Source organism: Vigna unguiculata, chromosome 9 (genome assembly GCF_037176805.1).
Source record: "Vigna unguiculata cultivar grain cowpea cultivar isolate G323 ecotype 2 chromosome 9, ASM3717680v1, whole genome shotgun sequence".
In the NCBI taxonomy this organism is placed as follows: Eukaryota; Viridiplantae; Streptophyta; class Magnoliopsida; order Fabales; family Fabaceae; genus Vigna; species Vigna unguiculata.
The window spans coordinates 40,607,685-40,675,589 of NC_140800.1; the positions used below are offsets into that span (position 1 = coordinate 40,607,685).

General features: G+C 30.1%; 7 protein-coding genes and 1 pseudogene across 17 annotated transcripts in view; 1 reads left to right on the forward strand and 7 right to left on the reverse strand.

Annotated features, from left to right (window-relative positions):
- LOC114164691 (plasma membrane ATPase 4-like) overlaps nucleotides 1-385 on the reverse strand; it is a 6,683-nt gene extending 6,298 nt beyond the window's left edge. The window contains exon 1 of one of the 2 annotated variants that reach the window (XR_003599584.2): nucleotides 126-385. Coding sequence is in view for 1 of the 2 variants with exons in the window: in XM_028049436.2 (XP_027905237.1) it covers nucleotides 126-173 (48 nt within the window). In the remaining variant the exon portion in view is untranslated. The remainder of the gene's footprint in view (nucleotides 1-125) is intronic. The other variant, XM_028049436.2, reaches the window with a different exon arrangement.
- Nucleotides 386-11,545: 11,160 nt separating this feature from the next.
- On the reverse strand, nucleotides 11,546-19,724 carry LOC114164577 (COP9 signalosome complex subunit 5a-like). Its single transcript, XM_028049296.2, has 6 exons — nucleotides 19,194-19,724; nucleotides 18,831-19,112; nucleotides 18,579-18,726; nucleotides 18,318-18,400; nucleotides 11,967-12,044; nucleotides 11,546-11,886 (listed from the first exon to the last, which is right to left on the reverse strand). Exons 1-6 carry the CDS (start codon nucleotides 19,635-19,637, stop codon nucleotides 11,797-11,799), a joined length of 1,125 nt encoding a protein of 374 aa, XP_027905097.1. The 5' UTR covers nucleotides 19,638-19,724; the 3' UTR covers nucleotides 11,546-11,796.
- A 2,421-nt stretch (nucleotides 19,725-22,145) lies between these two features.
- On the reverse strand, nucleotides 22,146-29,827 carry LOC114163710 (flocculation protein). Of its 6 annotated transcripts, none has more exons than XM_085667018.1 (13): nucleotides 29,368-29,827; nucleotides 28,890-28,954; nucleotides 28,274-28,386; nucleotides 27,313-27,425; nucleotides 27,103-27,233; nucleotides 26,784-26,957; nucleotides 24,702-24,969; nucleotides 24,526-24,605; nucleotides 24,390-24,417; nucleotides 24,016-24,085; nucleotides 23,412-23,497; nucleotides 22,904-22,997; nucleotides 22,146-22,633 (listed from the first exon to the last, which is right to left on the reverse strand). In XM_085667018.1, the coding sequence occupies exons 1-13, from the start codon at nucleotides 29,651-29,653 to the stop codon at nucleotides 22,285-22,287; spliced, it is 1,857 nt and encodes a 618-aa protein (XP_085523144.1). In that variant the 5' UTR covers nucleotides 29,654-29,827; the 3' UTR covers nucleotides 22,146-22,284. The 6 variants fall into 6 exon arrangements, with proteins under 6 accessions (XP_085523144.1, XP_085523143.1, XP_085523142.1 ...); XM_085667017.1 differs by having other exon boundaries at nucleotides 22,904-23,003; nucleotides 27,316-27,425; nucleotides 29,368-29,826; XM_085667016.1 differs by having other exon boundaries at nucleotides 22,904-23,003; nucleotides 29,368-29,826.
- Nucleotides 29,828-31,867: 2,040 nt separating this feature from the next.
- Nucleotides 31,868-35,457, reverse strand: LOC114164296 (uncharacterized). Of its 4 annotated transcripts, none has more exons than XM_028048908.2 (6): nucleotides 35,279-35,457; nucleotides 33,844-33,912; nucleotides 33,144-33,766; nucleotides 32,903-33,002; nucleotides 32,685-32,724; nucleotides 31,868-32,198 (listed from the first exon to the last, which is right to left on the reverse strand). In XM_028048908.2, exons 3-5 carry the CDS (start codon nucleotides 33,730-33,732, stop codon nucleotides 32,685-32,687), a joined length of 729 nt encoding a protein of 242 aa, XP_027904709.1. In that variant the 5' UTR covers nucleotides 33,733-33,766; nucleotides 33,844-33,912; nucleotides 35,279-35,457; the 3' UTR covers nucleotides 31,868-32,198. The 4 variants fall into 4 exon arrangements, with proteins under 4 accessions (XP_027904709.1, XP_027904710.1, XP_027904707.1 ...); XM_028048909.2 differs by having other exon boundaries at nucleotides 32,903-32,984; nucleotides 35,279-35,456; XM_028048906.2 differs by having other exon boundaries at nucleotides 32,903-33,766; nucleotides 35,279-35,456.
- Nucleotides 35,458-48,083: 12,626 nt separating this feature from the next.
- Nucleotides 48,084-48,589, reverse strand: LOC114164848 (flowering-promoting factor 1 pseudogene; annotated as a pseudogene).
- Nucleotides 48,590-58,213: 9,624 nt separating this feature from the next.
- LOC114163711 (fasciclin-like arabinogalactan protein 10) lies at nucleotides 58,214-59,184 on the reverse strand. Its single transcript, XM_085666806.1, has 2 exons — nucleotides 59,145-59,184; nucleotides 58,214-59,016 (listed from the first exon to the last, which is right to left on the reverse strand). Exons 1-2 carry the CDS (start codon nucleotides 59,182-59,184, stop codon nucleotides 58,334-58,336), a joined length of 723 nt encoding a protein of 240 aa, XP_085522932.1. The 3' UTR covers nucleotides 58,214-58,333.
- Nucleotides 59,185-60,992: 1,808 nt separating this feature from the next.
- On the reverse strand, nucleotides 60,993-63,610 carry LOC114196039 (uncharacterized). 2 transcript variants are annotated; one of them, XM_085666851.1, is made up of 2 exons: nucleotides 62,379-62,722; nucleotides 60,993-61,411 (listed from the first exon to the last, which is right to left on the reverse strand). In XM_085666851.1, the coding sequence occupies exons 1-2, from the start codon at nucleotides 62,509-62,511 to the stop codon at nucleotides 61,176-61,178; spliced, it is 369 nt and encodes a 122-aa protein (XP_085522977.1). In that variant the 5' UTR covers nucleotides 62,512-62,722; the 3' UTR covers nucleotides 60,993-61,175. The 2 variants fall into 2 exon arrangements, 1 of the variants encoding a protein (XP_085522977.1); XR_014984632.1 differs by lacking the exon at nucleotides 60,993-61,411 and adding an exon at nucleotides 61,830-61,921 and having other exon boundaries at nucleotides 62,379-63,610.
- The window catches only part of CRY3 (cryptochrome 3), a 4,591-nt gene continuing 286 nt past the window's right edge, over nucleotides 63,601-67,905 (forward strand). The window contains exons 1-13 of the mRNA XM_028086535.2: nucleotides 63,601-64,054; nucleotides 64,215-64,354; nucleotides 64,444-64,665; nucleotides 64,736-64,861; nucleotides 64,953-65,027; nucleotides 65,194-65,310; nucleotides 65,404-65,450; nucleotides 65,678-65,754; nucleotides 65,919-65,994; nucleotides 66,169-66,238; nucleotides 66,408-66,531; nucleotides 66,774-66,823; nucleotides 67,746-67,905. The exon at nucleotides 67,746-67,905 is cut by the window's right edge and continues 286 nt beyond it. Of these exons, the coding sequence (XP_027942336.1) occupies nucleotides 63,616-64,054; nucleotides 64,215-64,354; nucleotides 64,444-64,665; nucleotides 64,736-64,861; nucleotides 64,953-65,027; nucleotides 65,194-65,310; nucleotides 65,404-65,450; nucleotides 65,678-65,754; nucleotides 65,919-65,994; nucleotides 66,169-66,238; nucleotides 66,408-66,531; nucleotides 66,774-66,823; nucleotides 67,746-67,905 (1,723 nt within the window). The 5' untranslated portion in view covers nucleotides 63,601-63,615. The remainder of the gene's footprint in view (nucleotides 64,055-64,214; nucleotides 64,355-64,443; nucleotides 64,666-64,735; nucleotides 64,862-64,952; nucleotides 65,028-65,193; nucleotides 65,311-65,403; nucleotides 65,451-65,677; nucleotides 65,755-65,918; nucleotides 65,995-66,168; nucleotides 66,239-66,407; nucleotides 66,532-66,773; nucleotides 66,824-67,745) is intronic.

Consider the following 67,905-nt stretch of genomic DNA (forward strand, 5'->3'; position numbering starts at 1 on the left):
AATTCTGACATAAAAGAAAGACTGAAAACGAGGAACATGTCATACAAGGTTGTAGTGCATGCGAGAAGAAAGTTAAAAAACATGGTGGTTGGTGCTTAACCGAAGAATGAGAAGAATGAGAATACCAGATCAACGTTCTCGTTTTTGATTTCCTCAAGGCTGATACCGCCCATGTTGGAAGGTGTGGAGTGGTGGTGTTGCAATCAGAATGGAAGAAAGAGAAGGAGAAGAAGATGTTGCAGAGGGTGCAGTGGCTTATGGGGGTGCTATATATATATATATATATATGAATGAGTAGTGAATGAATGAATGTGGTTGTGTTTGCAATGGGCAATAGGTAAAGAAGTTGTAGGTGTAAGAGATGTAGTAGTGGTGGTGGGTACCACAATCCAACACTTTTCTGCATTGACCTCCCATGTTCATTGATGCTATCAGGGGTAGGTATTTTCCTTTCAATTAACCTTATTCTACTTCCCCTTTTTCATGGAAACGTTCTTTACTTTTCCACATCACATTAATTTCCCTCTCTTCATTTCTAACACTTCTTTTTATCTTATTATCGTCTATTAAATACATAATTAATGTTTTTGGAAGTGGATTTTGTAAAGTTGAATTATGTTTGCTTAATATGATATTAGAGTCATGGATTAAAGTCTATATTCTGATCCGACTTAAGTCCGTCACGGTTTTGTCCTTAAAACACACCACAGAGGATAAGAGGAGGAAGAAATATTTAAATTGCACGCCAATATTCCTACCGCAGGTCTGACAGGCATTACTAAGATTAACCACCACGTTTCCGATATATTGTTTGCTTTAGAGGATGAAACCTTGTCGGCACCCAATAATATTTTAATTTACTTTGTTTATTTATTTATCATATAACCAAATAATATGTGCTAATTTATAATATTTTTTATTATGTAAAGTGGCATTCTAGTTTTGTTGGAAACTATTACTCACAATATATATGATTGTATTTTTAACTTATGTCTTTGTATATATATCCTTCTTACGTACCAGTTTTAATTTGTTATCTAATATGTTATGTTTATATTTACAGAAAATTTTAGATTAGAAGATGTACTTAAAAATCCCTCTTTACTAATATTTAGCAATAACATCAAAACTTAGTTTTTCTCTTAAAAAAGTAATGTTACCCTCATTTTTTTAGTAATGTTACAAGCATGTTACTTAAAACCATTTGAGAGGAAATAATAATTTCGACATACTTATACAAACCTACTATTTTTGGAACTCACATTCTTAATATTATTTTGTTATTAATATTTCTATGAACATTTATTTATTTTTAAAAATGGCATTTTTTTTTTGTCACGAAATTTTAGAATCAAAGCAACATTTTTAATCCTATTTTTTCTTCAACATGATAGAATGTTTGTGACTTATATATATATATATACTATATGGATTAACAAGACATGGAATCTTTTAACTGGAAATAATTCTTTCAAATTCAAAATTATTCATCTTGAATTTGCATAATATTCTATATTTTAACCATTAAGTCAAGTGCCATTGATTATTTAACATGTGAAAATTAATTAAATAAATATTTATAAGTTAATATGCAATCACGATGACTTTAAAAAGTTTATGATGAAGTTGATTAATCAAGTATAATCTTTAAATTGTATGAAAAATGTTGTAAAATTAATGACCATTATTTAATAGTTACATATGCATAAAAAATTAATGATCAATTAATTAGGTTTGCCGACACTTGTTCCTTGATAAATGAATCCTTGTCCCTATCTATATGTTGATTTTATAACTTTCTATTAGAGTTATTCTTTTAGACTCTTGAGAAAAGGAAATCAATTGTTTTTTTTTTCTTTAAAAACTATAAACTTTTAGATATATTCTTAATTAACGATTTACAAGAATAAAGAGGAAATTATTCTATTTTAAAAGAAAAGACATAATAAATCAATATGAAGTATTAATTTTAATTTACCTAAAAAAATATATATGACTATTCTGTGCTTAAGGATCGAAAGAGTAAATTACTATAAAGCAAGGAAAGTTATGTGTATTTTTATGATAATAGTGAAAATGAAGAATAATTAAATTCTCATGCATTCACCTTAATTCTACCACTAGGGCACGCGTAAACTGGACCAATCACGTTATTGTTTTAAAATCTACGTTTTAAAAACGATTTTGATCTGTTGGTGAGAAAAAAAACTCAAAAACTTGATTATTCTGCAACATCCTTCAACAATGAACACATCATAAAAGACGTTATACATAGTTTAAGATACCATTTTTTTTTTCTTTACTAAAATTATGTAAAAATAAGTTGTCTAAAAATTGTGAAATTAAGATTATTATTTTTATATTTTTTAATAACATATGACTATCCATGTTTCTTATACATTCAAGAAAATCAAGAATGATAACAATAACTAAAATGTTGGATCGTAAGAATATTTCATGTATAAAACCTTAAAATAATAAGTTACCAAATTATTTTCAAAATCAATATTTATTTTTACTTAATGCTTGAATTTTAATATAAAATATTTTTTAAGAAAATACTATCACTACTAGAATTACATAATAAGATTAATTCCATCTTCAATTTAAAATTTTGAAATGATAAATTTATTAATATTGAAATTTCTTATTTTTATTAGACATGATATTTAAAGTTGTACTTAAATTTGATGGATGAAATTATGTAATTATGAATATTAATCAGTTGCTTAAACCGACATTCTAAACTGAAAGTTTTTTTTTTCTTGTCATTAAAGTAGATATAGATAAGAAGTTTATCCCCTATGGTTTTAAATTTATTTGAAAAAGAGAAATGAGTTTGGTTAATTGTTTGGGCATGGAATATATAGACAAAAATAGGTGTTGTCTTTTATTTGAAGAAGAAAATGGAAGCATAATTGCATTTGGAGAAAAAGTTAATGGAGGAAAATAAGTGAGAATGAAGATGAATCACGCAACACTGCAAATCATTATTACACTCTTCCACACAAAAAACCTAAATCATTGCGCAATAATCTTTTTCTTCTTTCTTAATTATTATTATTATTGTTTATCTCAAACAAATTCTTCTTTTCAATAAAACAGAACCACGTGTATGTTTCATCATTCTGCACTTTCCATGTTCTTATTCTCATAATAAAGGCTATTTTTTTCATTCACAATTTGTGTTTAGAAAATTATAAGAAGTGATGTAAGAAAATTATAAAAATCAGAAGTGAATTTTGAGTCACGTTGAATCTTAAAAGTCAGGTTATAATGTGAGATTTTGATTTTATTTTTAATAAAATGATTTTCGACAAATATTATTAATTTATATGCTAAAAATTATACTTCAAAAACATTAATTAAATGTATTTGAAATTTAAATATATAAATTGAGAGAAACATTTAAATTAATGATAATAATTAAGTGCATGGTTAGTTGAAGCAGCTTTTCAATGTAGATTAGAAATTCGCATAATTAATTTATAATTTATAAAATAGAGATTAAGAATGAGATATATTATATTTAAGTGAGGATCTAATCTAATAATGTTATATGAAAAATAAAAATTGTTACGAAAATGTAATAAATTTCAACAGAACGCGGAGAAATAGTGTAACGCAAATCGGATAGGTTGTGAAAGAAACATCCAAAGATGCAGCAACAGAACGTGACATCATTTCATTTTGTCTTTTGAGCATTTCGATGTATTTAAAAATTAAAATAGATTATATTAAAAAGAAAAAGGTAAATTTGAATATATATATATATATATATATATATATATATATATATATATATATATAATAGAAAATAGATACGTTAAGAACTAATTTTATGTTTAGTGTTCTTTTTAAAAAATAACAATTGTAAATTATGCTATGTACAGTTTTTCACAATAATTACATTATAAAAATCATATTGGCTGGTATTTTTTTTTATTATTGGTTGAAATTATATATATTTTTTAATGATCATTAGTTTATATAAAAGGTAAAATATTATAACTATGATACTAAAATTAAGAGAATTAATGTTTGTTTGATATTATATCGTTGACTTAGTAGTAATAGATGCATGTCTATAGTTTCATTTAATTTGCATTTACTTACAAATTTTATTTCATTTTTAAAATTTTTTATTGAAAACCTTATATTTGTTAAATAAAAGTTAATAGCTTATTAAGTACTAACACTTTAAAGTATAAACAGAATTTTATTTTATTATTTTTAAGTCAAGAAAATGTATATCTATAATAATTAATAATAGACAATAATTTTTTATAATATTTTTATATACATTTTATTTCTTTTTACCTTTCTTATTTTTTGTTATTTTAAATTTAATTAACTTATAATTTATATCATCTTCGATTATACTAAAAATAGTCATAATAATGGAGCGAGAAAGAATGGGTTTAAATATTTTATCCTCGTTCTCGATATCTAATAGTATAAAATTGTACAAAAATAAATATTTATGATTTTTAATATTAATTTAGTAATTTTTTTATAAAAGTTAAAAACAATAATTATATCAAATATTTAATTTAAATGTTAAATTCTGAAAAAAATATATAAATATCAAATAACAATTGAATAATAACAATTGAATAAAGATAAGTATGTTAAAAATAAGTATGAAGCTACAAATCAAATAAAAGTTAATATAATATTGTAGATTATTTAGTAGATTATAGGTGCTTTAGTATTTTGAAATAGAGACAGAAACATACGAGGACAGGAATAAAACAATTCTATAAATACTCATCTTTATCTCCTTATTTAAATTAAAAAATTATGTATTATCTATACTTATATTTATACTTTATATTTATACTTAATCAATTTGTAAATTTTTTATCGATCAAGTTCATTTGACATTCCTAACGAAAAATTATGGTAAAAATAATTAATAAAAATTAAAATCTCTTTATAAGTATGTTTTTATACATTTTTATTATAATTTTCATTTTAATTATAATTATTTTTCCTTATAATAATAATTATATTAACTTTTTAATTGAATTGATTTTTTTGTTTGTTTTAGAAATGTAGATAACAAGTGTTTGTATTTGTATTTGTATTAGTATACTATAATATTCTTTATTCTTTATTTGTTTTACAAAAATATGTAAATATATAATTATATTGGCTTTTTTATGTGTTTTGAGATGATAGAGATTGAGTAATATGTTTTATATTTACATCGATGATAAAATGAATGATTATGGTGACAAATATTCAAATGACATATAGTCTTAGTTGTATTTTGTCGTGCTAAATATTGAAATCCATTCAGAAGTGAGATATATAATGACTTTACTAATGGTCATAAGTAAATTAATATAATAGGTAGTCATAAAATTAAATAAGTTCGTATAATGAATTTAATGAATAGATACAATGAATTGTCTTAATTTCATTAAGTTGTTGATGGTATATGTTAGTAGGTTTTTACATTAGTAAGATTTTTCTGGGATAAGTTTACAAATATAATATGTGTATTTGGAAAGTTGTCATAATTTTTTTTTTTTTTTGAGGTAATGAATGTGTGCAAATGTGTAGTTTTTAATCCATTTGTTTAGATAAATAATGAATCTAACGATCTAATTTTTTATGATATAATTCTTTGATTCTCTTCAAATAATGAGCTTATAGAGTTTGGGAAAACAATTTTTTTCCAAATACATAATGTTAATGTGATGATAAGAGAATAAATAAAATTGTACATCTAGAAGAAGATGGGACAAAGAGTTTTCATTTAAAAAAAATAACATTTTGTACCATTCTTTTATAAATTCAATATTTTTTTTTTGTAAGATGGAATAAAGAGTTTATATTTTAAAAAACAACATCTTGTATCATTCTTTTCTAAATTCAATATCTTTTTTGGTATATATATATATATATATATATATATATATATATATATATATATATATATATATATATATATACCTTTTAATGATATACGATTGTCCTTTGAGTGCTATATAACAAAGAACTTTGTACTTGCACCTTGTATTCAAATGAGATTTTTTTTTTATATTTAATAATAAAATAGTTGTATTTATGAATAAAAAATAAAATATGCTAAAATACATTTTACTTAGTTTGGCAAACAAGGAATATTACGCCATACATGTATTACTAAAATATTATTTTGCACGTATCTAAATAATATTGCCCTCCATTTGTAGCGGAACGCAACTAGGGAAGTACAAAACGCAATATACATTACAATAAATTTAGAGCATTTATTCTAAGTTTCCCTATTAAGTATTTACTTTTTGTTTAATTAAAAAAAAGTGACCAAGGCCTAAAATTTCCAATATATTTATTTTGGTGTAAAAAAGCGACAAATTATTTTAAGTATTTCGAAAGTGGAACGCATATATTTCTAATATCTATTTCTTGAATGGATGCATAAACCGATAAATAAAAATCACTCCTTACACTTCTGTTTAAGTTAGGCAAACACGTTAGCTTGTAATGATATTTGGATTATGTTATTTGATTTTTTTTTTAAATTGCATGATATATGCAGACATTGTTAGTTTAATTTGATTCACCAAATTTTCATATCTTCTTTTTAAAAGTGGTCATAAAAAGACTATAACAAAAAATTGACGTGCGTTTTTCTTTTCTTTTCTTTTTCGTATACCACATTTGTTGATGAACATTTTTTTAGTTCATAAATATTTAACACGATGCTGAATTTAACTAGACTTTTTACTAAGGGACAATTATACTTTTTGATTGAGTGAAGCAAAACAAAAAAAGACAGATACAAAAATAAAATAAAAGAGAAATAAAGTAAATGATAATGCGATTGTTGAGTAGACAAAAATAAAAAGAAAGAAGTTATAACTTCATATTTTATAATAATCATGTATGAAACTATAAAATTAATAAGAATATAAAACTATAAAATTAATAATAATATAAGATAAAATATGATAAAATTTATTAGGTTATTATGTTACTGAGTTTGCTGGATTGTAAAAATTTGACCTGCATAATCCATAATCTACTCGGGTCAGAGGCGGGACGGGACAAACTAGTCCACGATCCACATAAAAAAAACTTACACTTGTGTATGTTGCTTACTTCCTTCTAAACTTCTTCGTGAACATTACAAAGTCATATATAAGTGAAAAGACAAGTATTATGTATGTTTGAATGTGCTAAAATTTGAAAAATTCAACATGCACTTTAAAGTACAAATATAAATATAATAAAAATGTTGGATTATCAATTAATCATTAAGCTCTCTAAAATTTTTACTTAATTTTGTAAACTTACTAAAAATTTTCAATTGAACACCGAAAAATTTTATCATAAGAAATAAAAAAAAAATAGTGCAATATGCGAGTCAGAACCTATGCGGAACGAGCCAAACTTTTTTACCTGCAATTTCAAAACGGAAGTAACCGACAAAACTTGCATTTTATAGGTCAAGTGTGAGGTGTTCCTAATCAAGCCAGGCAGCGTGCATTACCACCCATACTTTTTTGAACATTCACTTTGTTAAACATCGGTAAGATACTTAAAATAAACTTAGTTACATACCTAATCTTCATTAAAAATAGAAACGCATTTTATAAGATTATTTGCCAACCTAAGGAGTTTATCCTTATCACTGAATGCTTATGAACGAAATAAAGAAAAAATAACGTTTTTTAATAAATGAATTTCGTTACATATGTAATGAACTTTTCCCTTCTTTTTTTTCAGCAATTATTTATTTATTTTTCATTTATAATTTAATTTATATTATAACGGATTGTCACATTCTTAGAATTTTAAATTCAAAATATTCAGTTTATTTTACGAATACATTTTATTTATTTACTTCTAGTTAAGATACATAAATGCTTGCTAATTGATTTATTCGAAGAGGAATATTTTCTTATTAACGTGACCAACCAAATTATATTTAGTTGGCTGTTAAATTTACATAAAATTATTAGAATGAAGTGACTAAGAATGCCATTTCAAACAACAATGACTTTAATCAATTTATTTAAAGACATGAGAATTATGATATTAACAAATGTTTTACCAACACCACATTACACACATAACTTTATATTTCAAGTACTATATGTCCAATCGAAAAGCTATGTTTTGTAGTTTTCATAACTCAGTTGAAACATGTCCACATGTCAAACGCATAATTAAATGGCAAATTAAGCTATAATAAGAAAATTTGGTTGACCATTGTGAGAGTAATTATCTTTGGAGTGTTAATAATGATCCTTCCACAAATCATTTATTGGCCGAAATAAAGAGCTTTCAAAACTGTGAATAGGAAGCTTTCACCATGCACTTTATTCACCGTTTCTTTCCTCTGTGCTCCATGGAATATAATATGCATTTGTGCTTCAAAGATAAAAATAAAATTGTGAATCTAGGTAATAGAATATAACCATGGTTCGTAAAAAATAAAATAAAATATATTTTTTGTCACTGTGGAAATTGAAATTATTCTCCTCTCAAAACTTTGCCCCAATTTTTAAAATACATTAATTTAGTCATTTTAATTAGATTGTTTATGTTTCTCAAATGTTTTGAAACCTCAAATAAACTTAACAATATTTGGTTAAAATAATTAAATACACATATTTTTAAAGTTTGAGAACTAAATTAAACCAAAGTTTTGAAAAGGAATTAATTCCAATTTTCACTTAAAGTTAATGGACCAAAGACATATTTAACCCAAAATAAAAGTATATGAAAATAGTATTCACGCGATCTTGACATTAAATTTATTGAAAATCTAAATTTAAGTTTTACGTTAAACAAAAATGAAAAAGTTAAATATCATACAAGAAAAACATAGATAAAATTGTTATTTTAAGATTTTTAGTTGAAAATAACATCAATTTCTTCCGTAAATTAAATCCATATATAATGAAATTATATCTCTTTGGTGATCGACTCACTAAAATTAAAGACATAAAATTTTTGGATTGAATAAGAAATTTTGAATTGTGTCTTATCATTGTTCATGTATGCAAAGTGGTCCTTGGTGATTGCATGGAAACATTACCCCCACAAAGTTCCTTAGGGTTTGTCTTTTTGACCTACCAAGTTAAATAGAAGATGGACACGGGTGGAGTATAAAGTTGAATAAAGAAAAGGGTCGGGAAAGAAAGGCAGAAATAAGAGATGCCATTAGAATAATTATTATTGGCGAAAAAGGTTGAATAAGGTGTAGTTGTGCTAAAATCTGATTGGCACACTAACCAAAAACTAATTTTGAATGTGATGAGGAGGAGCAAGTGGAGCAAAGATTCTCAATGGATTGGCTCTCAAAATTCCTGTTGGCTGGGTCAGGACGAATGTATACGATAGCAATCATTCCCAAGGACAACTACTTTATCTATGCTTCGAGCATTGTAAAATCACCACATATTTTCTTTCATTGTCACACAAGTTTAAAATTACTTCTACATGTAATCACAGTTTATTCACATTGCTTGAGACTTTAAATCTGGATTGCCATAATTAGAATTTGAGAGATTATGATTCTACAACGATAGTAACATAAAACAGAATTGAAATTGAGTTTCCAAAAGTTTAAGTGACATAATTACAATATCATGAGTAAATTACTTACATAATGATTAGGTATGATTCCTTTAAGAAATGATATCAGAGAGATATAATATTAATTAGACATAAATTCAATTTACGTGTAAAATATTGATATTAACTTCAATCCACAACATTAATCCAAAACATAAATTTTTTTGATTCATAAGTTTTATTCTTATATAATAATAAACTTTCTCACTTTTAATTGGAATTTTAACTTATATTTTGTCTACCAGAAAAGCACATAAAACATAAAAGCACAATTGTGTAGACAATGCATCCATACTCAAGTGGCAAGACATTTTTTTTTTGTGTGTGATAACTTCGAATTTTTTTCTGGTTATACGATTTTGATGGGATTGGGGAAATTACACTGAACCAACCATTTTTTTAAAGTAGTATTCTCTTCTCTTCGTATCCCCACCCTTATGCTATAGCTAGGCCGTTATATATTAGTATCTTCATAATTCATTTATTCCAGACTTTTTGGCTCCAAATATGAAGTTGCACAAAACCAAGACAACAAAGTTAGTGACTTTATACGAGGACATGACAACGCTTTAAGGAAATTTTGCATACATATTTTAACAACATAGGAGTGAACATGTATAAAGTTTTTTTTTTTTTGTGTGTTCATTGTAGTTACTGTGTTGTGAAGTGGTGATAGGATTATGATATGATATTTGATGGTGGAAGTTAGGTTTCTCACGAGAAGAGTGGTAGGAGTTGTGTGTGGAGAAGGCAAAAGAGAAGGTTGGTGGCAACAGAAGAAGAAAAGGGAATGGCACGAGAGAAATGTAAAATTTGGGAAAGTGGAAAGTATATGATGGATTCTGAAAGTTGGTTATGGAAGTAGCTAGGCCTCCATCATATATTGAGGCAGTGCCAGATTCTAGAAAGAGAAAAAAGAGAGTCCTTGGAGATGGGTTAAGTTCCATGTGAAATTGTCACATGTAAAGAGAAGGCCATTACCTTGTCAATGAAGACGTTCCTTTTTCTGTTATCCCCCAGAATCTTATCGAACGCATCTTAGTTTTACAATTGGCAATGAGAGAAAAAAAGAGTTAAAAAGAATTTTTTTGACACATTTTAGAGATCATTTACCAAAAGGGTAGATTTTTATTTGTGTGACTTGCACAATTATATAGTTGAGAGTTTATGGTAATAGTACCTAATGCTCGTATTAAGTTAAGATTGAGAGAGAATGATGAGAGGTGTAAGTTTGAAGATTGAGAATTTGACAAAGTGTAAAATGGAGGTTGATGGGGAAGAAGGACAAAGAGTACGTCTTCATAGAGGCCTCTGTTATTGGGTATCTAAATGATTATAATGTGAATTATCGTACATAAGAAAAGGACTTGCTGAATTATGGCCCTTAGACATACACTGAACTCGTCTTTGGTCTTTAACCTACTTTTTCTCAGACCCTTCCATTTTGTATCAACCGTTCATTCTCACATGATATGATGCGTATCCAATTTCACCACTGCTCTCTAGTTTCAACGATCCCAACTGGATCAAATCATGACGCTAAATCTAGGTTTTACTTATTCTGTTATTATTGTTCCATTGTGGGATGTTAGCCACACATTATTTAAACTTTCTCTTTTACAATATGGTCTAAAATCTCGAGAAGAAAATGACACGATATTTTTAAACATTTCTCTGATGTAGGTTTTCCATAGTGTCATGATAAATTCCAGCCGAATCAAGTTCCTACCCTTTCATTATAACCAATTTTAATACTGATTACTACGCTACTCTGTAAACTGCAACTATTTAATATAAACAGTGATGGATACAGTAACATTATTTAGACAACCCAACCAGTCCAACGTTTATTTGTGGTAAAGACAAAGACTGCATCAATCACAACCCCGCAGAATTTGGACCGTACGATAAAAGGCGAGAAAAATAACTTGGATGGAAGTAGTAGTAAAAGGGCTTAAAAAGGTATTTGTTAACTGTATTCGACAACGGTTTTGTTTGTGTTAGGTGAGTTCCGGTGCATGGTTAACAAATATACTAGTGCAATAAAACAAGAATATGCAGAGGAGGGCCAAAAAGAAAATACAAGGCTAGATTGACTGTTATGTGGAGCATAAGAGTTGGCCGATAATTGAGGGCATAACAAAAAAAAAAAAAGGAAAGAAAGAATATATCAATGCATGTCTAGCAGAGCCAGAATCAGCTTTCAATCATTGGTTCAGGACCAGATGGTTCAGTGTGACTTCTATTTGCTTGATGGACGGAGTTAAACAAAATGTCCTTGATGACCTACACAGAAGAAATTGATCATTGCATTTCAGAAGCAAAGTAGAGAATAATTTAATGAGGGGGGTAGCAAAGCAAGTTACCTGTGACATCAGACCATGCACCTGCTCCACAGTTATTTTGGCACTGTCACGAGTAATTTTAGCAAGAGGAGATTCTTCCTGCAAATCATGGAAATGTCGGTATCAGGTATGCAAGGAGAGAAAATTAGTGGGAGAGGGTAAAGAACGTTAACATCAACATTGAGTGGCATTCATAGATGATCATAAACAAAGTTGATACAGAGCAGCTTCAAATTATCAACAGTCAAAGACCTACTAAACATTTGCATGGTTATGGTTTTTTATCGGTTTCAATTTTCTCGTCACCAAAGTTATTAAAAAGGTATACATTAAAAAACAATCAATCACGAATTTATAATTAGCCATTGCAATTTGTCCCAGATTTTCGCTTGTGACAACTGCGTACTTTTTTCAGTATAAAAAAAAGCATTTTGAAGAATGGGATTCAATAAATGAAGAATAGTTTAGCGCCCCGCTTTTTGGCAGGGAGAATTCTCATATATGTAAACAGTTGGCCACACCACAACAGCATATATTATATATAGTTTTGGCAGTATGAATATATTCAATGGCCATATCCATCATCATGACCAAGAGGGTAATAATATACACAGAAATTTTACAAAGTGCAGGAGCATTGCTCCAACACAGAAATAACTTCCCACCATGGAAATGTGGAAATGATATGTATGTAGCACAATGATATATCATGTAAATAATCAAACATCACATAGTATTTTCCATTTAGTACATGTATGTGCGCACAAGCCCACACATATTCGTCAAGGTTAGTAATAACAGACCAGTAAATTGAGCCAACTAAATCTAAGATGTCATGGAGAATCCGATATTAAAAACTAAGCAAGCACAGTATCAGCAGTCTTCAGCAAAAAACTAATCAGGCACCTTTGAAGTCTAGTACTTCAGTAATCCCAACATTTGATTCTTTTACAAATGACTTGGCCAAACAGAAACAAGGTCACAGTGGGGACAACTGACAACCCCAGTCGGTAATGCATTAATTCAATAGTTCCAATGATTTTTTTTTTTTGGTAAAAACATCACATTTAAAGGGAAAAGTAAGAATTAAAATAAGACCGATTGTGATTCTGTTTTCTTTAGCTATATAGCTTAGCCAAACCAAAACAGGGTCCCAGTGGCAACAACCTCATTCTGAAATGCATTATCCAGTTTACAATAATACTGTTATTGTGAAAACAACACATTTGAATGGAAAAGTAAAGATCGGATATAAAAGACCAATTTTGATTCTGTTTTCTTTAGTTTTGGGGTATGGGAAGGAAAATTGACAATGGAGTGGATATAGGTTATAGGGGTTGAAACTTCCTCTTGCAAACAAAAAAGTGAAAAATACAATGAAAAATAAAGATGCCAAAGCAGAAGTTAGTCCACAAGCTCAACCATCCAACATCTAGGTCATGACTCATTGTTGTAATAAAATTGATTGATGAAAGACGGTGTCAAACAACTTTACCAGCTAAGTTGGCCAATGTCTAACAGACAGTCATTCATGAATAAAGTAAACTGATTACAAGTATGCACTTCCAAACCCCTTAAAAAGAATAAACCAACAAGGTTCATGATTATTTTAGTAGAAGGTAATGAATAAAAAATTAATTAGGATGTCATATATTATTGGTATCTATCTAAATTCTCAACCAGTTATGCTAAGTATGGAGGATCCAATAAAGCTATATCAATTTTAACACTGACATAGCTCATACATATTAATTCTGGTCAATTATATTTATTCTATTTTCTTTCTTGATGAAAAAAAAAATTATGTTGATAGGGGAACTACTACCACCATTTAGGGCTTTTTTTAATAAAAATTTAAGCAAAATTAATTTGAATTGCTGAACATAACTAGGATGTGTGTCCTCCATACTATATTTATATTGAAAGGTTTTTTCAAAGGAAAGAGTGAGAATTAATTTTCCAACACCAAAACTGGCAGGGCAATTGATCATTTATGCAAAGCCAGTAAGACCCAAAATAATAAAAAGTGAAAAAGGATGTGAGGTAAGAAAAACTCTTGCAGGTATGAACATCTTGATGCTCACATAGCACTTGAGCTACAAAACGTGTGAGAAAATCCATCCATAACATGTATGACTTTAATACTAAAATGAAATTTGGTATAATACTACAACCAAGGCATTCAAAATTGCTCTCTGGAGCGTAAGATCAAATGTGCCTACAATCTACTCCCTCTCCCATCTTAAGTCACCTCAAGGTAGTGATTTTGGTGGATCACATCGGATTGCCATTGCAGATCACAACTCAAGTAAGAATTCTGTTTCTCACAAGTGTGGGAGCAGTTGTTGTTGCAGCCCTCAACACTCCTCACTGAAGCGCCTCTCGTGGTCTCAGCATACCTTGTGGTGTCTCTCATAGCACCTACCTTTCCATATTTCTAGGTTATTTTCTTGGGTTGGGTTGCATGACCCGATTTTATGACCCAGAACTTAAGCCCAATTTTTTTCCTTCAAAACCCAGTTACTTAACCCAGTTCACCCCATTGCCTAAAAGCCATCAAGTATAACTCCCTCCGGCTAACAATTTGGAGAAATAAGGTTGGTTTGGTGGGATTTAGAAGGGAGGATTGGAGAGGTTGTAGGTTCAACTCCCCCACTAACAAAAACTAATAATTAACAATTGCCGATCAAAAGAAAAAAAAAACAAATCAATGCCTAAAAACTGCTGAGTCATGACTGCCTCTTTTCTATAAATAAAAAATGTTGCATACATGCTGCCAATGCTACTCTCCCTTTACCAAAAACAATGAATTTTGCTCTCCCTATGGCTATTTAATATCAATTCTACTCACTCCCATTCCATTCCATCTTTCTCTCTCTTTGTTTATTACCACTACTACTGATACCATAGAGAATTGTATATGTTCTGAATGTATTGTATCTAATGCAGATCACATCGTATGTATTTATACTATTTTACAGAGTCAAATATAATAAAAACACCTAATAATTAGGAATCAATCATCCTAATTTTCTAGATTATGTAACGGTTAATTTCCTACAAATCTGTAACGGCTGATTACATTCTAACACCACTGAATTGCAACATACCACTTTGCTCTTCCTTTAAAATAAACCAAATTGCATTGCACCACTGCTCACTACTAATCCTTGTCATTTTTTTTCCCCAATAATTGAAAAGACTTCAAGCTCCTTTGTACCCATGGCTCCAAAATATGATTCGAAAAATGGAATGATATAGCTTGGAAGCATAGTAATTCAGATGATGGAGTTACTAGGAAACTTCAATTCAAATACTTTTAGAAGGTAATAAAAACATGAGTTTATCAGTTGAAGCATCACTTGGCTGGTACTCACCAGGATATTGGAGCATGCAAGGGTGTTATAGTCTTATAGATGAAGTGAAGAAGGAAGTTGTGAAATTGTTATTGGTTTGCAACAAAATTTGATCAAGAAAACAAGCCTTAATAAGGAGGGGGAAAGTGCAGAAGCTGGTGACAAAAGAAAAAACAACAAAACATATAATGCTGACAGACCTAGAAATAATTTTGTTTAGTTAGCTCACAAGCCAGCATCAACACCATGTTTAAGGTGTCAGAGAGGAAGCATGCAAAGCAACTGCTAGGTTTGTCTACAACAATGATATACCTTTCAATGTGCCAAAGAGTGAACAATTCAGTGTTATGTTTGATTTGGTTTTAAGGCATGACCTTGGATTTACATCTCCATCCTATCATGAGATTAGAGTCCAATATTTGAAAGCAAGTGAAAAATACAGCACTTCCTTTACAAGTACAAAGGGATGAATGGAAGAAAACAAAATGCGCGATTATAATTGATGGCTGGTATGATAAGAAAAGAAGGACAATGATATACTTCCTAGTGAACAGCCCAAAGGATATTGTGTTCCTTCCTAAGGTCCGTAGATACATATGCTATACCCAAAACAGATGAAAAAGTCTGAGATGATGGATACCATTATTTTGAAAGATAATGCAGCAAACTACAAAGTTGTTGGTCAAATGTTGATGGCAAAGAGGAAAAGCTAATTTTCGGACACCCTGTGCTTCATTTTGTATTGACTTGATGTTAGAGGATTGTGAGAAGATCACAGTTCATGAAGAGACAATTCCAAGAAGGTATAAAAATTATGACCTTTATCTCTTCAAGAACTTCTTTAATTTCTCTATTGCAACATTTCATGGAAGGAAGAGACTGGATGAGGATGAATATTACTCTTTTTGCCACATCTTACTTGACAGTAGGGTTCCTTCATGAGAAGGAGAGTGCTTTAATTAGAATGTTTATTAGTAATGAATGTAAGTGTAGTAGGTTTGGAAGAATATCATAACTTGTTTGAAGGGTGCATTGCCTCTAATTGAAGTGCTTCAATTGGTTGGTTTAGATGAAAAATAGATCATGGTATTCATTTATGAAGCAATGTACCAAGCCAAGGAAAGATACAAAAGGCTTTCAATATTATCTAAAAAACGTATTCAATCTAACTGTCTAAATATTTATTTATTTATCAAGTTAGTGATTTTGAAACTGAAACAAAAAAATAACTCAATGTAATATATTGTGGTTAGTTATTTGCCTTTTGGAATATCATTGATGAAAGGTGGAACAAGTAACTTCATAGGCCTTTGCATGTTGCGAGTTATTCCCTTCACACTCAAATGCATTATAGTTCCGATTCAAAGCTAGTTTGGAAGTGAAAACAAACAAGGTCCAATGAAACATCCAACAAGCAAGGATGGTGAAGGATGAGGATGAACAAACTTTGATTAATGTTCAAAATGTTGGTTGTCCCTTATCTTCTAGGTCAACTAAATTGAAGACTCCAGCAGATTGGTGGAAGTCTTAAGTGATGATCATCCAAAACTCCAAAAGAAATTCATTCATGTAACGAGTTCAATATGTAGCTCCTCCTGATGTGAGCTTACTTGGAGTTCAATATATCCTAGAATAGAATTACAAATCTACTACTCGCTTATCATATTTGCCTTGCATTTGTTTATGTCCATCCACACAAAGAAGAAATAGGCTAAAGCAAAGCATAATGAATGATGTTGTTTTCATTATGCTAGAAGCAAACAAGAAAACCAGTTCAAAATAATATTGTTGATTGTTCATCTGATGAGGAGTGGATTATAGAAGCATGAGCAGAATGAAGTACCAGGTTTGGATGCAGACAACTTGGATTTGGATGAAAACTTGGATCCAGTCCAAGTTGAGGAGAATGAAATTCTACATCAGTATGATTTAGACATTACTGATTTGAATGGTGGAGATTGAACTGAAAATGGTGGCGTTAAAGGTCTTTGGACATTATGATTTTAGCTTACAAGGTTATTTGTTTCAGATAAATAATTTTGTAACTAAGATAGAATTTCTATTTGGAAATAGGATGGAGCTACTGGTTTTCTATTTTGTAACTAGGAAGGAGTTACTGGTATGTAACTAGAATGTGGTGTTTACACCTATTAATTTACTACTTTATACACACACACATACATACATACATATATATATATATATATATATATATATATATATATATATATATATATATATATATATATATATATATATTGTTGGCCATTTTGAACTGAAGTTCAATTATGAGTTTAAGTGAGACATGATAATTTTGTGTGTGCATATATGAATTCCACAAATAAACCGATTTACAATACATACTTCCTTTTATAATCTTGAGTGAAATCTTAATTTTGACTACCTAGCATACAACTCTTCTCTTGAATGTAGGTACAGCTGTCGAAATGGACAGTCCAACCAACCCCCACGAGGCCAATGAATCAAAAATGAGTTAGCCCCAGGCTCAGCCAAGCTGTATGTTGGGCAATTCTGTATGTTAATCACTTCAGTAGGTATCATCACACATAATTACGAGCTAGGAGGAAAACTATTTGGGATTAGGGACCTAATCTTGTGACATGGCAATGTGGCATCATGGGTGATTGAACATGGAAGCTGTTTACAAACTCATTAGCACAAGTATTGCAGTTAGTGTGGCTAATTATCCAGTATTTGTCTCAAATTTTCTCCCCTGCGGTTTAAAGACTGATAAATGAAAAAGCATGTTGTGGTACACTATATTCTAACAGCTAACAGTTAGAAACAAGCTTCAAAATTTCAACAAATTAAATTTATATCTAAATTTGCATACAGCATGAATTAGATGAGAGATAATCACCCAGAAAGAATTTCATCATCAAAAAGAGACTGTTATGAAAATTTTCAATAATCCAAATGAAACCTCAATACAATGATTCAGAACTTCTAATAAATGGATGAAGATACCGCAACTTGTATAGAAACAGTCACTCACCTCTTTCTTTCTAGGTGTCGGTGCTATTAGTGGCCCAAAGCGTGAGTGTGCCAACTGATTCTCTGCTTGTTCTAGCTTTTCAGCTGCAACAGGAATATTCCAACTTAGACACTCATACTTTCAAAACATAGCACTATCAAATACACAACATTTTAAAGAGAACTGCAGAACCATTCTAATCTACAATAAAAAATAAATCAATATATATATATATATATATATATATATATATATATAGACAGACTGCAACAAAAATAGTACCTAAATCAGAGATTTGTCCAGCAACATAATCTCCATTACCCAACAGAGGAGAAGACGACAATGTATTCACCCAATACTTGTTCCACAGAAGATCCAAGAGATGTGAATCAAGAGATGACTTAAAGTAAGTAATATCCAAGGCATAATACTGCAAAAGCACACGGATGAAATTAAACAAAAACTGAAAAAAAAAAAAAAAAAAAAAAGGTAATTAGAAAAAAAAATGGCAAACAGCAGCAAAAGAAGAGATACCTGTTTACAGTGGACACCAAAGTCCTCAATCTTATTGAGAGGGATAGTTTGATACTCAGAAATAGGCTCATCCGGAGGCTTATACCCTTCAGGGTAAGTCCTGAAAGCTCCAATCTCAACCTTCCCCGCCGAAACAGTCCTTGTGGGATCAATCACAACCGCCAGAAACGGCTCCTGAAACTGCTGATTCAGCATCTGCGTCGAAACATCGATCCCCGACAGCCAGCATCCATACCCAGGATGAGAGTGATACCATCCCACAACATTCTCCAATCTACCAGCCTGCAAAAAAAAAAAAAAAAAAAACAGTTCAATCAGAATAAATTCGAATTAGGGTTAGTGCTAGGGTTTAAGCGAAGGAACCTGTTTGTTTGTCTGGGAATAATCGACCATGTACTCGTACGCATCTGCCTGAGCATTAACGCGCGTTTCCGTGCCTTCAACGGGGAGAGCGAAGGCGTCCATGACGATGATGGCGTCCGCATCGGTCTTTCCCTGCATGAGGCCCATGACCTCGATAGTGCCGCCGGAGCGTGCGTGGACGACCATCTTAAGTAGCGCGAGTGCGGAGATCTTGACGCGCTTGAAGTAGTGAGGGTCATTGGCCCAGGGCTTGTCGCGCTGGAACTCGTTCTGGCCAGCCTCGTCGTAGTAGAATATAGAGTCGTCGGCGTTGGTGGCGGTTGCGGCGGAGGAGGAGGAGGCGGCTCCCGGAGTGTCCATGGGGATGATGTTGTTCTCGAGCTCCCATGTTTTCTGCGCAATCGCCGATGAAGACGACAACCCTTCCATTTCCTTGCCTTGCATTGGACCAAACCGCTTTTCTTCTCTCTTCACTATCGCACTCTCTTTTGCTGTCACTCTACACTCCAATTTACACTTCAATTGGAATTACCATGTATTGCTTCTTCTTTTCTTTTAACGTATTTTTGGCAATTGGAATCGTTTGATGCCCTCGATTTTAATTTTAAATTTTTAATTAGTTTCTATAAAATTATTCCTGATTTATGCAAATGTTTTCACTATTTTTTATAAGGTGTAAAATAAGTACTTATATTTGGTGGCCACAATTTTAGTTATGATCAACTAGGCAGTGGATCATTATTGGCTCGAGTAAATTATTAATAGATTTAAGTGAGTTGTAATTGAAATTTATGTGTTTTTTGTGGCTGTAATTAAAATTTATATGTCTTTTTTGTAATTTTGATGGTTAAAGTTCCTAAATAAGCTGAATCATTTTTATCAATGAAAAAGTCGAGCTTGAGCTTTAATCAGAAATTATCTTTTTTATCTATCAGTGGGAGTGATTCAAAAACTCTTGGCTGTATCAAAAAACTTTCTCATCCTTTGTGTTACCTCTCAGTGATTATTTTCTTCCACCTTTTTTCTAATTCATCTATTTAATAATTTTTCAAGTTTCCTACCAAGTTCTAACCCTAAATATCCTAAGTTAGTCATTGTGTAAATGAGGTTCACATCACATTGTAGTATTGTTCATCTTTAATATAATTAATTTGAGATAATTTTAGTCATTTAGACCAATTTAGTCTTGACAAAGAAAGTAATTAAAGTATAAATTATATTTGTTGAAATATTACATACTAAGTTTTACTTAGATGGATGAAATACAAAAGAAAAAATTGAAAGAAAAAAGAAAAAAACAAAAAAGTGGAGTTGTTGTGAATTAGAGTGCAAAAACAAAGAAAGGAATTAAAAACTATGAATGCTTATGTGTTTTAAAACGGTAATTGCTTATGAAATAATGCTTTTCTCCTTGATTATAATATTGTTTTAAATTTTAAATTTAAAAAATATCGGTAAAAGTGTGTGTAGGTGTATAATTAATTATTTTAACATTCAAAAGCTTCAACTTAATAATTAAATAAATTCATAGTTTAATAACATTGGGGCGAATATTTACATTGTGTTGGTTACATGGATAAATGTTAAATTAATCAATTTCATCTTGTAAGAATAGATTCTTTAATTTATTTTTAACTCATGAAAGTCAAAAATGTATGTCATTAATAAATTAATTATGAGTGTGATTTAATTTAATCATTTAAGTAAATTAATATAAGTTATATATAAATGTGACTTCTACTCCTAAATGATATGAGACTTACTAGGTATACTAGAACGCAATCATACAATAGAGTAAATGGTAATTTTTTTTTTTGTTTGTATTTTAGTGTACATGGTGAACTACAAATAAATCTTTAATAAACGATTAAGTTAGTTGTACATTTTCTAAAGTTTAGTTCGATAATATCGATCTAAGTTTATACCATGAGATAAACAATCAGATAAATATAAGTTTACTATTATTTTCCTACGTAATTACGACATTATTTAAGGCATATTTACCACATTTTGTACTTTAACTTTTTAAAATTTTGATACAATCACTTCAAGCTAATTTTAGCCAAAATGGAAAAGTTAATCCACCAAAAAAATGACTTGGATGATCATCTAAAATCCAATTTGAACCACCATAGCTTACACTATGAAAAAAAAAAAAAACCCTTAATGCACTATTTTATCCACTTTTGTCCAATAAATATAAAATAAAATAATTCTAAACAAGTATTTTTTAAGGTATTTCAGAAATATGTTCCGTAACACTCATTTTGAATTTTCTTTTATATTTTGAATTGGATATTTTATTTTAATTTGTTTTATATTTCGAATTAGATATTTCAGAGGTGTAAAAATAGACTGGTACAGATATTTTTATTATATTTTTAATTTATTTTAATCCTGAAAATATAAAAATAAACTTTACAGATATTTTTATTATATTTTTAATAAGGAGTAATTTGAAAATTACAGCTTTAATGGGTGCAGAAAGTAACAACCAACCAACAAACATCATCCTCTCTACTATCATTCTCATAAACTACTGAAGAAAAAATATTATTTGTCTTACGTGGTCATTTAAGAATAAGTTATCATGTAAAACATTTTCATTGAATTTTCTGAAAATCGAACTTACTACTAGTAATTGACAAAAAATACTTTGTATCATTGAAAATAAACATTTTCCCTTTTCTTCTCGTAACGAAAAAATACTGTCTTTTTATCCACCCTCCCTCTTACCTTACGTGGAGTCAAACGATTGGTGCAGTCGCCTTTCATCAACCTCAAACTAATTCGCGCACCATATTGTTACTAAATATTATGGTTCACGGAAGGGGGGTCAAAAAGGCATGCCTGAGTAAAAAAATGTCGCTATTTAACCATTTATACAGCAAATACATTCCAATTCCTGAACCGGATTAAATCACCCCAAAAAACAGACAAAAAAAGAAGAGATTAAAGAAAAAATAAAGCTGTCTAAGGAGACGTATATACTCTTGAATATAATTAATCTCACAACAAATGTCCTGCATAATCCCTACTTTCTAAGCTAACGGTAACTTACAATTTAAGATACAAAATACAACAATGGGCATCATTTGACACCCCTGCTCCTGCTCCTTCTGCTGTTATATGTGGCGGTCACTCTTCTCCCCTTTTGCTTAGCAATGCTAGTTGGTGTCGCTGCCAAACCTGATTCTACTACACCCAGCTGGGAACTATCGTGTTGAACCTCGTACACGCTGGAACTGTTCTGCGAACCAGAAGCAACACCATCAGCGTCCCCAGTTACATCAGGCACGTCCATTGATTCACGCAATGTCTTGCAAGCCTCTTGCTCGAGAACAACCTCAGCTGTCCTTTCCTGACTTGAATCATTTGTATTGGGTTCCTTGTCCTCCAATGTTTTTGTGTTCTGTTCAATAACCTGAGCTGCATTGAAACTAGCAAACAGGAAAATGGCAGAATTAATTTAAAGTCAGTTGATGTCCCCACATATTTCAAGTCAATTACAAAAATTGTTCATTCTAAATTTCGCAATCAAGTAAGGATGGCAACAGAGAATCGAGGTTTCTTGAGTAAAAGTATAAATTAACCCATAATTTTACATTCCACTGATCAACTACAAGTAAAAGGCACCTAGGTTATATATAAATAGGTTTTACTTTAAGAAAGTTCAACATCAAAGAAAAGCCTGTGAACCATAAATTTACCTTGGTTCTGAAGAGGGGAACCCATTTGCTAATTCATCTTCTGCTCCAACCTTCTCTTTGATTACTAAGTGGTTACTATCTTGTAATCTAGAATCTGTAGCTGCATTTAAAGGAAGGATCAGCATATAAGATGAACACTAAAATTGAGAATATTGAATAAAATATTAAACTTCAGATCACAAAGGAGAAATTTATCATAATCGAACAAGGGGAAAACAACATGATCTACAAAAACATGCAAGGTCTTGTAGACTACCACCCTGATCTATGTACATACATCCTCATGACAATGAATAACATATGCATATCATACCCTAGCTAAACGGGAACTCAGAAGGGTTGCAAAACTGAACCCTTAGCATTGTGCAATGGTTCATGGTACACTGCTAAACATATTGCTTCTCGCAAATAGGATTTTAACAAGTGTGACTACAAGTTGTCAGATAACACATTAAATCAACAGAGCATGTTTTCTAATCATAAGACAACCAAAGGGACTGATTCATACCTTCTTTAGTTTCTTCAACTGAGTCTAGCTGATGACCTGGCCTATTTGTGTCATTGATGCCATTGACTTTAACCAGTCCGTCACCCCTGTTTAACATTCAAAGAAAAGCTACGATTAGAAGACAAATAATATACAGGGCCAGAATTCATACAAAAAGCTTGTCTAGATCTATGCACATGGAACTCTTGGTAACATATACATTGACAGGATTAAACTCAACATAGTTTGTCACTGTTATTGTCAGTTTGCAAGGGGTACGGTGTCTACACTCGCAAAAATTCGGTTGGTCAACAATAAAAAAGTGCGTTGACAATATAATCAAATGCTGGGAACGTCAACGAGCTTTAGTCAAGAGAGTCATCAGTTTCAAACAGTTTCGCATACTAAGTGTGATTTTTGCAATTAAGGAAAGCTAAACATTCCAAATATCAGCCTAAAGACAATGTCAAAAAGTTGAACAGATCAACAAATTTAAGGATCTTAAATGCCTTGGAGATGGGAAGCGAGAATAAGGTACTATTAGAAAGTAATGAGAAAAAACTTATACTGAATAAACAGACAAACACAACTTCATTCATAAGTGATAAGATAGAAATACTCTAACCTGTACATATCACTTGAGGACCCATCTTGTAGTCCCGAAGTAGTTACTTCTCTGCTGTCATCTTGCGTACCTATGTGGCAAGAACTTCTAGTGAGAGATGGGGGAGTAAAACTATTGTACAATGCATGAAAAAGAACATCTGCTAGTCGGGTTGCATTAACAGAAAGAACAATAACGGATTGATACATGTAAGTAATTAAATTACACTTCTCAGATCTAAAATGATAACAATTAGAGAACAATGTTTGTGTTGAATTGCCGAATTGTAACTCTCATGAACATATCAAACGCAAAAGCATTGATAATCAACAAATGTCCTTGATTTTAACAGAAATTTGACTAACAGAATAGATCTGTAATAGTCGGAAGTTTACCTTTGGTCTGCTGAACAGCAACAGACCCCTGAAGAAAAGAAAATTGAGTTAGCATAAAATAGAGCTTAACTTTAAAAAAGCTTCAATGTATTAAATGGAGGAGGGCTCTTATATAAACTCCAATTCAGATGTGCACCTGATTCTGTTCAAAATTAATGTTAACCGGATAAGACAGCACTGATTCAGGTTTGGACCCCTCCAGTTTACTCTCCAAATCTGAAGGGAAATGAAGTTAAATGAGTAAAGCATGAACATACTTTATATGTTTTATCAGTATAAACCAACAGGCTTACTACAACAGCAGAATCATACCTGGAGAGACCTGAGAACCAAATCCTCTGGCGAAGTTAGCAGATGCATCCGCCAAACTTGTAGAATTATGTACTCTCTCTGCCAAACTAGTTCCAATGTTTTCAATAGCCGAAGAGTCTACATTATTTTTATTCTCCATGCCAAGTGTAGACCAATCAATTTTTGAGGAGGGAAGTGTCCTAAGTAAATCCTCTGTTGCCCTGAATCTTACTCTTCGAATTTCATCCTGAATACTCCATGAACCAGTAGCTGCAGAATCCCTTTTCAACTGCATTTCAGGATCAGCCAAAACCAAAATCCATAAGCACAACATTTTAATATTGTAACTTAAACTATCCAAATGACGACCCAGCAATGATTGATAGAAGTAATTCGTGTAAATTCCTAGACAATTCATAATCCAGAACATAAATTTTGTTACCAAGGTACAGCTCATATCTCACATTGTGTTATAAGAAAAAAAAAAGGCAGCTAACTGGTGAAAAGGGTAAACACAGGTCCTAGATTTTCTAGAACAAATCTTAACACTAAGGTTGCTTTCAAAAGCTGAATCACGCAAATTTTAAGAAAATAAATTCTACAGACACGGTTAAGAGTTCATTCAGTAGCTTGTTAAACAACCTCTATTTTTCGGGACAAGAACACTTACATCAAGAACTTGCAATGTTTCATCCACTGAGGCAAGTTGGGGGATTGCATTAATTACGTGAGGTACGCCAAATGGTTAAAGCCCCAATACCATTGACTAACTCTACTATTTCCTTAAATTTAGGTCAGGTTTTTTCCATTTGACCAATCAATTGTCAGTTAACTTAGCAGATTTAATACCTAATATAGGAAACCTTATTAGCACCAACTCAACCTTCCAAGTGTTCCTTCCCTATCAAATAATCTTATTATCTGTGGAACTTTTTCCTATACAAGCAAACTTAGCAATATTGGGTGAACGGGGTTTACTATGCAACCATCAATGGTATGTCCAATAAGGTGACAATGTTCACATTTTAAATGATTTCTAGAATTACATGTACGTGATCATCAAGTGTTATTACTTTGTAGTATAAAAGAAGTGTTTTCCCGTACCGACAAAGTGTGTGTCTCCGTGTTTATTTTCTAAGTAATATGGAGGAGCTCAGATGATATGGAAATTGATGTAAGGTTTACTGGTGATTACAAATTTGATCACAGGTACATACTCTTGTGGCAAGCAATACAAACCCACGGTCATAAAAAATACTACCCATTTGCAAATGGTGGAAGGAGCTCATTAAAATAATGTAAGGCCCGCATTAAGTCACCCAAGATAAGCATACACAGACCCCTCGAATCATCGGGGACCAAGAAGTGTTAAGATCTTGACACATCATACAAATGTTGTGTCATTGGTATAAAGAACACAGGCCTCACTCCTAGCTTATGCACACTTCTACTTACAGAGAAAAATAAAAAATAGGCTTAAGTAAGGTGTGAATAGTTAATTTAATAACAAGCATCAATCTTTATCCATTATTCATGTTGCTTTGTAGGAATAAATTCAATAGTTATAGTAAGATGAGATTTGTAGTCCAAACCACTAACCATAACTCGATTTTGGAAACCCAAGTGGAACAGTTAGACCCATCCATCTTCTCAATTCTAACAATACATTTAGAAAAGATGGGAGAATTTGTTATAGAGATTAATGTGATGTACGAGGACATTTTTTTCTAGAGATTTGGGAAAAATAATAACACAATAGCCTGATAACAAGGGAAAGTATATTGGACCACCAAACTAATGGAGCATAACAGAACTCCTCAAACATATTTTTCAGTTTTCACAACTTCTGAAGACCACCAAACATAATGGTGCACAGCTCTGCAAAGAATAAAATAAATCCTTTCCATCTACTTTTTCAATTGTCTCATGCTCAATCTATATTAACCTTTCAAGTTTAACCATAAAAATTTTAAGTTCATGCTTTTATATTAATAAACTATGTTTAATAAAATGTAGGACCAAATTCTCTGATTAAATTTCTAGTAAAGATGAAGGTGACATATATGCAACTTCCAAAAGTAAAAACCACACATCAAATAGCACCTTGGAGGACGGTGTAGAATTGTTTCCCAATAGATATGGTGTTTCTTCTTTGAAGAGCTGAACACCAGATAGTGTTTGAGAATTAGGGTGGTCTATGGAAGGCGAAGCCCATGGAGGGCGTGTGCGCATATATGACTTGGCCACATCCACCGGTGATCCTTCATCTTTGGGATCCTGCATAACAGCCACACATACAGATAAAAACAAATCGTTAATTGTGAAATCATGTTACCATGATATACATTATGTGAAGAGAAAAGGGGAAGGAGATAGCATGTACAAAAATCAATATAGTTTCTCCACAAACAGAGTCACTAACCTGTGGTAATGCAAACAAATTCAAGCTAGGACTTCCAAAACCTATAACTGAAGTTGTATCTAATCCTGACTTTTTTTCCTGCAGCCATTTTTTTGCCTCCATAATGGCAGCACTATGGAGATCAGGTGAATCTGTATTTAAGAAATAAAAATCCATGGTCAGGAAACAGTAACATGTTAAAACTGAGGTAGGTTTGTATGTAGAGAATACCACTTCCAGGAGTCTTGTTGAGTACATCTGTGGGCCTCTTATCTCCATTATCGTCATTCGCAGGATCTACAACTCTTGATCTTATTATTTTTATCAATCTATCATATTCTTCCCTGATCAATTATTAAACTGTATTAGAACCTTATTCCACACAACTAGAGGAAAGATTAAATACAGTTCAAGCAAACATTTAAAATTCAACTCTTGATCTTATAATTTTTATAAATGCAGTTCCACTCTCATGTTTATACAACATATATAGCTCAAGGTCCGAAAAATTTAGGTTTAAATACATTAATGATGTACATGATTGAAAAGAAAAATCAACATTTGAGATTTTAACAACTTCATAATGTTATCCAAGCACATGCACTTTACCACAATATCAACCATTCATTGAATCAGTTATAACTTTGCATTTCACCTTCTAAACTGTATCCCTCAATTTAGAGGAATCAAATCTATCCCTGATATATGCAGCATAGCACTCTTTAAATGATCATGTTCTGTGCCTGGCCCAGGTTAATGCTTATTTTTTGAAAGTCCCAAACTCAGGCCAAGTTAAAATCACCAAATACGTACATGATTGGATGAAAATTTGAAGTCAAACAATGTTGCCAAGTCTTACTATAAATTCAAAAATTGACCAAGGGAGAAATGTCTTCTGATTTGACCACTACCATCAGGTACTCTAGATTATCATCATGGCATACAGGTAGATAAATATGTAACAGAATCATATTAGAGGCTAAAATTACTGCTAATTTAAAATGCAACTTTATAAAAAACAATACCAAGCCCAAAAACCACCATGCATACATGTAATGCATTCTTATTTAACTACAGGAAATTACATTGTTGACAAAAAGAATATCAAGAACTTTCAACTATGCTAACACAAGGATGAAAAAATAAAAAACAAAAGAATTATCCACATGTCAAAATGTAAATTCTTCAGAACCTGGAGAATGACTCCTTCAGAATAAGCTGCTCGATGATATGCTTGTTCTTGCTGTTCCCAACAAAGGGCTGGAGCTCCTTTACAGAAAAATTGATCAGTCCTGATGTCCCATACTTTCATTGCAGATGTCAATACAAAATGTGTAATGCTATCAGATAAAACCAGGGGACTCATGAAGACAACCACACATGAAAACTGTCTCTAAATGGATGGAAACATAATCTGCAATACTGTTAAAAGCCAATGCATTTCTAAAAGTGATAATTTAATCATCAAGGTTCACTAATCATTATATTTCTTGAGGGGATAGTTGGTAAGGAGTGAAGCCTTCTAAAATTTCCAAAGGCCCATAAGTTATTGGAACAGCAAATTGTGCAAGAGATCATATTAAGAGCAATGCCATGTCTTTGCAACGTATACGTGATTGCATGCGTCAACATGCACAGCATGCATAACAAGTAAAAGAACTTCAATCTCTCAAGTGATAAGAAAACAAAGGAAAAACTAACACGAATTACAAACCATGAACACTTACTGAAAATAACTAGTTAGACGAAGAAAAAAAAAAGCCTAAATCCCAATCAAGCAAAGGATAACATAACAGAGAGTCAACTACCTTGCTCAACGCCACATCACCTTCAGACTGTTTATCATTTTCATCATCGAAAGTACCGACTTCCTCTGCAAAATTAGACACCAACCACATCGTTTAGTAGGGGGACAACAGCAACAACAATTGTCCGAGACCAAAGAACATACATAATTACTTTTTCAACAACGCTCGACTATGACCCATACACTTAAAGTTCAATTAAAACACATAACAGATTCACGCAACTTCGACAATTTTTCAAATCCAACTAAGCACTTTAAAACAGCCATAATTACAATTTACAAGGTACTACTCCCACCTCGCATACTAGATCTACCAAACCTATATCAACTACAACCAGAGTCAACGCACACAAGCTCGAAAAGTCAAAACAAAATAAATCACTACATTAACGAGATTAAAACCAAAAAGGACAGAAACCCTAGTATTTCAAGCACGGGAGTATAACCGTTCCAGAAGTTTGCATGATAACAGTAATTACCAGCGTCGGAATTGTTAGCGGATGAGGAGGGAGAGGAGGAAGCAGCAGAGGAAGAAGAAGAAGAAGAAGACGGGGAAGCATTATCGAGATCCAAAACAGAGGAGAAGATTTTCCCGGCGCCAGAAGCAATGAAACGCGAGGGAGACAATACGAAACGCGAGAGCCAGTTAGGGCTTGGAGCCTCGGCCGGGGCGGGACGGTCGTAAGGAGTACGGCTCCTCGCGGCGGCGCTCCGTCGCGTTCGGAGAATTTTGCCGCCGGATCGAGATCCGGGAGCGGAAGCCATGTAGCACTCGGAAAGTGCTTTTGTTCCGTAACAGAACTTCTAATATACAGTTCCTAAACAGCACTTTACTTCACTCTTCTCTCTTCCAATCCAAAACCTCTTTTCCCCGAAACAGAAGCCGATTGTTGCAGCGGTTACCTTCGGCTTATTGGTTTTTTTCCTTTTTTTTTTTTGTTTCTGCTTTTATTTAATATTTGTTTTTATCCTCAGTGTGTGGGCCAGGAAAAATGTTTGCCTGTGATTTTATTTAAATAAATAAAAAGCATGTGTGTTGGTGAAGGGTCCTTAATTTTTTTCCTTTGGAGACTAAAGTCCAAAGGTATCTTTGTGGGAATAAACTTTCATATCTTTCAAAATTTGCACTAAAAGAAGTAGTTTTTACTTTTATATAATTAGGATAAAAATCCATAATAATATACCTTTTATAATGTATAACTTTTTAATATTAATTATGAGTTAGATAAGAATGGTATTAATATTTCTTTTGCTATTTATAGCCTTTTAAACAACTGGATATAATTTAGAAATAAAAATATACGAGTATAGAGTAAAGGAGGTTGACAACTATAAAGATAAAATAGATGGATAAAAGAAAAAGAAAGAAAAAATGAGATAAATTATTGAATTAGTCAAATAATTAACATTTAAAATAAACGACTAAAGAAGCCATAAAAAAAAAAGGTTGTGTATTCTAGTTTACTCAATAAAAGTAAATATGGGAACAAAAAAATGCAATGATTTCAAACAAACTTGTTTAAGATTTTTTTTAGAATTATTTAAAAAAAATAGATTAATGTAAATTTCCTTTCATATCAAATCACAACTCATTATGTATTATCTATGTAAAAATTTTACAAGAAAAGTTTATTTGGGCTAATAGAATCTATTGTGCTAAAAATGCATGTCTATTAATTTCAACCATCTGTAAATGTAATAAATAAATACACAAAAAGAATAACATACCATAAAATCCCAAATACCTAATAAATGCTCTCTCAGATGACGTTAAAAAAATTGAACAAAGAACAACCCCTTATTTAATGTCGGTTCATTAAGGAAGTTTTGTTTCTTCATGTCCTTGTCTTGGGTTTCAGTTACTTTAAAACAGAATCTTCAAACACATGACAATGCAAATTAAATTTGCATAAAGTAGAAATTATTGTTTATTGGGTTAATTTATAGTCCACTTATCTTCTTTCCGGACTCATTAAAAAATTACATTATCTATCCGAGTATTGTTAATTTTTATTTTATTTTAAAATACACATAATTATAATTTTAATGATTTTTTGTTTATTTTCAATTATTAAAATTAAAAAAATTCGTTAATTCAATTTTCATTCGATAAATAATGAAAATATAAGATACGGCCTTTAAAACTGAGCAATTAAATACCAATAACAAGTCCATCATCTCAAGTAACCGTATAACAGCTAAAATTAATTACATAATTTCCTCCATATAATCCTTTTTAAACTATTTTACAAATATATATATATATATATATATATAATATTTTATAAAATTTACTTTGTAAAACATGTGAAATCAGAATGGTACAAAATTTTTGATGCATAAATATAAGTAAGCTAAATTTAAAATAAGTATTAATATTATATATATATATATATATATATATATATATATATTAAAAATTACGTTTTTTCAATTATTTAAGATTTAAAAACAGTACATAAAATATTTTGTAAGAAAGAATTTCCCAAATGTAATTTTAGTATACTATATAAATTAACAATTATAAAAATAATAATAGTTTATGTCGCATTTTCTATTCTTAAATTTTATTTAAAATAACGACCGATTGTTTTCAAATTTTCAGTGTATATATAAAATTCTATATTTTTAATTATTATCTACTTATAAATAACCAAATTAAAAATACATTTTGAGAGCACTTACTAACTTGACCAAGAGCACGAAACCACGTCGTGGATGAGGTGGGTGAGATGAAAACTTAAAATAACATTATCATGCCAGAGTTATTCGCTTCGTACAACTTAAAAATGCTTCAGAACAAAAATAAAAAATGCTTCAAATTATAAAAGAAAAAAGAATGCTTTACAGATTTAACATACATAAAATAGTTTTAACTTTCTAAAAGGGTTTTTCAAACAAAAGCATACGTTGTTATTTTTAAATCTCATGCACATGACCCCTAAGGTACTTACTTTTAAGGTTCACGTGGTCACAAGATGAGAGAAGCAAAATACAGAGTATTTTTAATTTTTAGGTAACATGGAAACATCCCTACTCAAAAGTCATTCTAACACATCACAACTAAGCAGTTTTATGTACAAGCAAAAGAAATAATTGATTGTGCTACAGTTAAGAAGCACAGCAAATGCTAGCAGAATCACTTTGGTGAGTGAATAAACTAAATGGTTAATTTTGTTATGTAGTTCCCTCAACTTATCTCAGGGCAAATGCATAAGTTAACCATAATGTAACCTTTGTGAGTAGTCACAACAGCAGCTACATCAAGATCAATCACACTGGTTTCATGTTGAGTGTATCTGCTTGAAGACTGAAACAATCATTTAGTACATTAAAGGAGATGAAACAAAAAGAGCTCAAAATACCAGTGTCTCACTACCCAAACCTCTCATACTTCAAGCAAGACAGACAAATATAGTATCAGCACCCAGTATAAGGTTGTCACAAACTTTGTACGACAATAACAGACCGTGACAAACCTATGTGTATACGAGGATATGCAAATATACCCTGACAATAACAGACCGTGATATGCAAACATACCTACGTGTACATAAAGATATACAAACATACTCTTGATTTTGTTAAAACTATTACCAAATATTTGAAAAAAAATTATTTTCAAGCCTCATCTTATATTTGTCCTCCCTAATTTCGTCTCCTAATTTTTTACTTTTACTTTGAAAAATTATTGGATTGAGACTCAAATAATTTCTAATTGGTACCACTGACCTAGGATCTTAGATCTGTCACTTATAAAAGAAAGTAATGAAAGTTACTAGCAGACATAACATACCTAGTTGTTGTCATTGGAGCGAGAATGTCGTCTCCGAGATCTGCAAATTCGACAGCTTAACGTGTGTTACAATGTAAGGATATTACTTGCGTTTACTTGAGCACAACAAACATGTCAGTGTAATTTAAAACATCAAACACCACACATAAATGTTAAAGAGAAAGAGATGCAAAGAAATGTCAAAACTGAAAACAAAAAGATGGAAAAGTACTACACACCTGCGAAAACCATTGCCACCCCTCAAGGGGCCAATTGAACTAACAAAATCATCATCAATCTCCTCTAGATACTCGCCATAATCTACAGATGCTACAGAACCTTCATCAGAATTTGAAGTATCAGAGCTTAAAGGGCGATTACCCCTACTACTAGGATCACCAGCTCTTGCCCTTCTTCGGTTTCTAGAACTTCTAAAGTTATTGAAGGCATGATACAAAATACAAGAGGTCCACCAGTTACCTTCATCTCCAGGGAAGTCCTCAAACTCATCTGCACTATCATCATCCCCATATTCAATCACATAATCTCCCAAAACCACTCCACGTGGAATTTCCGAATGAATCGTGCTCAAAACATCTACGATCTCCGATGACTGCTGAAAATTTTCCCAATCAAGCTGTCTCACAGGATCAATTTTCGATGGACAAGCATGAGGGTGTTCTAGTTGAGCATGTTGTTGTAGCTCGGAGTAACTTCCAACAAATGCACATTGCTGTTCATCACAACAACGCTTCTTCTCATCAAGATGCACACGAGCTTTATCAACTATAATCCACCCAGAAACATCACCTCTGCACAAGGGACAACTCAAATTGTATTCACAATCAGATACCACTGACTCACTATTTGCATTGGACATTTGTGTTCTTTTAAAACGATCTAAACAATTTGAGTGCAATTGACTCGAGTCACATACAAAACAACGGCACCCCTTATCATAAGATGAACACTGAAGGAGCACACTATTATGAGGAACTTCCAAGCATATGGGACAGATTACATCTTCCCAACTGGTATCCAACTGAATATCCTCCATGCGAACTACCATATGTTGGACCCTTTTGACAATAATATAACAAAATCTGAAACCAAAACAGGCCATTAACATCAAATAAATATTCACTAGTGTGTTTGTATTAGTCTATTGAATGTTCCTTACTGTTCTCTTCTCAGTTATGCAGATGCAAACTTGGTAAACTAAGAAGCAATCCTTGATTTCAGATCAAACCTAAGAAAAGAAGACAAATTTTGAATTAGCTTAAAACCAACAACACATAAGTATATAGTAAACACAATTTATAAAAGTTTAAATGCAGAGAAAATATAAACCCAATAAGAATGTTACTTGTAACAGTAATATAGTGTTTGGTTAGAGGAAAACGGAAGGGATGGGAAGGGAAATTGTTAGGACTTGAGTACAAGAGGAAAACTCAATCCAAAATATCAGTTTATTGGGTGGGAGAACCTCAAGTCTTCAGTATCACATCAAATAGTTTATCTTATTCAATATAGGACCCCTTACATTGTCACCTATTGGTATTCAGTTTGGACCACAATGTAGCTCATTCCATAACCGAACTCTTAATGCAGAACAGTTTGTTAGGACTTAAGCATAAGATAGCTTAACCCAAAAGACCAATCTATTACATATGAAAATCTCAAGGCTTAAGAACCATTCAAGTAATTTATCCTGCTGAATTTGGGACTTCTAACTTAAGGTGAGTGTTTTGTATAATCAGGAATTAAGGAGCCCCTTCTCATCCCCTTCCAAACCAAACAAATATGCTATTTTCACAAGATCACTGTATCAAGAATTTCTACTTTTTGATACATACTATTAAAAAATGAACTTTAAGTCTAACTCAACCTTACAAAATCAAAATCAACTTGCAAAGTGCGATTTATACCATGTACTCTGAATTGGCCTTATCTCTATTCAACATGAAACTTCTAACACATGCAATCCTAAATGTGCACACAACTTTATCCCCACAAGCTGGAAAGGCTATTTCCAGGGATTTAATCGGTCCAAACTCAAAAATTCAGATGAAAACATGGTCAACAGGTACTTAATAAGTCAATACTAACTGACTAACAAAACCTGATCTAAAGACAAAATCCGAAAACCACAGTAGGATGTCATCTAGAGCTGATAAGCTACAACAGACATCACCCACTTCTGATAAAAACACCAATAAGAATGATACCCACATCACCGCCATGTTGAAACCAACAAATTAGTGCATAATTAACAAAAAATCCATCTCAATTAAAATAATCAGATCACCATAACATCCCCTAATTAACAGGACAAGAACAACTTGGAATTCCAACTTAACAGTAATAAGTCAAAAAAATTATCATCAGGACTGTCCATGAATATCCAAGTTGACCAATCCGAAACAAAGATTATTGCCGATAAATCATAGAACTAGGAGATTAAAATGAATGAAATGGCAGCAGAATAGTTGTATAATAGCGGGAAAAGAAAAGGTCAACTGGTTGTACCCATAACCAAGGTGGGTAAACATAAATTGAAGAGGAGACAAAAAAATGAAAGCTGAAGTGGGGTTTGAGAAGAGGTAGAAGATAACCTGATATTGATGTGTGAGCTGGGTCAAAGGGACAGAGGGTGTTAGGATCGTAGGTTATTAGGTTGGTGCGAATGCAGATTCCAAGTAGAGAAGTATAAAGGTTTGGCACATTGGACTCTGTCTTCCCTCTACAAATTCCAACAAAAAAACTTAGTAAAGGTTTTCCCCAAACATTTAAGACAATGGACATAAATGCCCTCTCTAGTCGTTTCATTAGTCAAAGGTTCGTACCGAAGACTGATCCGTCAATTTTATATCTTTTATGGATATTTTGACCTAATATTTTTAACTTACTTTTAACCTTTTTTTAATTTTCTTTTAATTATTTTTTAAATTGTTTTAGTGTTGTGATGTAATAATTGAAAAATGATTAAAATGATAGGTCGAGTGGATTGAAAAATAGGTCGATGTATTATTATTCAACTTTTATTACGTGCGTTTCGTTAATTTTTTTAACCTGACAATCCAGAGTCAAATTTATTCCAGTGTTTCATCGTTTTTTATTTTATTTTTCAAAACACATTAAATCAATTTTAGAAATATCTTTCGAAAGACACTCATCCATTTTTAGAAGATACTGACTCACTTCTATTGTAGATCAAATTTTCTAGAAATTTTGATTAAGTGCTGAAAAAAAAATTGACGGGCCACAAGGGAGATTGGGCGGGCTAGCTCACCAAATTGTAAATTCATTAAGGGGTTTCTTCCTGCACCCCCAATATTTCTTCTGCACCAAATATTCATGCTCTTCCATTTATGTCCTTGGAAAATTAAACAAAAAAAAATTAATTAGGTAGACGCAATAATTAAACAATTATGAATGGCAGAGTTAGTTGGCTGCCTGAATGAATTACCAGCAGTGTTTTATATACCCTGCATTGCAGCCCTCTTCCAGTTTCACTTACACTGCAATTCTTTCACTTTCACTGCAAAAAATTTCGTTGGTAGTTGAGGTGTGAAATTTTCAGTTGAGGGTCCACTCCTATTTTACCATTTGCTTCATTTCTTCTCAGAAAAAGAGGTACGCGCATTTAGAATAGAAGTTTATATTTGATAAGTTTATGTCTGAGATAAATGTTATTCTGCGTTTTTAATATTTCATTGTTACATTTTACGGAAGTCATTTTTATTTACGGAAGTGTGAAGTCAAGTTATTATTTTCATATACGGAAGTCGACTTCCGGAAGTGTATATGTAAAACGGAAGTCAACTTCCGGAAGACAAGTAAAATTTTACGAAAATCAAATTATTTTTTCCCTTCTACGGAAGTCGACTTCCGAAAATGTATGTGTGAAACGGAAGTCGACTTCCGGAAGTGTATGATAAAATCAGAAGTTCGTAAAATTTTTATAGTGTTACGGAAGTGGACTTCCGATCTTTTAAGTGAATTTTTCGCCCGAAAGTCAAGTTCCGAAAAGTACTTTTTTTTGTTTGGTAAGTAGTGCGGTGAGTAAATTTTTTCTACTTCCGTAGTTAGTGGTTTATCTTGCTTTTCTCTTTTTCCACTTCCGATGCTTTCCATGTTCTACCATGCTTCTTTTTTTTTCACTTTTCCACTCCACTTCCGTAGATGCTTTTAGACTAAGCTTTGTTTTTTTTTTTTTTTTCAGTTTTCCACTTCCGTATATGCTCTTAGACTAAGTTTTCCTTTTTCTTTTTTCTTTTACTTTTCTACTTCCGTAGATGCTTTTAGACTCAATGATATTTTAATTTAGTTTTATTTTGTAATTTATAATTTTGTTAGGGTTTGAATAATAACTTATGTTTTATTTATTATTTATTTATATTATTTATTTAACTTTTACTTACATGAATATTTATTTGTTGTTTATATATTTTTTATTGTTATATTTTTGTGTGTTTTAATTATTATTTGTTTAAGTTTACTATTCATTTATTGCGTGTTTGTTTTATATTTTTGAATTAATATTTTTATTTTTTATTGATTTAATTTTATTTATTTTGATTTTTTTTTTATGGTTGAGTGTTTATGTATTTTTTATTTTTTTATATTTATTTAATTGTTTGAGGGATATTTTAATTTTTTTATATTTATTTTATTTTGTAAAAAGTGGTATTGATTACTAATGTTAGATTATAGGTGGTTAAAGTTATCTAAGATGGACGATCTCCCTTTAACTTTCATGGATTCACAAGTAAATTCCAGTTTCATCTCAGATTTCTCTTCTTTTATAAATGAGATGAGTGATGGAGACTATACAAATAATTTTAAGACTGATCAGATAATTTCAACACGAGATGAGTTGATTCAGTGGGTTCGAGAGATAACATTTCATCTTGGTTTTGTTGTTGTCACTATCAGATCTGACAAAGCTACTGGTAAACCTGGGAGGAAAACTTATGTATTGTTAGGCTGTGAAAGGGGTGGTAAGTATAGGAAGTATAAATCTGATGTTCAACCCAGTGTCTCTGGCACAAGAAAATGTGATTGTCCATTTAAACTCATAGGCAAACCAATTAGTAATGGAGATGGTTGGATATTGAAGGTAATGTGTGGATATCATAACCATGATGTGTCTCATACACTAGTTGGTCACCCATTTGCTGGGAGGTTAAAATTTTCAAATTAATTTGTTCATAATTATAATTATTTAAAATTATATTTACTCAATAATAAAATTAATTAAAATTAAAATTATTCAAAATCGTAAATAACTAAAATTTTAATTATTCAAAATTATAATTATTTAAAATTATATTCACTCAATAATAAAATTAATTAAAATTGAAATTATTCAAAATTATAATTATTTAAAATTATATTTACTCAATAATAAAATTAATTAAAATTAAAATTATTCAAAATCGTAAATAACCAAAATTATAATTATTCAAAATTATAATTATTTAAAATTATATTTACTCAATAATAAAATTAATTAAAATTGAAATTATTCAAAATTATAATTATTTAAAATTATATTTACTCAATAATAAAATTAATTAAAATTAAAATTATTCAAAATTATATTTACTCAATAATAAAATTAATTAAAATTAAAATTATTCAAAATCGTAAATAACCAAAATTATAATTATTCAAAATTATAATTATTTAAAATTATATTCACTCAATAATAAAATTAATTAAAATTGAAATTATTCAAAATTATAATTATTTAAAATTATATTTACTCAATAATAAAATTAATTAAAATTAAAATTATTCAAAATTATAATTATTTAAAATTATATTTACTCAATAATAAAATTAATTAAAATTAAAATTATTCAAAATCGTAAATAACCAAAATTTTAATTATTCAAAATTATAATTATTTAAAATTATATTTACTCAATAATAAAATTAATTAAAATTTAAATTATTCAAAATCGTAAAGAACTAAAATTATAATTATTCAAAATTATAATTATTTAAAATTATATTTACTCAATAATAAAAATAATTAAAATTAAAATTATTCAAAATCGTAAATAACTAAAATTTTAATTATTTAAAATTATAATTATTTATAATTATAATTATTTAAATTTATATTTACTCAATAATAAAATTAGTTAAAATTAAAATGATTCAAAATCATAAATAACTAAAATTTTAATTATTCTAAATTATAATTATTTAAATTTATAACTATTTAAATTTATATTTACTGAATAATAAAATTAATTAAAATTAAAAATATTCAAAATCATTAATAACTAAAATTTAAATTATTCTAAATTATAATTATTTAAAATTAATAATAATTAAAATTAATTAATATCAGAATTATTTACATTAAATTTAAAATTAAGTAAAAAAAATACAAACGGAACACGTGATTACGGAAGTGGAAGTCGCCTACGGAAGTCAATGTTTACGGAAGTCACTTCACGGAACTCAGTTTTAACTACGGGATTCCACTTTCGGTAATGATGGCTTACGAAAATCGACTTCCGTAAGTGGCATTTTTAAAGTTTTTGGGTGATCTGCACTTCCGAAACTGGTTCTATGAAAGTCCACTTCCGTAACTTATGGAAGTCCACTTCCGGGTTTGTGTTTTCACACATGTATACTCAAATAAAAAAATAACTATATACAATGCATCAAACATGGCAGAAACAATAAAAAAAAAAAAAATATACAACACGAATACGTTTACCTGGAGATGAATGGTGGAGGGAAGAGGGAGAGCGGACAAAAAATAGAGAGGAGTGGGGCACGTTAGAGAGGAGAGTGGGGCAAATGAGAGAATGGGGGGTGTGCCGCGGCTAGGGTTTAGTAAACACAAAGTGAGGCATTAAATAGGAAAGAGAAATAGAGATTGATTGATTTAAAATTTTAAAATACTAAAAGGGTAGTTTTGGAATTTAAGAAAAGTTTGGAGGTGCAGAATAAATATTAGGGTTGTAGGGAGAAAATCCCATTCATTAAACTAAAGTGGGTTGCACTAGCTATTTTGTCACCCCTACCTTACGCACTAAATGCAGTCAATGAAAATTTTGATTATCAAAACAAAAATAAATACAAATTTAGAAGAAAAAAAATGATAAACTTTAAAAATACGAAATAATTTGATATTTAATTACACGTTTGTAAAACAATAATTACACGTTTGATATTTTAATTTTTAAAAGTTAAACATTTAGACTGTATTTAACCAAAAACAAATATTGTTATTGAGCAACAATATTAGATTAATAGTTATCTATTTATATATGTTATAAATAATTTGCGATCTGATTTGTTCTTTTTTCTTTAACTTGGTATAACTTATATGTTTTCTTCTTGTAACTCCTTTTATAAAAAAATTATAATTAATCTTGATTCTTTTCTTTTATCATTATTATATTTCTTTTCCACCTCTTTTTAGACTTCATTTTGGTTTGGATATTAAATTCAAGATTGTAATTGTAGAATGAATAATCTAACGTACCAATCTAATAGAATAAATATAATAAAATAAAATATCGTATGTTTATGGTATAAAATATAGTACACACACAATATATAAGAATCGACCATTGTAGTTATTTATAATATATTAAATGGAATATCTAAATGCACAACACAATGCCTTGAACATAAACTAAACACATATTACATTAAACTATAAATTTGTTCACAAAACAAGAAACTACAAAATACACAAAAAGAAAGATTCAACAATGAACAACAAATAATTCATGGAGCCTAACTAAACAACAACATCTTCACCAAGATCACGATCACCGAGAGTCTCCACATCTGCTCACACCAAGGATTTGGTGATTTCACAAATAGAAAAAGCCAAACAAAGAACACAGACAGAGAAAGAGTAAGCTAGTGAAAATAATTCTTAACAGTTAAATAAATAAGTTATGAAACACAAGCAACATACTTATCTTCATCTAAGCAATTAATGGACTCTCAATTTGATTATCCAGATTATGCGCTTGATATAAAATTCTAAAGGAAGTATGCACAAGGGGTTATCACCCAACCACACACAAGGTTAATCCCATTATGCCTTGGACCCAAACACGTCCCAAGACTATGATCTTCTACCACTCTCACCACATAATTCATTCAACTCTATATGAGTGTGAACGATTATCAGAGTTCAAAATACATTCATCTATCTAGACATCTCTTATATCAAGACATACACTAATCACACCATCACCAAGAATTTCCCTTAAAACTCTTTCATCATCAACATTCCACATGTTATCTCAGAATAATTATCATCTCATGCTTCACACATCAAGTACAGGTCTAAAAAAAATCCCACATCATTCATGCATAGCTTCATACATCATATTTTTAACATTAACTCAGTCAATCACAAGTTAAAGTAAGGAACTAAAATTCTGCAGCAATTATCGCTTAAGCTAGACGAGTATCGCTTAAGCTAAAATTCGGATAGAGCAAAGTGAAATTATGTTGTTCTCGCTTAAGCTACAAATTATCGTTTAAGTTAGACTGATCTCGCTTAAACTAAAAATTCTTGCTTAAGCTAGACTGATCTCGCTTAAGCTAAGAATTCTCGCTTAAGTTAGAATAGCAAATTTTGACTGATTTCAACGTCAACATGCAAAAACCCAAAATCTCAAACAACTAAACTAAAAAAACACAACCACAAACATCAAACCAACATTTTAAGCACGATTCAAAACCAAAAACATGCAAGACACTGAAAAAAATGTTTTAAAGTCCTACCTTCCCTTACCTTAGACAAAGATTAACTCAGCCAAATAAGCTCCAACAACAAAGCACCACAACACGACTACTACTTAAGGAGCTGATAACCAAGATCAAGAAAGGAACAGTGAAGCCATGACCACAAACAGAATAAGGCCAAAATTTTGGAACAAAAACAAAAGGGAAAAAGGGATGGATGTTTAGTTTAACTTACATGGAGTAGGAACGTTCAATAAGTTTGGAGGGGGTCGTAATTCCAGTCCTAGCATAACTTTTGTTTCAGGATGGAAAGAAGGAAGGTGAACTGTTTGAAAAAAAACAAAATAGGAAGTGAGTGACTAGAAGGAGGGTAACAAGTGGACTGACCATGACCCTTTAATAATATCAGACCCAAAACGTTTTTACGACATAAAGTGGATCTTACAAATAATAGATTATTTTTTTAAAAAAATCATGTGTTGTATCACTTGAATTATATAAGGCATTTTTAATTTATCAATATTGACTTTAATAATGTTTAAATAATAATTATTTTTCATAAATATAGAATTTTCCGAGATAGTTTCGTAAATGTAAAATCAATCTTAGTATATAATTCTGTCTCAAGTTGCATCTGAATACATTATTCGTCCATCATGAATTTATTTTTCACCTTTAAAATTTAATACTCCTTAGCTAACCAAAACATCTACAAGTTTCAAGATATTAATAACGTAATCTTATGCAGTTGTTGCTATACAAAAAAAAAAAAAAAAACTTTTTTTCTTGATAAATCAACTTTCATCACGTGTCCTCTGATGCCACAATTGAAGCATTTCTAATTCTTTCTTTCTTCAAACTTTTAACTTTCCACCAAGTATTCTTTATTATTTCACGCAGATTTTTTTTTTCTCAATTATAGTTTCTCAAATGATATAATTCGTCACTATTATTAGACTCAAATGGGTTTGAAGTCTCTAATAATCACCAATTATTTGTTTCAAGTGCCCAACAATTACTTTTTCTTTTCCAAATTGTGTATCTAATAAATATAACAGTTTAGTTTAAGTCCGTGAAAAATACATTTCTTATTATATTTAATCCTTAATATTATATTGATTTTTTAACTGATCCCATCTTTTTTTTTTCTTTTAGCCCCTGAAATTATTTTGTCATAATAACAAATATGTTTTTCCTTAACCCCTAAAATTATTATTATTATTATTTAAGTAATTGTTTAAGCCTAATAAATTTAGAAGTAACTGAGAACATATATTTGTATTATGCTTTCATATATAATGCTTCAATGTATTGTTTTTTATTTTTCCAAGAAATAAAATTTTCGTTAAGTTATACAATATCCAAAAGTAAATATTCTACTAGAAGTAGAGTCTATCCAACAACATTTGAATAACATACATTTTTAGTATAATTATTTTGTCCATAATATGCATATAGAGATTAAGAGATTTATCAAACTAACTGAAGAAAAGAAAAAAATGTATAAGACGAATATTTGTAAAATAGTTCGATTTTTCAACTAACTATCTACAATTATAAGTTTAAAAGTGCTTCTCTAATTAAGTAAGAATTTAATATTGGAATCCACAAAGTATCAACCGACTTTAAATTTATTAACTCAATATCGAATAACGTTTTCTAATGAAAAAACCACTTGTATGGACTTTAACCATTATATAATATTATTTGAACTAATAAGCAATTTTAGATGTCATTGGATGACACGAAAATATTTAAAATATTTAATATTTTAGGATCATTATATATATCCGTTGAATATATGTAATATATATAAATTACTGGTTCTTGAATATCCGCAGCAACATCCACAATATAGATTTGCCTTTACAGCTTAAACTTTCATCGGATAAGATAATGTATATTGTGCAAATATTTTTTGTCCGGAGAAAGTTATGCATGTACATGCATATAAATTTTGGTCGGGTATTGTGATGCTATGTATTTTATTGTGATCCGGTTCAATTGATTTCTCTCACGGAACAATTAATATTACCTACAATAACTTTTTTTTAGACAGGAATCGAACTTGTGATCTTGACTTTGAAACCAATTGTTAGGATGAAGCGCTTTTATGTCAAAAGTTATAGTTATTAGACCGCAACTCTTTTTACTTCAGAGTGTAATACAAGTCTAAGTGTCATGATTCAATTGTAACCTGACCTGCTTGACCTCTATCATAAGACAATTGATACTACCTGTAACACTGTGTTTATATATTTATCCTATAACTTTTATCCACACTTCAATTCAAACAGCACATTGTAGCAAATGAAAACATTCTACTTTTCAACATGTCAAAGTGAGCCAACCCGGCTCACACGGGTTGGCTCACCACAGCCAGGTTGAAAATGAGTGAACCCAACCCGGCTCACTTTTCTGTGAGCCAGAAATTTTGTAACCCGGCTCAACCCACCACGGGTTGGTGGGTTAAGTGGGTTGGCTCACCAACCCACCTAATTTTTGTTTTAGTATTCAAATATTTAAATAAATTTTTAAGTAACCCATGAGATGACAATCATAGTTAAATCAAGAACCAATGTTTTGATCATGCTCATCACCAATATATGAAGAATTATTTCCAAGAAAGTATCCATTAGTCTAAGAAAGCATGACTAATATTAAAAATTTTTTGTCATGCTATTCAACAAAATATAAATAAAAAAACTATACATTTTTTTCATGCTAATTTAGAAAAAAAATTGTTTATAAGACGGTTACTTGAATAATTTACTATAAAAATTATAGTTAAAGATTAAAGTATCAACATATATATATATATATATATATATATAAAAAACTTGACAATCAAATTAATTAAACATTCAAACTATTCAAATATAATTAAGTAATATTCTAGTATTTAAAAATATGAAATTATGAACAAATATAATAGGAGTAGTAAATAATTATTAAAAAATTTAAAAAAAAATTTAAAAAAATTTTAAAAAAAAATTAAAAAATTTTAAAAAAAAATTAAAAAATTTAAAAAAATTGTAAAAAAATGTTGGTGGGTTAAGTGGGTCAACCCACCTTCAACCCGGCTCGAACCCGTTTAACCCGTGGGTTAAGTGAGCCGGGTTGAGTTCAACCCACCTTTGAAAAAGTTAAATTTTTCTCAATCCAACCCAGCTCGAACCCGTGGTAAGTCGGGTTGACTCACGGATTAAAACCCATTTTGACATCTCTAATAATAAACCAAGAATCTACGAAACCACACGAGATAAACACCCCCAAATTTAGAATTATAACCACAACCTTAGAACCAACACTGAATTAACAAAGAAATGAAATGGTGAAGAACAAGAAACACTATCCTTAAATAGAACACAACAGTGGAAAATTTGGAATACTCTTTGTTTGGGGCTTGGACAAAAGTTGGTTGGCCTAAACAACAAAGACATAATGTGAGTCTCTGATCCTTCTCTTTCGGACACTTCAAACCAACATTACTGTGGCAAATGTGACCGACAACATGGTACAACACCGCATCAAATCATTAACATAATTAACAGCACAATGGTGACTTTTCTTGTCTTCTTTTTTCCTATTAACATCATGCAACTAAAAGCAAATATCGTACAATAAGTCAAGTTCATCAATCTCAATTTATTGGGTTGTTTACAAAGTTAACTTTGGACCATTTTACATTTCCTTTCTTCTAACGTAAAACTCTTCAGTGTTTACACCAAATTAAGTTGAATCAGATTGACAATAGTCTAAAACACTTTGCCAGCTTTAAATTTAACCAAAAAAAGAACATGATTCCTAGTTTTGTGTTATTATGAGATATAAAAGGAAGTCACTCATTTAATTCCTTTTTTCTTGTAGGTTAACAATGAAATTAAAAATTAAATAAGGTATCGTTTGACCCAATGCACTAGTATTTTTCTGAATATTAGTATTCTGAAACGGATATATCATCTATAAAAGAAATTGCTTTTAATGACGTCATATAAAAAAAATTAATATTTCTTTTCTTACATTTTCATGTTTCGAATATCATATCCTATTTATTTTTTATATGATACAATGCTTATAGCGACGAATTTAAGATCCTATAATTAGTGGGAATAATAAAAATTATTTGAGTTTCCATTTAGTAATATTTTAAAATGAAAGTAAAAAATTAGGAGATAAAATTAGAGGGCAGAGAGAGGTGAAGGAACAAATATATAAGATTAGAATGAACAAAACATTTCTTTTTAAATATTTGATAATAATTTTAATAAAATTAGGGGATGTTTTTCTTTGAATATTTGATAATAGTTTTAATAAAATTAGAGGATACACGAGTATACATTCATGCACACGTAAGTCTTCTAAGTGTTTACATATATCATATGTGGATAGTTCAGACAGATAATGTCTAGTATGTTCATTCGTACTTTTTTTTCTTTTATTGTGGTTTATTTATTTAAAAGATAAATAAAGTTAAAATAAATACATTTATTCACAATTTTTATTTATATAATTTAATTTTCCTTTGTTTAATTTTTAAAACAAAATAAAGTAATTTAACTTTGTTTCCTTCATATAATGTATGGAATAATCAAGAATTATAACCTTTATTACTTAAAATATCTTATACTAACTTGTCTTCTAACTACTTTGTCAGTGATTTTTTGACTTTCTAAAAGTTTTATTTTTCAATTTTATATTAAATATAAATAAAACTCACAATGCATATATGCTGTTATTATGTAAATTAGGAAATTGAATAAATGTATGGAATTCACCATCCTTTGTTTTTATTTTTATATTTCATTTTAATTTTAAAAGTACATTCCCTAATTTTGTTTTCGGAAATATCTTCCCCAATAGTAAATAAGCATAATACTTCTTTACCATGCGACATATAATTAATTTCGTTACCGCGATTCTGTTATTATAATTAAATATATTATTATTTGCATAAATGAAAAATATATTTGTGTTACTTTTTAATTGATGTTATAAAATATACTAAGAAAAATAACTTAAACAATTTTAAAGTCTTTGAAAATAGAAGCATAGATGAGGAAAGTATGGGAAATTAGAATAAAAATTAAAAAGTAAAAAAAAAAATTAAATCTAACTTAATTTTATAGAACCAGTTTATAATAAGATAAGGTGTATGCTTTAATTTATATACTCAACACAATACTTCTAACATAGTGTTAATAATCCCACTCTCTCAGAATGTAAATGAAAATTAGTATTTTTTTTTTATTTTGTTTTGGATATATTAGATTTTCAATTGAAGATGATAAAAATGTGCATCTAAATTATTTTCCTTGTCGTGGGTTTTTTGTAGGGACTAACAAAACAGGGTGGTAATATTACTCACATATTTACATTACAAAATTAGAGAAAAAAAAAACTTGCTAAATTTGAACAGAAAAAAAAATCCAGATAAAATAGAACCATTTCGTTTTCATATATGACTCAATGAAACGTGGCACAGCCCAAACTGATAGTGACAATGGCCCACGTGCAATCCCTTCACGTGAATTGTGACCTCTCACTTTCTCCCATAAAAACGCATGAATTATTTTTTTTCCAAAATTATAAGATTGATTATTTTTATAAACAAAATATGTTGATTAGTAATAAAAGAAATATACATTAAAAAAATAGGATTGGTTCACAAATATTTGTTAATAAATTTAGTCACAGTTACTAAATAGATATTTTAAATTAAAAAAACAAATTTATTTATATTAATATTTATTAAATGATTTCATATGAATTATATAAGTTTATATTTTGATTTTTTTAAATGATTATATTTAAAATTTAAAAATAATAAAATATAAAATATTTAGAAGCATCTACAAGTATTGCATGTATAAAAAATCTTGTTGATATCCTAATAACAATATAGTAGTGGAACATTTTTTTCTAGACGATATGATAACGATAAGTACGTCCAACAATGTTTCATTTATTATTTTATTATTACTACATCCTAATTCTTTATCACTCACAATAACTAAAATGTTTTTAAGCTGTATTTTATTTAGATAAATATTAATATTAAAGACTTTAAATTATTTATTTTTAATTTTCAATATTGTTTTTTTATCTTACCCTAGGTATTAATCCACCGTCTAGGAAATATACCAGATGACAATTATAAGGAGAAGGTAAATGCAAGAGGGCTGTGATATATACATGTACGTGTTTGCCTATTAATTATTTTAATTAAATAGTTGTCACTTAAATTTTAATATGTATGATATATAAAACATACAAAACAAAATAAATATATATATATATAGTTTGATTCTTATTTGTTGATTTTTATTATTTATTTTCTAACATGACTGATTATACGTCAAAAAATAAAAAATGAAAGTGAAAAATAATATCAAACCAACTCTATGTCAAGATTCTCCATATTTTAAAGCCCACCAAATATGAGAAAAAACAAGGAAAAGTAGATCAACACCGAGCAGTTGAAGAGGAAGCAAGCACGTAAGTGGAAACCATGCAAGTTGAGTATAGTGAGAGAAAAACTTAAATTTTCTATTAGGTTTTTTCTGATGGATATTTCCAATATACTAATGTACATTCATTTTGACATAAACATATTAAAAATTCATAAAGGTGTCATAAAAGAAAAAAAAAACCACAAACTAGGGAAAAATCCTCTCATAATAAGAATAATAGATCATTATTAAGATAGATGTTATTACGTTTAGTATTTAATAATGACGATATATATTACATATGTAAATTCTTAGGGATGAAAAGAAGAATAGAATTTGTTGTAGGAAGAAAAAAACAATAAGAATGAAGGGTACGTAATGGAGAGAAGTGAGTGGGTCAGTTATCCCTTACATGGAAGACATTAGGGTTCTTGATGACTATATCATACATATAAACAGAGGTGAACTTGGAGAAGTCCTTGGGAAGGGAAATTAGGTCAGTGGAAGAATGCTTGTGAAATTGGTACAGTTGAAGGTCTCTTCCATAGTACCTTTCCCACCCTAAATTACTCAGAATTTGCTCCAATGAACCGTACGAAGACACCACTTCACCACTTGCCAAGTGAACCAAAACCTTTTTCTTCATTCTGCATCTCTCTGCTTCACCATTCTCCATTAAACGAAACCCTTCTTTCTTGAATACCCATACCCCAGACATTTTTTCAGAGACAACCTAAGTGGACAAAACAAAGGTGGAAATCACTATATATATATATATACACATGTTGTTTCTGTCAAAGGATATATTATTAATTAGCAGTGTTGGACCACCACCCAACTTTCTAAGATATCAGTAAATAAATAATGTATTTTTTTTATTTAAAATTTAGGTAAATGGTTCTTGATAATTTGTTTAAGATAGGGTCTTTAGAAGTTGTAAACCCTCAAACATGTCCATTTTGTGATGGGAAAACAACAACAAACAGTATACCAGAGAATGCAGCGGATCACCAAAAGCACAAATAAAGGCACCAAGATTTTTAACGTGGAAAACCCTCAAATCAAAGGATAAAAATCACGAGTCGTCCAGACCAAAGAAATAGCTTCACTATGATCAACAAGAGTACAAAAGAGTCTCAATCAATAGCACAAATTAGTGCCAACACCCAATCAAATAACAAAGCAACAAAGCTTTCAAATAGAAAAGAACAAGAGAGGAAAACCTCTACAAATCACTTGCGAAATTAATATCTCCCAACTCAGACCTCGCATCAAAGATCCGACCGGTCAGAATGAAGAGCAATGAGTTCTGAACCTGCTGTAAAAATTTCAGCCCGATCCAACGGTGAACGAATTCGAAACGCCGATTCTAATGTGACAGTTCTGTGAAAAACGTGAACAAAATTTTTCCTCTACCTCTCCCTCTATGTGTTAGGGCTTTCAGTGTGTTCTGACTCTATTGTTCTGTCTCTCTCTTTATTTTATAGCCCATCTCCACTAAGTTAAGTGAGACATTAACTTTTCAAGTTTTGTATCTTTTCTTCACACAGGAAGGAAATCCAATACCTAACATTTTGATATCCTTATATAATAAAAAGATTGTGATTCATTACTCTCTGTTGTACATAAAAGCATAGAAGAATGATAAAAAGGCATCAAAGAAAGAAAAGTTGACAAAAATAAAAGCAACAGAAAAATGCAATAATTCCTCGTGTGTTGGAGCCATTGCTGGCTGATAGAGGCTGCTTTGTTTTTTTTGTTTCTTAATAAATGCTAGGTTTTTCTGTTATGTACTCAATATTCAGAGTAATTATAGCCACTAATTAATTAAAGATCTCACATTTCCTTTTGCGGCTCACAATAATACTCAACTTTTAAATGCACCAGGAACTATTAAATTATATATTGAGGGTCGAAAGCCGCCACCAATACGAATTGATATTAAACTAAAAATAAAGGATATTTTAGAAGGATAGAATATATATTTTAACTTTGAATAGGAGTGGATAATTAAAAAAATTGTATATGGGTTTATGGGCCTTGATCCTTATATGATGCTCTACTTTCTCAATTTTAGTCAATGTGGAACTTAGACTCACACTTGAATTCTTAACAAGGAGTGAAAAGCACGAGCAGAATAACTTAAACTGGGAAAAGAATCATACAAATAAACAGATGGAATATATGATGATAAATATAGAGACATAATTTAATTAGTAAATAAATGAACGAAAATTCAGACCAAACTAAGAATACGGAAAAATCGTTGTTAAATGGGTTCTTGACTATATATAATATTACTTGTTTAGGCACATATCTGATTTAAGTGTTAGAGTATCAATGAAAGGAGAAACCATAGTGTAGGAGTATTCCCAGTGAACATGTGTTGCATGTGTTGCGCTTGTGATGGATAATGAAAGTAAGTATCCAATATCCAACATAAGACCCTGCAGAGAACAAACAGTTAAAAGAAATAAAAATAAAAATTGAAAGTTTCATCCAAATTCCACAAATTAATACGTGACATATACATACATATGATGTTAACATCAATTTTAAAAAGATAACCAAATTAAAATTATTTAAATAATTGAAAAACTCAATTAAACAAAAAACTAATAAAATGACTAAATGAACCAAATCAAAAAAGTTAGAAAACTAAATATGTTAAGATGTAAATTAACTACAAATAAATAAATAAAAATGTATAATTACTTATATCTCAAAATAATGCAAGAGATATAAAATTCTTAGTAGTAGAAAATAAATTATTTATCCACCATCAAGAATAGGATAAGTTTACTACATGTAATGTAATATATATATATATATATATATATATATATATATATATATATATATATATATATATATATATATATATATATATATATATATATATAACAAGTTAATATTATACTTATTTTGAAGAGAGTTTGGATAATCAACTTATGTGGAAAGGAATTAAGCATGTTAACTCACTAGGTAGAAAAAAAAAATCATGGCTTCACTAAAGATAGATTAATGCGTCAAAGTATCGAGCAACTTAATATTTTATGAGATAAGCTTTAAGTAAGTAGGTGCATGAACTACATTCATGAGGATGCTAGTTTTTTGTAAAGGATGCTTAATAAGAAAGTGTCTTCCATAGTGTTGAATATATTTTAACTATATATGATATACGAATACGATATAATATACATTCATAAAATGATAGATGCTAATTTTTTGTAAAGCATGCTTAATTAATAAGAAAGTGCTTAATTAATAAGAAAGTGCATCTATGACCTAAGATTTAATAACTATAAAGTATAAATACGATATGAGTATTATATACAACATATATTCTATATAGAAATTTATTTTATCTTAAAAAATATAAGATACGAAACATTTTTATGTAGCAATTTATTTTATATTCAAAATATATAATATTATTATACTTTATTTCAAATCATATTACAGTTGAAAAATTATTAATAAATATAAATATGCTAAATATATTAAACTCAATATAAGAATTAAAAATGACAAACTATACTCTTAAAAGAAATATTCAAAATTATTTTTACGTTGGTTGTTAATATTAAAAAGGATAAAATGATTTTTTTTAATAATAAGTTAATGAAAACCTGATTGATAAATTTATCTATGTTTACGTGGTTGTTATTGGGTTCTTAATATTAAAGATAATAATGTTAAAAAAACAAAATAATAATCTAATATATTAAAAAGGGGCTGAACTAATATTAATGCAACATGTGATATTAATGAAGTAAAGAAAAGTGATACAACACGAAACCAAACGAATTTGAATTTGCGTTATGAAGCATTAAATTTTTAACAAATTGAAAGGTATCCATATCAGATTCGTCTTGAATATGGATACCCACACTACTACCTCCATGTGTCCGTGCATTAGAACTTCTTGACAATGTATCAATTCATATTATTTATCGGAGATGTTGGTTAGGAGTGGAAATAACATTCTATTCCTTAATCTGTGATGTTAATAATGTAATGATATATGATATAATATAAGTTGGATTATATGGTATTGTCTTCTACTACTGAATATTAAAAATAAACTGTATTAATATTTTAAATATTTTTTAAAATATTTTAAAACGTTAGAATTAATGATAAACAGAAATACAAAAACACAACAAAAAAAATTCAAATCCAACATAATACATCTACTTGCATATTTATTATTAATTACTATGGTCATATATATATATATATATATATATATATATATATATATATATATATATATATATATATATATATATATATATATAATACGGAAATGAAAGATATTAGAGATAATAATATATATATATATATATTAAAAAATTAATGAATATTTATCGATGAACATAAAATCATTAATAATTATAAACAAATTTTGTTATTTATCAATAAAAATTATTAACGATCATACTCACAGGTTTTTAATCATTGACAAATTAGATATATAAATAATTTTTTGCTATTACCAACATATTATACATGTATCAATAATACACATTTTTTTTTTATAGTGAAGTATAATTACCCATTGTATTATATAAATATACAAGATTCCAAACTAAAATTAATAAAAGATAATATTTTATATATGAAATAAAATATTTTGAACAATAATCATTGTTTTGTTTATAAATTTAAAATTCTCAACTACTTTGAACAATAATCATTGTATTAAAAAAAATAGTATGGATTAATAAACCCCAAAAAAATAACTTTATAAACTCGTTTCCTCAAGTAATAATACAAAGAAAAAAAAAGGAATTAAAATTTGAGAATTGGAAAGCAAATTCGTTCTTAAACAAATAATGTCATAATTATCATGTGATAATTAAGTATATTTTTTGTATCTAGCATCTCTTTCCTTTAGATAATTAGAGTAGATTGGTCCATGGTTTGTTAGGCAATGACAGTTAGTAGAGTGACAGGGCTATTCCTTCAATTTTCTTTCACCACTCAAACCTCATCATCATAGGCATTCCCATGCATCAAACCAATGTTTTTGTTGTTTCTCATACCAGACACAAAAACTTCATTTTTCCTTAAAACGATGTGTTACCCACATGCCATCACGTGGTCTTTGCGTGCTTCATGGTCCACCCGACAGCCACAACATTACTAATCTCTTGTCAAATCTGCCATTATTTCTCTTTGGATGTTTGTGTTTGTACTATTGTCTCCTTCCTAAATTTAACGGTTTTTCAAATATCCTTAGTCCATTAAACGGAATTTTAAGTAAATGGATTCTCATCCGTTCGGAAACAACAAATCGAATAGATGTTTTGATTGTAAGTTTAGTAATGTTTGGTTTCTTGAGGGAGGATTATTGATGAGATATATTACTAATGAGATCTGAGTTAAATTTACACATAAAAAATTTATATCACTCTTAACTAAAATTTTTAAGATAATATGATTACGGGTATTTATTTTTATATGATATTCAACTTTCTTATTTTTACTCAATGAGACTTAAATTCACACTTGAATTTTTAACAAATAAAAATCAACTTGATGAATGTTGAAATAAATGTTGGTTTATAAAAGGGATTAGAGTTTTATCTCTAACCATCAGATTCTTTCATAGGTAAGAAATAAAAAATGTATGAGAGGAGAAAGAAAAAACAAAAATTAGATAGAAAATTGGTTGGAGAACATAGAAATGGAAAGATACATTACTATAACTCTCTTATAAATCAATGTTAGTAATATATTATGTTTAATTGTGTAAAAATCTTAAATCTTAAAAATGTTAATGTAATTTTTTTTGAAATGAATTAAGTACTTATAAAAGCTACATATTAACTAAGAGTTACTTCATTTCTATCTATTTTATAACTTATACTCAAACTTAGATTCTCAATAAATATATATTTAGGTTAATTGATCTTTGCACCAATTTTAATACATTTATTCATTTGTTACATGAAATTAACTGATGTGTAAATTAAAAAAATAAATAAAGTAAAAAGTTATATGGAACAAGAATTATAAATTAGTTCATGTGTAAAATAGTATTAACTTTATTAAGAAAACATTTTTTTTTGTTTTTTTTCTTAGAATTACGTATGAAACTTTCATAAACAAGTTCTAATTTTATTGTCAAAAAATTGATTTTTTGCATATTGTAATTTTTATTTCTGTAACTTTTACACATAATTTTTATTTTTGTTAATTGTTATTGTCTATGACTTTGTTCCCATTTTAATTTTTAAAAAGGTACAATTACTTATTTAGTCTCCTAATTTTTTTGGTTTGATTAAATTTGGTCCTCTTATATTATTGGTTGGTTCAATTTAGTCTCCCAATTATTTAAAAAGGTTCAATTTGGTCATCTCCGTTAGGTTAGAGTTAACATCATATGCGTACAAGACATATGACGAACATGTATCAAGTCGTTGATTTTTTTTTAATTTTTGTTTTTAAAAATTTATAAACTGTCACGTGTCAGGTTATCATCATGCCATGTGGCAGTTTACAATCGTGAGACGTGGCAGTGGTAATAGTTGTTTTCAATTTAGTTATTTATTTAAATTTTATGTTCAATTTAGTACCATTAAAAAAAAATTGATTAACAACCAATTTTAGTGATAGAAAATTGTTAGTCACTACAAAGACGTAACTTATATATCAATTGACAAAATAAAAAATTATTGATTACTAGAGTAGTCACTATTATAAATAAAAAATTATTACTGATTTATAAATTGGTTTATAAAATTTAGTTATTAAAATTTTGGCTACCAAAGATATTAGTTTATAAATTGATCACTAAATATTAACTTCCAAGATTTTGACAACTGAATTAATTAATTTATAAATTAATCTTAATTAATTAGTGACCAATTTGACAACCAATTATAATTTTTGATTTATAATAATAACTAATAATTTTTTAGTCTGTAAATTAGTATCTAAATTGATCACTATAATTACTAATAATTTGTTGTCACTTAAATTGATTATTATTTAAGAATTTTCTTTATACAAATGAATATATTAAATACACCTCTCTACCAACTTAATTAGATTTATTCACATTTTTTATATCATCATAAAATATTTGTCTCAAAGATAGGTTCGTGAAAAAAGATAATGATATTGCAATTTATTAATTGAAATATGGCCCTCTCAATGAATGTGATAGTGTTGGGTTTATCCACACATGGTTTCCATTAATATAAATGCTCGATTGCGAAAGCTAGGGTTTATTACTTGAATGGTGGTCCTAAACTTTCCAAAATTAATAAATCAGAATAGTAAACCAAAACATGCTTAAAGATCCCTCTATAGTCCTTTTCGCCTTCCACCAATTCCTCTAATCAACTTTTATTTGAAAGGAAATAAAGAATAAATGTATAGGAAATAAATTAAAAGTATTCTATTTAAAATAAATAAATCAAACATGTAAAAATAGAATAAAATAAATAATAAATTCTATTCATGTTCACTTTAGTTTTAACTTAAAAAACACTGGTCTACTAAACACTCAAACTAAGGAACAAGTAAAAACGATAAAGTTTTTTTTTTACCTCCATATATAAATATTCTCCTGCCCCAATATAAAGAAAATTTCATTTTCCCTTTCCACATTATGTAAATCAAATGTAAAAAATATTCACACATTGTAATCTAAAAGTAAAAAATGTCTTCCAAATTTTGTAATCTAAAAATTAAAAATAATTTTTGGATTAAATCCAGAAATCATGTCTTTCCTTAAAAAAAATTAAATTAAATCTGAAAATAAATAATAACTTTCAAATTATACAATCAAAAATTTAAAAATAAAAAAAAAGTTTTTAAATTGTTCAATCTGAAAGTTATTAACTTTTAAATTATACATTTCAAAAGTTATTTTGATTTTAGATTATATATAACGTAAGTAAATCGCGTATTTTAGAAAAAAAAAATTATTTCCAAAATAACTTCCGAATGGTTGAAAAGGGTAAAAATGGAACTTTCTTTATATGGAGTGTAAAGGAATTTTATGAAAATGCAGAAAAAACAAAAGTGCCTAATAACAGTAGTGTTGGATGTCTACGAAGAGAACAAAGAGAATGAAAAAAAAATAGAGTAACAATATATGTCATTAAGGAGATTTTGGACTTTTCATCACTCATACGGTTACACATGGAAATTATAGGGTACAAAAAGAAATGCATTCTTTGCTTAAAGACCTCTTTATCTTGAAACAACTCTTTATTTTCTTTGTGGTTCATATAAAAATATGTTTTTCCCTAATTGAATTGATCAATAGTTTTAGCAACAGTTATTACAACAATGATATGATAAATCATCTTGCACACCTCTGAAGTTGTAAATTGGTTCCAGATCGTATATTTAACTATTAATTTCCCATTTTAATAATAAGGTTAGATTGGTTTATTAAGTTTAATCAAGGGAAGGTACTCCGAAGACGTTTTTAGTTAGAGTAATTATAAATATGGTATAAATACATATTTGGTATCCAAATTTTTTTGGTATCCAAATTTTTTTAGAAAGTTCAATTTGGTACCCGAATTTTAGGAATGTTCAATTTGGTAACCCAATTTTTTAAAGAGATTCAATTTGGTCATCTCCGTTAGGTTGGAGTTAACACCGTGTCCGTACAGGACACGTGTCAAGCCATTAAATTTTTATTTTTATTTTTATTTTTTTTTTCAAAAAAAATAATTTTTTTTTCAAAAATTTAAAAACTGCCACGTGTCAGTTATCATCGTGCCACGTGGCAGCTTACAATCATGACATGTGGCAGTGTAATAGTTATTTTCAATTTAGTACCCTAATTTAAATTTTTGGTTCAATTTAGTACCCAAATTTTTTTAAATGATCCAATTTCGTCCTTGCCTATTTGAGACCAAATTAGTAAATAAGCTTAATTATAACTTATATAAACATGTTAAAATAATTGTTTTGAATTTATACATCAAATCACTACACCTAAATATTTAAATTATTTTAATCATGACAAGTGTAAAAAATTTCATGTATAAAAAATTACAAAGGTTAAAATGTAAAAAATAAAATAATTTAAGTATTTAGGTGAAATGATTTGATGTATATATTAGAAAAAGTTATTATAACATGTATATATAGGTTGTAATTAAGCTTATTTACTAAATAAAAATTTCATCACGGTATTAACTCCAACTTAACGGAAATGACCAAATTGAATCTCTTTAGAAAATTGGGGTACCAAATTGAACATTCTTAAAGTTCGGGTACCAAATTGAACTTTCCGAAAAAGTTTGAGTACCAAATGTGTATTTATACCTATAAATATTAACCTTTCGATTGGAGGAGTAAAACACACCATATATTCGTTATGATTCATATAAGTACATGATTCAAATACAATTAAATGAATTTGAATGAAAATCCAAAAATTAAGATAAATTCTTTTCAATAATTTCTTAGTAACGTAAATTGAAATTATTATGAATTTCATTTCACAACACTTTTTTTGCCCATCTTTAATTTACAAACAAATATTATCTTTTTATAAAATAAAATTTAGATTATTATAAATTAAATTTCACAAGGATTTTTTGCGCATCTTTAATCTACAAACAAATATAATCTTTTTATAAAATAAAATTGTGGTCATTTATACACAACTAGTAATTTCTTAAAGTTAATTAATACCTTATTTGTTTGCACGTGTGAGTAATAATAACAATGATTTTGAACTTAAGACTGCATACAAATTAACTATTCAAATGTGATGCAGGTGGTTTCTTTCTATAAGATAATCATTAATTAAATTTAAAAATAACGGGTAATAAACACTTTTTAAAATAATTACAAACGATAACTTTTTTATTAAAACAAATCAAGTAAAAAAGTGCATAAAAACATTTTTTTTTCTAATTAGCAATCACTAATCTTAATTAAATAATTAAGAAAAAAAGTGGAATTTTATACACAATAATTATAGTTGTGTAATACGCATAAAAAAGTTTTAGTTGCAAACTATTAGAGTCGTTTATTTAAATATCTTAAACTTATTTATTTAACTAAAAAAACAAAATTAAGTGTATTTAACAATAATTTCAGTCAGATACATTAAATTTCAAAGAATTTTTACATTCGCAGTTCAATAATTGTTTTCTTTGTAACGTTTTCTCTGGAAATCATTAGCATTTGCCACATTCAAAATAATTTATGTTTACCATGAAGAAATATTAATTAAACAAACGCAATAATAATTTAAACAGCAAGCACAAGTATAACAGAAGATAGATAGAGAGAAAGAGAGAGAGAGAAAATAATGAATGATGTTGTTTCAATTGAATTAATCCGAATTCCACGAACACAAGCCAATAGAGTAATTTCGTTAAACAAAAACAAAAGATCCCTGTTGTATATCGTGATCGGTGATACACAACACCAATGCAATGGTTTTTTGTTTAACAAAATGATAAATTCCCGAAACGCCGTCGTTTACAGGCCAAGGATGAAAGCGGCGGAAGCGGAAGCGGCACCGAGGAGACCCATGCAGAGACGTGAAGCGTCGCTGCTTTGACCGGGAGCGAGAGCCGAAGGAGACGCTGCCTTTTCTCCGGCGCCAAGAGGAACCTTAACGTCGGAGAACAAATTCTCAATTCCAGGTACAAGAATGGGCTCGTTGAGCTCAATAGCGACAAACTCTTCGGGGTTATTCGCCACGGTTTGCACAAGTGCGGAAGTGAAGACTGTGCCGGGAGGAGAGGCGGCGGATCCCATGACCAACTCGCCTTCGTTCACTTGCTGAACGAGGACGTATCCCTGTTTGTCCTTGGCAAGACCGGAGGATTGGAAGAGAGTCTCGATGGGAATTTGACTTCCAACGTCATCGAAAATCCTCCTCTGGTCGTAGTACCCGATGAGGACGTGCGTGCTGACGGTGGCCTTCAAAAATGCCGGTGACTTTCCGGCGAGGGAAGCCATGGCCTTGTTGCTGAGGGGGAGAACGGTGACGGATTTCAGGGCGTTTATTTTGTCAACCAGATTGGCCTCGGTGAGGGCTTTGTTGAACTGCTCGTACTTAGGATTGTTCAGCGCCTGCAGCACATCCAACCCTTGGATGCTTGTGCCGAGGGCCAGAAGAAGAGCCACTGCAATGTTAGGTTTTACAAGGAGGGAGTTTCACTGGAGAGAGTGGGTTTCATTGGGGAGAACAACACTAATGGACATTCTCCCCCTCCAGCGGAAGCATTCCCAACCACGAGTACCCCTTCTCGTATCGCCGTTTATCTTAACGGGACACGCTTACCTGGAAGTCTTGCCAGGAAGACTTTTGATACAGGGACCATACTGTACTCGTCTGAGCCGGTTTCAACTATCGGCTCTGATACCACTTGTTAGGTTTTACAAGGAGGGGGTTTCACTGGGGAGAACAACACCAATGAGATCTGAGCCTAACCACATAAGACACTGACACCACTCTCAACCCAAAACCTTAAGGCAATGAGTTTATGGGCCTTGATCCTTATATGGTGCTCTACTTTCTCAATTCTGGTTAATGTGGGACTTAGACTCACACTTGAATTCCTAACATTCTCGAGACCTAAGGTTAAATTTTGTAAAAATTGTGTTGTCGAGACCGACTCGACCAAATTTTGGTCGAGGTCAACTTGATTGAATTCGACAGAATTTTGATCAGGACCAACTTGATTGAATTTGACATAATTTTAATTGGGACCGACTCAAGCGAATATGACCAAATTTCTATTAAAATAGACTTGGTCGAATATCACCAAATTTGGGTCAGGTCCGACTTAACCATATTTCGGTTGGAACCGACGCTATGGCCCCAAATTTTGGTTAGAATTTTTTTTATCAACATTGATTAAAATATAGGTTAAAAATTATTTATAAAAGTTTTTTTATAATTAATATTAGCGAAATCTTTTTTCTTACCGATAACAACCAATAATTTTATTAATATTAATAGAATTGTTTTTTTAATTGATTTGTAACTAGTATTTTTTTAATTATTATTTATATGAATTATTTTGTTGTTGATATTGTTAAAATTATTTCTAAACAATATATACTTTATCGTTATGAATAAAATTATTTTTAGTTAATATTAAACATATATTTTTAATAAAAGAACGTAATGATTATTTTCAATGAATGTTTATAAAGTTAAAATAATTTTTTTTTATGTTTAGTAATAATTGAAATAGTCCATACAAATAAAAAAAAGTTTTGATTAAAATGATCTTATTTATACAAAATTTTTTAAAAATGAACTAATTTAAAATAAAAATAATTGAAATATAATGTATTTTAATTTTCTAAACGTTATAAAATCCTTTTTCCAAACATTGTTTGTGGTCTCGCTGTAAAAGGAAATATTAATTTCGAGCTATTTAAAGATATATAAGAATCTATTTGGCTCACTCTTTTTTTTCTTGGACTGAGCAAACAAATGTAGAAAATCCTTAGGCCACTGAGTTTCAACATCTTCTCAATACTAGTCTTCCTCATCAAACTTCACTTAAATATCCAAAAATCTAGAGTTAAGAATTATTAGTAAAAAAAAAAACTATTTAAATATGAAGTTAACATATTTTTAATAAGAAAATCAATTACTGGAATACAACTGCAATTTTAACATAGTGAAGTGATGAACATTGTCGGCATATTTGAAGAATAGTACAATTTACTTAAATCATATCACTAATCAGTAACAATAAACAATTTAAAAAAATGTATTATTCGAATATTTGAATGAAATAGAGTGTGATTTATTAACATAAAACGACAACTAAGTAAATATTAAAAATCAGCCAGTTAATTAGATATGTAAAATATATATATATATATATATATATATATATATATATATATATATATATGTAATTTCTTCATATATGTATTATATTTATTTTAGTCCGATCCTTAGAAATTGATTTGATTCATTTTTGTTGGAAGGTTTTAGACCTTCGTGCCCACCGTTTACACGCAGTGTAGTTCTTTTCTTTATATACTGTGTACACCCTTTAAATAAATAATAAAAAAATAGAATATACATAATATGTTTTAGCTTATACGTGATAGTTACTGTTACAGCTATCACACTTTTAAATATTGTGTTAATTACTATTAAAAATACTTTCACAAAATAGAAAACATACTATATTTTCAGCCTGAAAGTACAACTTATCTGAAATAATACCTTGGTTCCATCTAATGTACACAGTCATTTTCAATTTCATAAATTCGAAAAGATTAATCAATTTTAAGCGTGCAAAACATTTAGTAGAATGAAGATTAAAAAGAAGACACAGTTTCCTTAACCAGGTCCTACTTTGGGAATATCATAATGCTCAGTGAGGTTGGCCAGATATTGATTGAACTCATGAATTCTATCTCGATGAGACTTGTTTGCCATTTTTGCTAGTCTTTGAAGCTCAAGTTTCTGTGTCTGATGCAGAAATCGCCTTTCTGCTGGAGTAAGATGATCATCAAAAGATACACTCTCTCTGCTGTCTTCATGATGATCCATCGACATGTTTCCACCAAAGATATCTAAAATCAAAAGTAAAATATAAATTAACAAAAGAAATTGTAAAACAGGTATGACTGTAGTGGAACAAGCGTTAATGTCAAACACTTAAACATGCTTACACAATCAGCTCAATCCTTCTTTTTTTTCAAGTACTATTTGCTCAATCTATAATCTCTCCCGGTCTCTCTTCTAAAGCTACAAAAACAACCTTATAAAAAACAATCTTATAACTCTTCTAAACCTACAAAAACAACCTTACAAAAAACAATCTTATAACTCATAAGTGTTAGTAAGGAAAATTAAACGCACAACCTCACTCTCACTTTCCCTTTCAACTTTATCACTAAGTTATCTCATAACTCGGATCAATCTATCATGATGAATCCATTCACATGTTCAACATGTAAGTAAAAAGATGTAAGCATAAGCAATATAAACCTAAAGAAAATGTGTAAGACAGATTAAAATTTTGACCATATTTCCATGTTTCTTTGCCCTTTGAGATCTTTAGCAGTCTGCATCACTCCATCCTGAGACAAGAACACATTTTCAATAACCAAAACTATTGAACAGAGGAGTCAACATTCGATCAAATGAGACAGCAATATCAAGTGACTTGCAAAAATAAATATTTTAAGCCACACCACAACAATGTTTCTTAAAATCATTATTGAATAATTTTTTACCCAAAGGAACTGGTTATGGTTATATTTGATTACAAAACCAATCAATTATACACATGATCAATTGTTGAAGAAACAATATCACTTTTGCAACGTTCACCGACTAGACAAAGTAACTCTAATTGTTTCCTGAATGTTTTCTAACAACTTTAATACACAGCTCCTCTACAAATATAAATTAACACACTTCCTTAAGAGATAAAACAAAATAATTTCCTTTGCCAAAAAGAAACTCAATGCTAGAATAATGATAATTGCACAGTTTTATCAAAGCTGAAAAGAAAGGGAAGAACATTAAGCTCACCAGAACTAGTTTGGGAGAAATTACGGTATCTCTTGTCTCGTTTCTTCTTCTTTTTAATCCCACAAGCTTTTACATCCAACGCTTTTCCCTTCAGCTTCAATTTCCCACCCACGACGTTGTCGTACTCTGACATCTAGCTTTTCACAATCTTCCAGATACAGAACCGGCGTTAATTTCTTAGTAGAACTCCTTTTTACGATTAAAAATCAACGAACATTACGAATTCATTCCTTCTATTCTATAACAATTAAGAGTCAAAGAACATTACGAATTGAATGCAACCAGTAGAAATTGGTGATCAAGAAAGTTCTCACCGGTATAAATAATTGAATGAAAAAAAGCAACGTTGGCGAATTTTCTGGAAACAAGTCGAACGTTCCTCCTTTTTGTTTGGGCTAGTTCAAATAGCTCGATCTCTATTTGATTTCGGCTTTTATTTTCTGCACCCCACAACTTCTTAGCACACCCGTACAAATGTCAAAAAACTATTTCACCTTACTTTCAAAGTATATGCTTTGGAAGTTTCCTTCGGCTTCTCATTAAAGGGCTTTGTTACTCCTTCCCTTTTCACTCTTGACTTTTTCGACTTGTTCTTCTTGCACCCCACCAATACTATATGCACTCCTATACTTAATAAAAAGATTAAAATACTTTCTCCACTATACACACCGTCGTTTTCGCAGTCGTTAGAAAAGAAAAGAGAGGGAAAATGTTGCATGAGAAGAAGAAGAAAAGGAGAGAAAGAATGCAGTATGAAAAAACTCCTTATCAAAAACTTATTCTGAAAATATATTATACATGTTTTGAAAATATTATTTCAAAAATTCTATTTTGAAAAACCTATTCTAAAATTAATTTCATTTCATGTGCTCTAGAAACCCTGCAGAAATTTTACTTCGAATGCTGTTTATAAAACTCCATTTAAGAGTCAGTTGTATTCGGAAAATTCCAAAAATTTTATTCTAAAAAATTCCCAAAATAGATAATTCGAAAATAACTTTTATAAAAAGTAGAATGTCATATTGAAAGTTGGGGTGCGCAAAGAAATCATAGGTGCAGGAAGAAAAAGCCTTCAGTCTTCTCCGATTCTTCTCGCTCATCCAAAAATAAAAAGTTGGAGTCAGTAGATCCATAGGCTAACAACCGGCCACGTCACACCAAACTCGAGACGCCACGTGTCACACTTTCAACTGCTTGATTACTCCCACCCTCAGCAAAAGCGCGACTAACGTTGTACATGGCCATTCTCCACTGCACCCCACTTCCATTTCTTTCCCTCAGAAGCACCCTCTATTCCTCTAAGTGCACGTTAACCTCAACACTCACACACCCAACAGCAACAAAAACAAGAAACCCGTTGTTCCTGGCGATGAACACGCTCGCCAAATCCGAACCCGTGTCGTCTTCAGGCTCTTCCTCGTCAACTTACGAGGTGCCGGAGCTAGATGCTAACGACATGGACCGCGTTGCAGAAAACACGTTTCGTAGGTACACGTGGAACACCAAGAGGAGTGGCAAAGGAACGGCCATTGTGTGGTTCAGGAATGATCTCAGAGTTTTGGATAACGAGGCTCTCTACAAGGCATGGCTTTCCTCCGAAACCGTTTTACCTGTCTACTGCGTTGACCCTCGACTCTTTGCCACTACTTATCATTTCGGCTTTCCCAAAACCGGTGGTATAGTTATATATAACTCGTATTCAAATTCATTTGCACCTTTACTTCTGCACCAAATTTAGATGCAGTTCTTTTAGCACAGAGTGAAATGCAATATCTTATGTATTTTTGGTGTTTACTTTTTCTAATCTAACTTCTTAGGTGATTTTAATTTGTGCAGCATTGAGAGCGCAATTTCTCCTTGAATGTTTGGTGGACTTGAGGAAGAATTTGATGAAAAAAGGGCTTAATTTGCTTGTACAACAAGGGAAGCCTGAGGAGATTCTTCCTTCTCTTGCCAAAGCATTTCAAGCTCACACAGTAAGTCTATGAATTTCAAGCCTGATTTCGAATTCATGGAATTTCATGGTTTAAGCTATACGGCTCATTGATGAATGTGAAGCTATCAGGTGTATGCACAGAAAGAAACGTGCAGTGAGGAGGTGAATGTTGAAAGATTAGTCATGGAAGGTCTTAAACAAGTTGGAACATCATCAGAAGAATCCAGTGGTGTCACAGTTTCAAAAAACATCCTTAAATTGCAATTAGTTTGGGGTACCACTATGTACCATCTTGATGACCTCCCTTTTGATGCCACTTCTTTGCCAGATATGTATACTCAATTTCGCAAGGCACGAGATTTTGAATCTGTGTTTGTTTTCACTGCTACATATGCTTTCTAATGGGATTCGAATTTTGCAGATTATTGAAGCCAAATGTACCATACGCTCATGCATCAAACTACCACCATCGCTAGGACCACCTCCCTTAATTGAGGATTGGGGATGCCTTCCTTCATTAGAGCAGCTTGGACTTGGCTCACAGAATGTATGTTGTTCCATATTTATTGGTAGATACCTTTCAAGAATGATGAGATGATGAACTTTTTCATTCCTTTATTTTCATCCTCAAAATTTAGGTTATCAAGGGAATGAAGTTTGTGGGGGGTGAAACTGCAGGATTGAGCAGAGTATATGAATACTTCTGGAAGAAGGTTGGTAATCTCAAATTCACAATTTAGATTCTATTTAGGTAACTATGTCACTGTTGGTGCTGTATATGGGTATTCTGTAAAATGTGACCTTAAATATGATGTTGGGGACATTAATTCCAGCCCTTGTTTGGTTATCTAATGCATTCTTAAGATTTTTCATATGTAGGATTTTCTGAAGGTTTATAAAGAGACCAGGAATGGGATGTTAGGGCCTGATTATTCTACCAAATTCTCACCGTGGCTTGCCTCAGGAAGTTTGTCTCCTCGTTTCATATATGAAGAGGTTAAAGCTTGCGTTGATCTCTGTTTTTTGCATTGTGTAACAACTAAGAAATGAGAATGCATGAGTTAACAAAGTTCAGTCTGTTCTTTATAGGTAAAGAGATATGAGAACGAAAGACTAGCAAATAGTTCTACCTACTGGTAAGTGGTAACATTGCATCTTTCTTGTTAATGTACATCTCTGTCATATTTCAAAATAGTATTCATTCTAGTACTACCAGTTTCTTACTCATCCCTAAAATCTAACTTTTCTGTTTTTGATTTCATCAGAGAAGTTCTGTTTTGTTTTCTCCCTTTCAATTATCATTCTATTTGTTCATGAAAAAATGAACTCAATTGAAAGATTTGACCTATGTTTACTTTTGCAGGGTTTTGTTCGAGTTGATATGGAGGGATTACTTTAGGTTTTTGTCAGTGAAATATGGGAATTCGCTTTTCCATCTAGGTATTGATAGGTTGAGGAATTTGATGTCTCTCGTGTTAACACAGTTATGGTTTTAAATTCTTCTGGTTTTGATGTGCAAGTGAGAAAAAGCATCTTCCTATAACACTTTTTGTCTTTAAAAAGTTTGTTCAGATTACTTAGGTAAAATCTATTTTTGTTTTCAGGTGGCCCTAGGAAAGTTCATCGCAACTGGAGCCAAGACAAGAACTTGTTTGAATCCTGGAGAGATGGTTGTACGGGGTACAATTTCTATCCAAGATTCAAAGTGTTGCTGAACTTTCTTGTTTGTTTTGACATAACTACCAACTGCTGTCGCTTGATTCTATGTTTGTTGTCTTAAAACATCAACCTAGAAGTTGTCCCTCTGATGTTGTCTTATAATCTTCTACCTTTTCTTTTGGCATAAACATGTAGGTATCCTCTCGTAGATGCCAACATGAAAGAACTATCGACTACAGGGTTTATGTCTAATCGAGGACGACAGGTATCAACCTGAATCCATTACTGTGTTTTTTGTAAAGTATAATAAATTCTGGAAATTTATGCCATACTGATTTTTGGACCAAAGTAGATAATACTATCATTATACATTACTAGGATTTCGCTATCAAATGTTGTAACAGAAACATGAAACTTGATTACCTTCTTGACAGATTGTATGTTCCTTTCTTGTGCGTGATATGGGGATAGATTGGCGCATGGGGGCAGAATGGTTCGAGACTTGTCTTTTGGATTATGATCCATGTTCTAATTATGGAAACTGGACTTACGGATCAGGTATGTGGGGTGAAGGGAGAAAAAAATGGGGTGCAGGAAGAAGTAGCTCGTTTGCTAAGTTTGCTAACATGAGCAATGAATAGTGTTATTTGTACAATTAAGATTATTTTCCTAATTTGAGATTTGGTTGTTTGCATTCATGTATTAAGCGTACTCAGATTCAAAATATATCATCCCTATATTACTGTTTTGTTTATAATTTTTAAACAACAAATATTACAACCCATATTCTTTCTATTCAGGAGTTGGGAATGATCCCAGAGAAGATCGCTATTTCAGCATCCCAAAACAAGTAAGCTTCAATGTTTAGTGATATATATATATATATATATATACATATATATGAGCTGTGAAAATGGGTTGGAATCCGTGAGTCAACACGACTCACCACGGGTTTCGGTCGTATTGGATTGAAAATTTTTCATAAATTTTTATAGGGTTGATTTTTAACCTGATTCACGTAGAACCCGGCTCACCCGGGTTCAACCCGTGATGAGCCGGGTTGACTCACCAACCCGCAAATAAAGGGTCACACAAGTGTTTTTTTTAGGTTGGACTTTTTATTTAGGTCAAGTTAGATTTTTTTTAGCCAACACATAGAGAATTTGTAGTTTTTGTGATTTTAGTTTGTATTTGGATTGTATTGAAGTTTATTTAGATTTTAATTAGAATTATAATTTAGTTTTGATTGAAAAATAAAAAAAAATTGTATTTTTTTTAATTAGGTGAGCTCGTGAGCCAATCTGTTTAACCGGCCAATCTGTTTAACCCACCAATCCGTGGGGGGCCGGACCAGATTCAATTTTTTTTTGACTCGTTAATAAGTGAACTAGGCTAGGTTAACTTATTAAGTAATCAACTCATGGTGGATTGGACCGAATTACCTGTTTTGACAACTCTAATATATATATATATATATATATATATATATATATATATATATATATATATATATATATATATATATATATATATATATATATATATATATATATATATATCCTAATCTTGTGTTCAAGTATTATTTGAACGGCTTTGAATCATGGTATATTTGATGAGACAAGATGCTGTTATTTAGAATTATTTAGAAGTTCTAAATTTTGAGTTTTGTTTTTGAAGGTTTAAAATAATTAGTATTAAAAGATAAATATTTTGATAAATGTCTAACTAAAAAATGGGTTGGAAAAAAAAGTGATATTAATTTTTTTTTTTAGGCACAAACATATGACCCTGAAGGTGAGTATGTTGCATACTGGTTGCCACAGTTGCGAAAAATCGAAAAGGAGAAAAGGAATTTTCCTGGAAATATGTACATTCCTCAAATTGTGCCTCTCAAGTTTGGAACAATGAGTGGAAACAACAACTATAGGTCTC

Coding starts and splice junctions, on each gene's coding strand:
- LOC114163711 (XM_085666806.1), bottom strand. CDS start 59,184: ATGGTCCCTGTATCAAAAGTCTTCCTGGCAAGACTTCCAG. Junction 59,017..59,144: donor CTTCCTGGCAAGACTTCCAG/GTAAGCGTGTCC, acceptor CTCTCCAGTGAA/ACTCCCTCCTTGTAAAACCT.
- LOC114164296 (XM_028048906.2), bottom strand. CDS start 33,732: ATGGTAGTTCGCATGGAGGATATTCAGTTGGATACCAGTTGGGAAGAT. Junction 32,725..32,902: donor GGTGGCAATGGTTTTCGCAG/GTGTGTAGTACT, acceptor TCGAATTTGCAG/ATCTCGGAGACGACATTCTC.
- LOC114163710 (XM_085667016.1), bottom strand. CDS start 29,653: ATGGCTTCCGCTCCCGGATCTCGATCCGGCGGCAAAATTCTCCGAACG. Junction 24,970..26,783: donor ATTCTACACCGTCCTCCAAG/GTGCTATTTGAT, acceptor CCTGAAATGCAG/TTGAAAAGGGATTCTGCAGC. Junction 24,418..24,525: donor TTAATTTTGAACAGAATCAG/GTGCACATCTGA, acceptor TCTTTTCTTCAG/GGGTCTGTTGCTGTTCAGCA.
- LOC114164577 (XM_028049296.2), bottom strand. CDS start 19,637: ATGCAAGGCAAGGAAATGGAAGGGTTGTCGTCTTCATCGGCGATTGCG. Junction 18,401..18,578: donor TGGACAAATCTCTGATTTAG/GTACTATTTTTG, acceptor TTCCTGTTGCAG/CTGAAAAGCTAGAACAAGCA. Junction 12,045..18,317: donor CGACACCTAGAAAGAAAGAG/GTGAGTGACTGT, acceptor CATGATTTGCAG/GAAGAATCTCCTCTTGCTAA.
- LOC114196039 (XM_085666851.1), bottom strand. CDS start 62,511: ATGTCAGAGTACGACAACGTCGTGGGTGGGAAATTGAAGCTGAAGGGA. Junction 61,412..62,378: donor TTTCTCCCAAACTAGTTCTG/GTGAGCTTAATG, acceptor TTTTGATTTTAG/ATATCTTTGGTGGAAACATG.